This window comes from Trichomycterus rosablanca, chromosome 2, assembly GCF_030014385.1.
Source record: "Trichomycterus rosablanca isolate fTriRos1 chromosome 2, fTriRos1.hap1, whole genome shotgun sequence".
Classification (NCBI taxonomy): Eukaryota; Metazoa; Chordata; class Actinopteri; order Siluriformes; family Trichomycteridae; genus Trichomycterus; species Trichomycterus rosablanca.
Window position 1 is genome coordinate 6,500,319 of NC_085989.1, and position 72,089 is coordinate 6,572,407.

The 72,089-nt window shown below is 40.0% G+C and overlaps 1 protein-coding gene across 1 annotated transcript; it reads right to left on the reverse strand.

Annotated features, from left to right (window-relative positions):
- Nucleotides 1–13,738: 13,738 nt before the first annotated feature.
- Nucleotides 13,739–19,280, reverse strand: cited4a (Cbp/p300-interacting transactivator, with Glu/Asp-rich carboxy-terminal domain, 4a). Its single transcript, XM_063010471.1, has 2 exons — nt 19,182–19,280; nt 13,739–17,552 (listed from the first exon to the last, which is right to left on the reverse strand). Exon 2 carries the CDS (start codon nt 17,535–17,537, stop codon nt 16,803–16,805), a length of 735 nt encoding a protein of 244 aa, XP_062866541.1. The 5' UTR covers nt 17,538–17,552; nt 19,182–19,280; the 3' UTR covers nt 13,739–16,802.
- Between the last annotated feature and the right edge of the window lie 52,809 nt (nt 19,281–72,089).

Below are 72,089 nucleotides of genomic sequence, written 5' to 3' on the forward strand. Positions count from 1 at the left end.
GATCAGACACAGCAGCGCTGCTGGAGTTTTTAAATACCGTGTCCACTCATGGTCCACTCTATTACACACTCCTACCTAGTTGGTCTACCTTGTAGATGTAAAGTCAGAGACGATTGCTCATCTATTGCTGCTGTTTGAGTTGGTCATCTTCTAGACCTTCATCAGTGGTCACAGAAGACTGCCCACGGGGCACTGTTGGATGGATATATTTGGTTGGTGGACTATTCTCAGTCCAGCAGTGACAGTGAGGTGTTTAAAAACTCCAGCAGCACTGCTGTGTCTTATCCACTCATACCAGCACAACACACACTAGCACATCACCACCATGTCAGTGTCACTGCAGTGCTGAGAATGATCCACCACCTAAATAATACCTACTCTGTAGTGGTCCTGGAAGAGTCCTGACCATTGAAGAACAGCATGAAAAGGGGCTAACAAAGCATGCAGAGAAACAGATGGACTACAGTTAGTAATTTAGAACTACAAAATGCTTCTATATGGTAAGTGGAGCTGATAAAATGGACAGTGAGTGTAGAAACAAGAAGGTGGTTTTAATGTTATGGTTGATCGGTGTAAGTGAGAAATGTGGCTGATTTACTATGGAATTACTCCAAACCATGATACTGACCCTGCATACATGCAGACGCAGATCCCACAGGTCCAGCAGATGGTGACGCATGTGATGTGGTCTTCATAAAGCCGTACTGGATAAGAAGACGTTGTTTTGGTTGACGTGCGGTGGAAATGACATAGGTCTTGCTGTTCTTTTTTGTGATTTTTGCATGCCAGCCGAGGGTGTTGGAGATGATAATCCGAAGGGTTTGTCTTTCTAGTGGTTTTCTTAATGCTATGTTCTGGATTTGGCTGACGTTTTCTACAGTAGTGAGGTAAACCAACACACGGTTCATGTCAGCGTGACATATTTATGAATCCGTTTGAGAGGAGGATAGAGAAGAAGTCCTGGTTTAAGTGTTGACTAATGTATTAAGATACTGCTGCCTTTTATCATATGATTGGCAATAATATGAAGTTGGGGCTATAATGGCCTGCACTTTTCAGAAAAGCCTTTCCATAGCACTTTGGTGTGTCTGTGGGAATTTGTGCCAACTCAAAACAGCAATTGAGTATTTCAGCAGTTCCTTTCTACTCAGTTATGCTAATGAAAATTTTTTTATTCTATTGTTCGATGTTTACCCCAGAGTACCAGAAACCACTGGTCTTTTGTTGTCCTGTAGTGGTGTGGTTTGCAGATGGTTGGGAGTGTCTTTATTGTTTGTGTGTTTTGTATTGTTAAGTAGGACCAAACAGACTAAGCAGACAAAGCATTTTATATATCACAGTGATGTATGAGTGGATACGTTTGCATTGTTCTAAATCCACAGTGATTTTATATCATTTATTTTAAGCCCAGCTCCGAATAAGGTTGGGCAGTAAGGAAAATGCAAATAAGAGCAAAAAGCAGTGATTTATAAAGGCTCCATTGTTTATAAGCTATTTCTCAATGCGTGATTGCAATCAATTTAGGAATTTTACCATCTACAGTTCATAACGTTATTAAAAGATTCAGATAATCTGGAAAAAATCTCATGCATGTGAGCTTTATCCCCAGACAGCACTATATTATGATCATATTTTTGCTTTTGTAATGAGTATAAACACATGGGCTAAACACAGTAAACACAGTATGGAGTTACACCTAAAGTTAAGACTCCACAACACAAAATGAAGCCACATATCAACAACATCCACTCATGTGCTGTGGTCTTTTAAAAACTTTTAAAAAAGAACTTTGTGTTCTCCAGTGCAAAAAGGAAGAGGACCATCCCAATTATTACCAATGCAAAGATCAAAAACCAGCATCTGTCAAGTTATGGAGGTATGTTTTTGCCAATAGCACATCTGTAAGGCAATCATTAATGCTACGCTTTTTACAACAGCTGGTAAACTTGGTTTTGTAGTAAGAGTGCAGGTGCTAGACTAGTCTGGTGCTAGACTAGTCTGTCTGCAGTTCATATCTCTTTTCTATTAAAACTGGGGCGGCACGGTGGCTAAGTGGGTAGCACTGTCACCTCACAACAAGAACCTGGGTTCGATCCCCAGGTGGGACGGTCTGGGTCCTTTCTGTGTGTAGTTTGCACGTTCTCCCCGTGTCTGCGTGGTGCTCCGGTTTCCTCCCACAGTCCAAAGACATGCAAGTAAGGTGAATTGGAGATACTACTTTGTCCAAGACTGTGTTCGATATAACCTTGTGAACTGATAAACCTTGTGTAATGAGTAACTATAGTTGCCTGTCATGAATGTAACCAAAAGGGTAAAACATGACGTTAAAATCCTAATAAACAAACAAACAACAGCGTAAACGTGGTTTTGTAGTAAGGGAGTACAGGTGCTAGACTAGCCTGTCTTCAGTTCAGACCTCTCTTCTATTAAAATGATGTGAAGCATCATGTAGTACAATATATTATGACACAGACCCTGGACTGATGTGGTATGATAAGTCCACATTTGGACTCATTGTTTCTGAAAATAAAGGACTTGAGGATAAAATGTTCACTTGCTGCCTAATATATCCCACCCACTAACAGGTGCCGTGATGAAGAGATAATCATTGTTATTCACTTCACCTGTCAGTGGTCATAATGTTATGCCTAGTCGGTATACAACAACATACACAAAGTATACAACATTGTTGTAAGGCAACCTTAAATAATATTAAATATTTTGTCTTTTCACTGATTTCAATTAAATTCAATCCAAAAATAACTTGCATATCACAGCTGTCTGTTTTAATGTAGATGTTTCTAACTGTCCCAGCTTTTTTTGGAATTAGGTTTGTAAATGCAGCTTCTCACCAGATGTTTTTCCTGGATTCCCAGGATGAAAGAACTTACAGTCTTAGAAAATGAGCAACAACAACATACGCGCTGTCGTTTCCTTCTTCAGACACTCATGTGTCAGCTTGTATTTCAGAACGTCTGGCAGACATGTCATCACGGATGTCAGCTCGTCACCTGAAGCCCAACGCCACGAAAGACTGAGCTGACAGACTGTCCCCATGTCAAACCTTGAGGAAACCTGGGAGTGGTTCTGAAGAACCAGCTATCATTCATGGCTTGTGTTGCTATCCTGACCCAGTTATGCAAATGGATCCTTCACAACAGATTTGACAGATTCTTTAAATGGAAGCCACTAAGAGGTTTTTACTTCCAGTGACTGGAGTACTGGAACTCCCAGTTGATGCACCTTCATGTCAAACATCCAAACAAATAAATTACTTCCATTTCACCCCACTGCTTCACTCTTTCCAATTGGTTTCTGTAGCTTCTGCATCAGATTTTAAACAATTATTTCTGCCTTTAAAGCCTTTAAAAAATAGACCACCTGACTTAAAGTACTTGTCTAACTCCTCTTTGTACCCTGTAAAATTTTAAGTACAAGTCTGTCTTGATTTGAACCGAAGTTTAATACTCAAGGAAGACAAGCATGAAAGCTTTTTCTGTACTGGCACCCAGCTGCTAAAATAAAGTTTTAATGGCTGTCCAAACGGCTAGTCTCTTATTGTATTTAGCCAATAAAGAATACTTTCTATTAGGGTTTGACTGCACTGTTAGCAACAGAAGTACAGAAATGTAGTAATATAAAGGTGTAAAAAGTTTTACAATGTCATTTAAGTTGCTGGCATGGTCTTATTTATTGTTAGTAATTTTGACTGACTGTAGTTGTTGACTTACTGTATGTTCCCATTATTAGAGCTAGTCTGACTTCAAAACTCCAAACTGTCACCTTATGCTGAGGTGTCTAGATTGTCAGATGTATTAAAGTACCACTAAAACACGTCTGTCACTATTTAAAAATGTAAAAATTGCTGGAATATGAGTAACCCTACTGCCCACAGTCAAGCAAGCTTTATGTTAACTTAAAAAAAACTTTTTTTTGGGACCTTAAAGCTCAAATAAATGTTGGTGTTTACACAATCACACAAACAAAAAAAGTAAAAGCGTCGACTTTCTTTGCATTCTAGCCTCTATGCCAGTGACAATGCAAAGCTTGAATGGTTCTAATTTATATATTAATAACAGACCTGCTCTGGGGGTTCTTGGATTACACTTGACCATCCTGACAAATTTCTCAGCGTGATGCATGTCAGCTAAGAGACTACTGCAACATATACTTTACAGCGCATATGCTTCTAACCTTGTGGCAACAGTTTGACAGGTTATTTTTTTGTTCCAGCATGACTGCGCCCTTGTGCAAAGCAAAAAACCATCGAACATCTTTGGGATTAACTGGAATGTTGGTTGCAACAAAAACAAAAGTTTTGTAAAAGCCTTCCCAAAAAACTAGAGGACTTCATATTAACGGTTATGATTTTGCCAGAAAACTGTAGGTTTTTATCCATTATGTTACTGTGCACCATGTATTTTCCAATCCATCCTGACCAGACTGCCTAACCCTGTTGCTAAAACATAGTGCAATCAAGCATATGTTTTTTTTTAGTGGCGGATAATGTGCCCTTGAGCAAGGTCTATAAAGTTTGTGCCAAACCCCTTGAACATCTCTGGGATAAACTGGAATGTTGGTTGCAACATAGACACACTTTAAAATCTTGTACAAGCCATCCCAGAAAAGTAGAGGTCTTTACTTCATACTAACATTCATGGATTTATAATAGGATGTCCCAACAAACATAGTTAGGAGACCACATAACTTTGGCTATATAGAGGATAAGATTAAGTTACTAACCTTAGACACACCACTCAGAAATCAGATACAACTGGAGGAAACGAATGAGCAACATGACCTGAAATAAAGAAAGCAAACTGTGGCCTTTCTGGAAAATAATAAAAATGCAAGGCCATGATTTAGACAGAGGAGAGTCCAGACGGTAGAGAGAAGGTCATTCGATCACTGAGGTTTAAAGAAACTGAAGCAGTGAGATTCTGCCTTGCAAGCATGTTTAGGTCTCATGGAAATTAATGGCTAGTTAATTTAGGGCAAATATCTGAGCTGTTATATAGTTATATAATAAAGTGTAGTTTAAAATACAGTTTGGGACCTTAAAAAATAATTAATTGGGTTATTTATTTGATAATTGTTTTTATTGCTATTCCAGCTGACCATTAAGACAGGGTTAGGATAATGACCAATATATAGCATTTTATAGCATCCTGAAAATGAAGGTGGGTCATTATATATAATATATATATAATATAATATATATAATTATAATATAATTGTAGTTAATTGTTGTAGTTAATATGTATATATATACACCAATCAACCATAACATTAAAACCACCTCCTTGTTTCTACACTCACTGTCCATTGTAGCAGCTCCACTTACCATATAGAAACTCTTTGTAGTTCTACAATTACAGACTGTAGTCCATTTGTTTCTCTGCATGCTTTGTCAGCCCCTTTCATGCTTCAATGGTCAGGACCCCCACAGGACCACTACAGAGTAAGTATTATTTAGGTGGTGGATCATTCTAAGCACTGCTGTGACACTGACATGGTGGTGGTGTGTTAGTGTGTGTTGTGCTGGTATGAGTGGATAAGACACAGCAATGCCGACTGAGAATAGTCCACCAATCAAAAATATCCAGCCAACAGCGCCCCGTGGGCAGCGTCCTGTGACCACTGATGAAGGTCTAGAAGATGACCAACTCAAACAGCATTAATAGATGAGCGATCGTCTCTGACTTACATCTACAAGGTGGACCGACTAGGTAGGAGTGTCTAATAGTGGACAGTGAGTGGACATGGACCCACCACCCAAATAATACCTACTCGTGTAATGGTCAACAAAGCATGCAGAGAAACAGATGGACTACAGTCAGTAACTGTAGAACTACAAAGTGCTTCTATATGGTAAGTGGAGCTGATAAAATGAACAGTGAGTGTAGAAACAAGGAGGTGGTTTTAATGTCATGCCTGCTTATGAACACATGCTTTTTATTTTCATAAGAACAAGGTTGAATACTTGTTTCCCCTCATTATACTGACAAATGTGCATATCAATAGAAATGTAATCGCCCGGCTCAAGATTAGGTTTGTGCCGAGGTTCTGACAGCTGCTCTAATCAGGATGAAGCAGTTACTGAAGATCTATGAATGGATGATGAATGTATTACCTAACTGCACCTGTCTGAGCCGGTGCATGTGTTGTCGGCTCAATTGCGACTCGTGGGCTGTGTTGTTACCTGCCTTTGCAGGCGTGTTAGTAAAACAAGGTGAATCAGCAGACTGAAAAAAGCACGTCTGGCTGTCTGTGTAGCAGGGTGGGTCGAAGAAATGACTCCTCCTGAACGTCACAGCTCAAGCCCGGTCTGCTGGCTGGTTGCGTTTTTGGGTCAAAACAATGGTTGTGTTTACACTGATCAGGCATAACATTAAAACCACCTCCTTGTTTCTACACTCACTGTCCATTTTATCAGCTCCACTTACCATATAAAAGCACTTTGTAGTTCTACAATTACTGACTGTAGTCCATCTGTTTCTCTACATACCTTTTTAACCTGCTTTCACCCTGTTCTTTAATGGTCAGGACCCCCACAGGACCACTACAGAGTAGGTATTATTTGGGTGGTGGATCATTCTCAGCACTGCAGTGACACTGACGGTGATGGTGGTGGTGTGTTAGTGTGTGTTGTGCTGGTATGAGTGGATCAGACACAGCAGTGCTGCTGAAGTTTTTAAACACCTCACTGTCACTGCTGGACTGAGAATAGTCCACCAACCAAAAATATCCAGCCAACAGTGCCCCGTGGGCAGCGTCCTGTGACCACTGATAAAGGTCTAGAAGATGAACAACTCAAACAGCAGCAATAGATAAGCAATCATTTCAGACTTTACATCTACAAGGTGGACCAGCTAGGTAGGAGTGTGTAATAGAGTGGACAGTGAGTGGACATGGTATTTAAAAACTCCAACAGTGCTGCTGTGTCTGATACACTCATACCAGCACAACACACACTAACACACCACCACCATGTCAGTGTCACCGCAGTGCTGAGAATGAACCACCACCTAAATAATACCTACTCTGTAGTGGTCATGTGGGGGTCCTGACCATTGAAGAACAGGGTGAAAGCGGCTAAAAAGGTATGTAGAGAAACAGATGGACTACAGTCAGTAATTGTAGAACTACAAAGTAATGATCGGCTGATCTGTGTATGTATAAAGATTTATAAGTACACGTATCAGATTACACAAACTGGCCAAAAGTATGGTGTAACCCGTTCTAATTATTGAGTTCCTCTGTTTCAGCTACACCCAGTCCTAAAAATGCATAGAATAAATGGTCTAAAATCTAATATATGCTTACAAATTAAAGGCAACAGTTTGAGAAAGAATGTTTGATTCCATTGAAGCCCATTGAATCTTTGTGTAAAGCATTTCCCAAAAGAATATACAGCCAAAAATGTCCACATACTTTTTGCCATGCTGTGTATTCACACAGGTAGTACAGTTTTTTTTTCTGTCAGGGTTAAACAAGGTGATAAATGTGTCTAAAGCAGAGGTGTGATTAGCACCGCTCCTCTGTTCTCAGACATGGATTAGCATTATGGCTACACAGGCACCAGACTGCTATAGTATCAATCAAAACCGACACCCTGACATGCACCATGCAATTACTGAGCTCAAAGCCATTTGGCAAACATATTATTGAGAGGAAAGGCTGCATTTGCCATATCAGCATACGGAAGAGATCTACAGTGATGTGAAAAAGGTTTCATCCTCCAGCCTTTTATTCCTTATATTTATCACCTCAAGCTGGGATTTGTATTAATTTGGGTCGAATATTTTTATATCTATTTAAATAAATAAGTCATTCATTAATTGTCTGTTGTACCACCGCTTTATCCTGGTCACGGTGGGTGCAATTCACTGGGAAAAAGGTAGGAAACACCCCACACATACACATCTTTTTGTATCAATTTTGTATCTCCAATTAACCTCACTGCTTGTCTTCTGACTGTAAGGGAACCCACACAAATAGAGAGAACATGCAAACTTCACAAAGAAAGGATCCGGATCACTCCACCTGGGAATCGAACTAAGGACCTTCTTGCTGTAAGACGACAGAGCTACCCACCAAGCCTCCGTATCACAGCAATTCATTTTTTACAACATGATGGAGCCTATCCTTCACCAAAATTGTCAAGGTCTCACCACATATGTTTAATAGGTTTAATATCAGAACTTTTTATTTTACACTCGTGTTGCATTGAGTCACTGCAGGTTTTTATAAACTATTCTACTGTGCGCCATTTATTTTCCAATCTTCCCTGATCAGACTGACAAACCCTCCTGCTAAAACGTAGCGCAATCAATGATATGTTTTCTTTAGTGACGGATACTCCTATGATCTATAAACATTACTTTTAGTTGCAGCCACGGACTTCTGCAACCCAGTACATATTACAGTTGCTGCCATGGTAGCTTTTCTAATAAGTGACACATTTACTTGTTGAACATGTTTAATGGCGTAGCCTGGCCTAGGCAGTAAAACTGTAGTTTCATGTTTTGTGTATTTACTTATTATGTACTTAACTAAGCTCTAAGCACCTTCAAGATTGAAGCTAGTGTTCTAATAGCTATGAGTTAAAATTAGAGCATCAGGTGCAGCAGTGTTGTTGGGAGTTTTATACAAAGTTTAAACTTGCTGGCCTCTGTCTGCATTTGTTGCAACTGTACAACCAATAAGAGATGAGATCTGTTTTCTGTTCTCATCCCAACACTAAACTGGGAATTCAATGGTGGGTCCAAATCGACTAATAAACGGGGTACAGGAGGGTGACAAAGTATACAGAGCAACAGATTGGTAGCTTGTAAAATAGTCTACTCTATATGAGACATAACAAAGTTGGTATTCCACAGGCATGCAAGCCAACCTTGATAATTCTGTATGCGTAGGTAGAATTAAGTCACTGGCCTTGGGAACATCCACTCCCTGATAAGATAGAATATAATGATCATCTAACGCAAATGCAAAAAAACTGTCTCAAAAACACTCATTTTTAATAAAATACACAGTAACAACGTATGCCAGCAGCTTTATATGCAAAGCAAAGTCTTAAAGACAACGTTTGATGAGTTTGTTCTGGGGGATCTCCAGTGGCCTGCATGGGTCCTGGACCTCAACTCAATTAAACACAATCTGGATAAATATCAAGCCAAGCCTGTGCATCCAACATCAAGATAAAACCTCAAAGATGCTCATGTGGCGCAGCGGTAAAACACACTAGCACACCAGAGCTGACATTTTGAACTTGTCGGTTCGAAACTCAGCTCTGCTATTTGTCTATGCTGGGCAGCTACATCAACAACGATTGGCTGTTAATCATACAGGGTGGGAGCCGGACAGGGAACTACTCATAACTGAGGCAATTACGACCTCTGCTGGCTGATTGATGGCACCTCAATAGAGTTGATCAAGGTGTGGCTCTCCGTGCACAAAGCTGACCCGTATATGAACTCGCCTCGTGCCTGTGTCAGTCTCGCTCTTCTTAACCAGGGCGGGGATCGGCTTCAGTAGAAAGGAAGCATGGGCACACACAAAATGTGGACTGTTATAGCCGAATGTATAACATTAAGAATAATCTGATGATCTGAAACATATCGGTGTAAGAAAAATAGAAGCAAAAATAGAAGAATTTAAAAAGGGGACAAATACTTTACTTTTTTCACAGCGCTGTATATCATGTTGCTCCCACCTCCATAATTCAACTGAATTGCTGCCAGAGAGTTCTATTTTTGTTTCATCTTACCATTTATCAGATTTATCCAAATGCTTGTGTACACATGTTAGATATAAATCATGGTGCTTGTTTATTTTGGGTTTTGAGGCGTAGAAACTGAGATGATTGCAGTGCAGTTTATTGCTTATTTTACTGTGTAGCTTTTTTTCTTTTACATCCTTTTTTCTTCTTTTACTTTATCATTACTCTGATCATGTTGTAAAATCTTGTGTGGTGGACAATTTGGCTCACAATGACAATATACACCGATCAGCCATAACATTAAAACCACCTCCTTGTTTCTACACACATTGTCCATTTTATCAGCTTCACTTACCATATAGAAGCACTTTGTAGTTCTACAATTACTGACTGTAGTCCACCTGTTCCTCTGCATGCTTTGTTAGCCCCCTTTCATGCTGTTCTTTAATGGTCAGGACTCTCCCAGGACCACTACAGAGCAGGTATTATTTGGGTGGTGAATCATCATGAGTGGATGTCACAGCAATGCTGCTGGAGTTTTTAAACACCTCACTGTCACTGCTGGACTGAGAATAGTCCACCAACCAAAAAAATATCCAGCCAACGGTGCCCTGTGGGCAGTGTCCTGTGACCACTGATGAAGGTCTAGAAGATGACCAACTCAAACAGCAGCAATAGATGAGCGATCGTCTCTGACTTTACATCTACAAGGTGGACCAACTAGGTAGGAGTGTCTAATAGAGTGGACAGTGAGTGGACACGGTATTTAAAAATATACACCAGTGAGCCAAAACATTAAGATCACCTGACTAATATGCTGTTGAAACAGCCCTTACCCATTGTGATTTGCCACACAGTGCATCCTCGTGCATCTTTTCCACAAAATAAGATTGGCCAGACCAGTGGACCAGTCCAGTTCCGATGTTCACCTGTAGATGGTGGTTAGCATGGGCACTTTGACAAGCCAGTAATTACACAGCTCCAACACATTCACCTCATCATCAATATTAAAATCAATATTAAAACCATACCAGATGCCATAGCCTTCATGTCCTCTGGCATTAATGAGCCCTGGCTGCTCAACTACCTGTTAGCCATTTCCTCCTTGGACTACTGTCAGTGGGTACTCATCACTCACCATGTGAACACCACTGGTGGTTTTAGAGATACTTGAATCATTATTAAAGTCACTCAGGTCATTATGCTGCTCCATTTAACATGTGAACTATTCATACATACTGTCCGCCCAACATTTAATATATTCTTGACTGTCATATGTTACGAAATAGTCTTTGCCATGCACATTTTTGTGGGGTGGTCCTAATGTTTTGGCAGATCAGTGTACATTTTAAATATGTTTTAAAAAACCTAAAGCACTAAAATGCTTTGTTCATATCTACAAAGACAAAGTCTAAGGGCACCAAGCTTGTAAATTATAAGTGGATAAATACACTAAAAGTACATTCAATAAAGAAAAGTGGTTGTAAAATCTTACTGCCTTACTGTAAAATCTTATCTTTTTCTATTTTAGGTCTACTGCACCAGAATATGGAAGACAACAGGGTAAAGAAGTTGTGCTATTGGTCAATGACACTAATTTGCATGTCAAAGTTAACTTAAAGTTGAATTCATTTGCATGGGGAGAGTCTGTGACATGAAATGACTGAATCCTTTATAATAAATATGCAGCTGAGTGCAAAAGTTTGCATCCCCTTCGAATTAGAAATACCAAGCAAGACATTTAGCATGTTAGGATAGAATATAATTAATATAATAAGATATGCATTATGTGGCAGTTATAGGAATTATGTTTGCAACATTTCTTCATACAAGTGTGTATGTTAGGGTGGCACAGTGGCTCAGTGAGTAGCACTGTTGCCTCACATCAAGAAGGTCCTGGGTTCAATCCAGGTCCTTTCTGTGTGTAGATATATATGTGTGTGTATGTATGCCCTGAGATGGACTGGCGCCCTGTCTAGGGTGTTTCTGTGTGCCCCCGCGGGACCCCGGAATAAGAGGTTTAGAAAGTGACTGAGTGACGTGTATGTTACCCATTATAACTGTAGGTTTTCTGTAATTGTTTGTATGACCACCATTTGTCCAAATAACCTTACAACATTAAAACAAACAAAAAAGGTTTAATAAATATTGAATGTGTTTCTTTACTTGGGACTAATTAATGAACATAGAGCAAAAGTACCCTATAAAACAGGCGTATATTAAGTGCATCATATACTGAGTGCTTCAATGTAGGCAGTATGATTAGACACATTATCAAATTATGAACCAATTACATGACATGCAGATTATTAATATATATAGTAAATATAGTTTAGCTCCACTGTATGTCCAAATCTATGTGGACACCTAACCATGATCTTGTAGGACATACCATTCTAAAACCATGGGCATTCTATATTGAATTGCTCTTTCTTTCCTTTGTAGCTGATATCCTACACTCCTCTAAGAAGCCTTTCTACAAGACTTTGGTGTGTGTCTGTGGAAATTTGTGCCCATTCAGTCAATAGAGTCAGTAAGGTCAGCCTTGCTCACAATTTATGTTTAAATCATCCCAAAAGTGTTAATTTGGGTTGAGATCAGGGCTCTGTGTAGGCTGGAGCTCGCTTTTCACACAGCTAGTAAAACAATGTCTTTTAGACTCTGCTTTGTGCGCTTGGGCACAGTCGTGTTAAAAGAGAAAAAGGATTTCCCCAAACTGTTGCCACGATGTTAAAAGCATATCATTTACCTTATTTTTTATACACCTGTTAGCAAAAAAACCTAAATTCTATCCTTAGAAGAGGTGTCCACATACTTTTGACCACATAGTGTATTTGCTAACACACATAACACATACACAAAATTATGGTTAAAGATGTTTTCACATTTGTGTACTAATAAATATTTTTTAAAAACTCATTAAGCAGAACCCTTTATATACAGAAATTCAACATGTTTGGCACCCATGACCTATGTAATTAGCAATTAGCTTTTTAGCACTTAGCAATCAACATTCATTGTTTCCCAGGTGCCTAGTGTAGTCTTGAGCTAATGAATTAGCCATGTGGACAAGCTACACAGCCTGTCTGTGTGATAAATGTACATATACTGTATAAATTCACTTGTTACAGAATATTTTAAAGGTTTGTATACTTAATAAATAAATTACTGATAACTGAATGATGTTAATTTTATCTGCTAATGAAAATTATACTTGTTTCTACTTGGGGCTTCTTTAATAAAAAGCTGGTTTTTGTGTTTACCATCGTTTTTTTTTTACATAATTAATCACAGTTTTCAAGCTATATATTAAAACATTTGGCTACTATTAAATAAAAAGCTTAAACTTTATGACAGCTTTTAAGACTTTGATTAAAGAAATTAGCTTGTGAGCTTTAGCTTGACGTGCTAATTGGCTAAAGAATGAAACCTAAAATACTGTAGTTGTATATGGTACAGTGTAAACATTCATATTGTGTTTCAATGAAGGTAAAGTCATACAAAGGTTTCTAAAACTGCTTTTTATCTGAAAATAAAAACTAATTACACTAAGCTATTTATTGTAAGATTAGTTGTTTTAAATTACTAGTTTAGCAACACTTATTTAAGTTTAATAATGTTAAACTTACGGTTAAATAAATGAACTTTTCTAAAGGAAAAACAAGCTTAATTGTTTATAATTGTGTTGTTGCAGGATATACCCACATTTTAAGTACATTTTGGAACGTTTTGTAGATCAATTGTAAAAAGAAAAGTACTGTATTTTCTGAATAACACAGAAACGTTTGCAATGAACTGAACTCACACTGTGGTTATGAAACTTTTGTCAAAAGCATCATGTGACTGTGGTTTAGAACTTCTTCACTAACAACTATTGGAATATGTAGGTTGAAAAAACGTGCAGTGCCAGTTGTTTGCAAACCAAAGCTTTTTGTGACTTGCTAGCTGGATTTCTTGATTTCTAACCTGCTGTGGATGTACAAAAGTATACAAAAATGCAACTAGACTCATTACTTTATTAAATAAATATTTTATTATCAGTGAAAATAAATACATTTTCTTAAGATAGAATCAACAACATTAAAAAAGCATTTCTGGGAGCGAGGTTATGGACAGGAATGAAGCCAAGTAACTGACAGAGCACGTACACTTCCATTCATCCGACGTAACATGTTATATAACGTCTGGAATAAGCCTGCTGTCTAGACTGATTTGCGAGGAGGCAATGACACCTGAATGATTATCGAACACAGTGTAGCAAGAATTCTAGGATTGGCTTTGGACAGACATGTGGATTACAGAGCGTGACGTCCCTTAATAAAACATTTGTATGGTCTGTTTTTAATACAAATGTTAGTCTATAAAGTCTGTCAACATATATTTAAACCTGACCAATTATTCTGCTCTTGGAAAGCAGTAAGTAACATACAATGTAATGCTTAAACAGGATATGTATCATTTCGTTCCTATTGTTATCATTACAGGCCTGGCTGTGGCTCGGACAAATTCCCCTGAGCTGGGTGGGTTAAGAAGGGAGTGGAACACAATTCCAATGGAGCAGATTAACCTCCTCCAACAGCAAGCTTTGCTATTCACACACAAAGCTCAAACCCCTGTTGAGAAGAGCAAATACCACAACCTCACCACAGGAAGAAACCTTAACTAGAGCTTTTCTCAAACTCTTTTTGGTTATTAACAAAGAAGTGATGCCCAAATGAGTGTTGCCATTTTGTAATTATGAGGCCTCTGGGGAGAGCGGGTACACTGACCTCAATTAGGAGGAAGAATGTGTCTAAATCAAATCGGTGAACCTGCAACGTGGGCAAATATTAAGAGGCCATTCAGCCGTTTCGTTATAGTCTGTAGGCAGATAGTGAGCTCAACAATGCAGGTGATGACTAAGGATGGGCATTTTAACATTTGAACCACTTTTGGTATTTAAATATTCCCCTTAAAATAAATTTTTGAATATCTAAATGAGAACTAGTTTATATTAATAATCAAAAGTTTAATTACCAAAACATTGACAGTCTATCCATTTCATAAGAAGAATTGGACTATCATTATACGGAATCATATTTTATACAAATTATCAGCGATGCTACCTAATTAGCTTTAAAATATTGCCTCATCCCAGTGAACGAGTCCCCAATCTTCTGCAATACTACAAAATAGAAAACTATACTTGTATTATATTAATTGTAAATATTTCCACTCTCAAGGTAATTTTTGACCAAATGTTGTTTTACCGAGCCATATTACGCACTACAGTTCCGTTCAACTGTCCACTACGGATCACAGTGTGGTGAACGGTATACCATTACCTAAAGCACTTTTACGTAATTAAGCAGACCTTACTACGCAGCTTTTATTTGATAAGATTATGCTTGTGAATTCTAGGATCAGTTTGGATAATCAAATACCTGTGCCCATCCCTATGACTGTGTCAACCAGTAATTTAACATAAGACATTCACGTCAATGTAGACAGGTGGAAAGAAATAAGTATTGCCTTAGCATATTATGCTGCCTGTATCTACTTAGCGGCTTGCTACAAGATCACTAAGCTATGTGGATTAAGAGACATTACACAGTGGCACTGTATCGTCACACTCAAGTTATTCACAGTATAGTGACATTCTAAAGACAACTACTGACCATATATGACCACAACATACAATTCAGATAGAGGTTGACGTCAAACGTGACGCGTTTACCCTTAAGGTTTCTAGTTCCACTTTTCTTAGAATCATGAATGAGGCTTTCAGATTTATCCACATAAACAAAACCACCAGTACCAGTATTTTAAAAAGTAACGCTGCTTGATTAAGGCAGTCCTGGAGTTGTGAGAAACCAGCAGGCAGCAGGCTCAGCAGTTAGCGACAGAAGCTAATAAGACATTCCAGTGTGTTTCAAGCTGTTTCTTTATCCTAAAAGCATAAAGAGACAGCCTACAGTGAATGCTCGGCACTTAGGTGCCAGTGAGTTGATTTGGTTTAATTCAGTTGAACTAAGTAGCAGGTACATTATGAGCATTTAAAATATGTCGACCATGAAAATGCGCTTCTTAAGCCGAAAGCGGCCTTAATAAGTTCAATAGACTTTGAAAGAGAAAGAAAATGAACAGTGTAGTACTGTGCAAAAGTTATTTTATACCCAGCTCCAGAATTACACCCATCCTAATTTTTAATGTTAGCTTTAGAGCAAGAAAAATCTGAACCAGCATTGAAGTACCAGCCTTCAATACATAAAAATACTCATTTAAACTTCTTAAAACAAGCCTTGAGGAGCTTGTTTAGTATACAGACAGGTGACAAATGAAAGGAAAACCAAAATAGATGGTTTCCAGACATGTGGACTGCATGAACCTGATTACACATCTTGGGTACGTCATAACTGTGTTATGCTGTAGAAACATGGCATATTTGCTGGCATATTTTGTCAACAGATTTTAAAGATTTTGAAGCAATCAATTGAGGAAAAATCTTCTAAAAGAATAGTAAAATCAATAGCATTGTGAATTTGCTGTTCTAGTAGCTTGTGATAGCCACATATCTAAGACCTGCTGGTTGGTTTTTCCCTTAACTTGTCACCCGCCTTTATCTTTGTCATGTAAGCTGACCGAAAGTTCATTTTTCTAGATAGGTATCATAAATATGTGTAAAAGCCAGTGATTGTGGGTGCTCCTGAGAGGCAAGGCAGATTATGCATTGTTCTAGTCAGGGCAGATTACATTCAACCCTGGCATGACTGAGCTACATCAACCCGGGGGACCAATAGAAAAAGTGGCCTGCTACCTCACAAAGCCACGCTTACAAAAAAAGGGTCAATCACAGAGCTCAGCTGTCAAAAGAGCAGGGATTATCAAAAGAGAAATCGCTCTTCTTTCCTCCTAGTTGTCAACCAACAGTTCAGGCTAACATGTACTACAGTATATATAGCATAACTTTACAGACAACATCACCTTGGACCAGAAAAACTGGCTCCTCATGATATCCTTTGACTTATGCAAGCAACCAACAAGTCAAGTCTTCTTTGACTGGTATAGATATGAAGTAAAACCACTTCTAATCTCCTGCTCAACAGCTGACTGTGCTGGGCTGTTGTTTGCACACAAAGTCTGAGAAGAAGTCAAACTCGTTTTGCGCCAGCGAGAGCTCGGGCAGCTCTTGCACCCTGTCCAATCCCAGTTCAAGCACGAGAGATGTCAGGACCTCCTCGTCGATCAAGTCTGTGTCCATGACATTTAGGCCAAACGCTGGGCCACCCACTCCCATCTGCATGGCTGTTAACTGTGATGGAGCCATTCTGTATTGGGCGCCATTCCCCATGTGGTGTCCATTGCCAGGGCCGATAGGAAGTCCGTGGTACTGGGTGTTCAGTTTCTGAAGGTGCATGCTGGCCATAAGCTGCTGTGACGTGGTTAGACCACCACCACTCATATACTGCTGCTGGTGCTGCTGCTGGTGCTGCTGCTGGTGCTGCTGCTGCTGGTGCTGCTGCTGGGTCTGCGGATGCATATGATGTTGCATTTGAGGGTGCTGTGGGCCATGCTGCTGGTTTGGTCCGGCATACATCATGTTATTAGTTTGCATCTGGTGGTGGTGACCGTTTCCCATTTGCCCATTCATCATAGGGGCCATCCCGGGCCTCTGTCTCATGGCCGCCTCCATGGAACTTTGTGGCCCCCTGCTGTAGTGCATGAGCTGCCCGTTGGGGAGGGTACGCATGCCTGGCTGGGCCACATGCTGAGGGTGGTTGTTCATGCCCATGCGAAACCCATGACTCATAGGCATCATCATGTGATCAGCCATGGCTTGGAAGTGGTGCTGCGAAGATATGGGAGGAATGTCAGCAAACAGCAATGGGGAACAATCATCCTGACTAAAATGTAATTTCATCTTTTTTTAGACTTTCCTAATACAACCCTGCAATTTTAAACTGTAGCCGTTCAACCAGTCATTTTAGATTTTGGTAGCAGGACAATCGACACAGTGTGAGTGAAGATTTACTTGTCATTTTCTTATCCCTTAAACCCCTATTGCAAATGAGCAAGTGACATAAATCCAATGTATTTTCATGCATGAACACTGTGCTGAGAAAACAATGCAGTCAGGAGCAGAATGGAGCCTCTGGGAGCATCAAAACAAATATCAGCCAGATCCCCAGACAAAGTGCTGGGCAAACAAAGCCCCTATGCAGACCCTTAACACAGAATTGAGCCACAATGTAACATTGATACAAAAGACCAGTGGTAGTGATTATGCTCTTGTTTAACATGTGAACTTGTTTAGATATTTGCTGGTACTTAATTTAGGGTGAATGAATGGATCCTCATATCGTGCCATCAATTATACTATTACATATTGCATATTGGTGGCAAACAATGCCAAGCTTGATGACATTATGACATCATAATTATGTTTGAGCTACTATTGCATTTGTAATAAATTTGCCCTTATAGTTATTTGTATAAAGAAACAGACAAAAGATATATCTTGTGAAGATCTATAATGAATTATCCAAGGCGCACTGTAGCGTCAGTACAAAAGACTACCAGGAGTGACCCATGCTCTTGTCTTACAAGGGAACTTCTTTTATTATTCCCTAAAAACAAATCTAAAAAATATTTTATTAAATCAATATTTCACCAAAAGCAAATAGCTTGCAGGCTGTACCAATCTTGATGGCATTATGACATTATATTTGATCCAACATGAACATATTTGTATACAGGTATGTCTTTTTATTTACTTGTATTGAGACATAACCAAGCATCTTTTGGGAAACCCTGTAGTGAACATCGAGTGAATGGCTGGTCTTAATTACCCTTCTTGGGAATAGTTACAGGTTATATGAGCAGTGTTAATGCAAAAGGCATGGTTGCACAATGCACACCAGAAATCTTGTTTATTGGCACAATCCAGCCAGACTGTCCTTAAGTTTAAATATAATACTGTAAATGTATTTATCCCCCTCTTGTTTACTGCATTAATTTTAGAAGCTAAAGAGTCCTGAATGTAATGAATCATGAATGATGATTCTGAACCATTGTTATTCATTTAACATTATATGATTCAATTAAATGTCCCTAATCAACCAGGCGTATCTGCAAAAAGTTAAGCTTGCATTTAAGCAAATTGGTCATTTGTATGTATTAAATATACATTTGATTACATAGTTTTGCATTTTTAAATGACTTGTTAGTGCTTTCCAGTCATTAATTGACTCGTTGGACATGAATCATGAATCAATTTTTCTGAAAGATTGGACTACACGTTATTTAAATGTCCAACCAATTACACAAACAATAAAGTAAAGGACCAATGAAGCTTATTATTTTATGGTCTCAGATATTTTGGTTTCCAGAAGCCTAACTTAAACTGCATTAATAAATGTAACCACGTATAACTAAGCACAATAGTGTAGGAGTACACGGCATTCTAAAGCTTACATACCGGTATAAAGGTGTGTTGTTGTAATATTGCAGTTCCTCTGATCTGCTGTGTTGCTGTGTTAATAATCCGTGGACACTGTGAGCTGAATCCGTCCTCTGCAGTCCCTGATACGGGAGATCGCTTTCTGGGTCAAGCCGCCGATTATATACATCTGTAGCAGCGAGCACAGAGAGGAGGCGGGACAAGGGCTGACCCCCCCCCCCCCCCCCCTTCTTATCTCCTTTGTTCTGATTGGCCCTCCCCCTTTAATCGCCGCTCCTATACGCCGATTGGCCTTGGCGGACTTAGCCAGCAGACGTACGTGCAGACGCACACACGCAAACGCCTTTCCACGAACTCTCCCCAGACGCAAATGTTAAAGGACTAGTCCAGGCTTAACCAAACAGTCCAGCACTAGTCCAGCATTAAAGACACAGGTTTAATTAACTCTATTAAATGTTAAAAGAATAGTCCAGGCTAAACCAAACAGTCCAGCATTAAAGAACCGGGCTGTTTTAACCCACTATTTATTGATGGTAAAGGACTAGTCCAGGCTTAACCAAACAGTCCAGCACTAGTCCAGCATTAAAGAGACAGGTTTAATTAACTCTATTAAATCTTAAAGGACTAGTCCACGCTTAACCAAACAGTCCAGCACTAGTCCAGCATTAAAGAGACAGGTTTAATTAACTCTATTAAATCTTAAAGGACTAGTCCAGGCTTAACCAAACAGTCCAGCACTAGTCCAGCATTAAAGAGACAGGTTTAATTAACTCTATTAAATGTTAAAAAACGAGTCCAGCCTTAACCAAACAGTCCAGCATTAAAGAACCGGGCTGTTTTATCCCACTATTTATTAATGTTAAAGGACTAGTCCAGCCTTAACCAAACAGTCCAGCACTAGTCCAGCATGAAAGAGACAGGCTGGGTTTAGCTAACTCTAGTAAATGTTAAAGAATTAGTCCAGCCTTAAACACTCTCTTATTAAATGTTAAAGGCCTAGTCCACCATTAACCAGACAGTCCAGCATTAAAAAGACAGGATGTGTTTAACCAACTCTTTATTAAATGTTATAGGACTAGTCCAGCCCTAACCAAACAGTCCAGCACTAGTCCGGTATTAAAGAGACAGGCCATGTTTAACCAACTTTATTAAATGTTAAAGGACTAGTCCAGCCTAAATTAAACAGTCCAACAGTAGTCCAGCAGGCTGTTTTTGTTAATTAACTCTTTATTAAGTGTTAAAGGACTAGTTCAGCCTTAACAAAACAGTCCAGCATTAAAGAACCAGCCTGTTTTAACCCACTATTTATTAAATGTTAAAGGACTAGTCCAGCCTTAACCAAACAGTCCAACAGTAATCCAACAGACTGTTTTTAAATCAACTCTTTATTAAATATTAAATGTATAGTCCAGTATTAAAGTGACAATCCAGTTTATTAGCCAAATCTTTTTAAATGTCCAGTGGAACAGTCAAGAATCACAAAGACAGTCTGGGTTTTCAACCAAATCAATAATAAATGTTAAAAGAAAATCCAGCCTTAGAAAGAGAGTCAGGGTGATTACCAAAATCTATATTAATTTATTTTTTTTGGTTGGTTTAAAATGCTTTGTTACTTTTTGGCTTGTTTTATGTAACTAATTTCAATCTTAGAACAAGGACACGGTGTATTTGATGCACAACACGTCCTACAAAGTAAACAAGTCCCATCTCCAACCAGACCCATGATTTTAAATATAGTTTCAAAAGAGCAACAGTTTAAGGAAGATCCCTTCCTATTCCACTGTGACTGTGCCCCTGTAAACAAAGCAAGGTCTATAAAGACATGAAGAAAATCTCTATTTAAAGAAGCTCCAGTATCCTGCACAGATGAATGGACAGCCCTGGAATGAACTGGAACATCTATTGAGGCTTTCTTGACCAATATCAGTGCCCAGCTACACAAATGCTCTTTTGACTGAATGTGCAATTCCAACAAGCATACTTTAATGACTAGTGAAAAACCTTCTTAGAAAAGTGGCTGTTGTTATAGCTGAAAAGATCACATAGAGATCACTCTGTTTCAGTACCATTTTTTTAAAATGGGATGATGGGATCATGACCAACAAGCTCATGGTCATGTGTCCAAATAATTTTGGTCATATAGTGTTTCAGATTGGTGTTAAAGAATGTAGACCAGCATGCAGCCCTGACCACATATCCACTTAACACCCTGAGATAAACTGGAACATTGTGGAGGCTGCAGAAAGGAAACAAACTCCATATTAATGCAGAATGTTTTCAAAATAGATGTTTAAAAGCTGTGATGTTCAGGTGTCCACACACTTTTGGCAACATAGCTCCAGCCGGCAACTTGTGCATTCGTCTTGTTTACCATTTGAATAGAAAAGACTGGAGATCCATATGCTTATGAGTAAGTGGGGAGTGCACCCCCTGAGACAGAGGCCTGCTGGCACCAAGCATGTGCTAATGATGTTGCACCGGCCATACTGCTTTCTTGCACCATACAGCTATCCATGATGGCCCAGGCAATACACACACACACACATACTTGGGACTAGGGAGAGTCTAAATCTCCTGACTGCACCAAATAACTCTGTTTACTCACACTCCTGAGGAATGTGGGGGCCATCACTGTATCTCACTCACACACACACACACACACACACATACACACACACACACACACACACAAACGTACCCACTTTGGTGTGTTGAAAAGCTCATTGTGCCTCATGCTGCTCTTTTCTAGAACAGAATGGAGAGTAGGCTCTCTGCTATCTGGATGCAGTACAAAGGTCTATAGTTCAGCGCCAATAGACTCCCATGAATAGTCTCATTAAACATAATCACACACATGCTTTATTCCTGGTGGATATTCTTATGAAAGTAAAATTATTATGTACATTCAGTCAAGGTAAAAATAACAATTATAAAACGAACTGCTTCTTTTACAAATCCATCCCGCTTTCCATTTGAAGAGGCTGACACTGGTTATTACGCAACAAGAAGCAATCCTGGAGAAAGTAAAAGATTTCTTTGAAATTCCCGAAGGCAAAATCATTATGCAATGCTTAAATGGAAAGGCTATTAGAATTGTAAAAGCCCTATCAGACCAGGTTTTTTTTTAAATAAAGAATTTTCCCTCTTTTCCCCTCTATTGGGAGGCAAATTGTCAGTGCGCTCTTAGTGCTGGTCCCATGCCAGGATAGAAATGGTTGGGTCAGGAAGAGTATCCGGTGTAAAAGTCTGGTATTTGAACCAGATCTGCTGTTGAGCCCTAAATACGGGAGCAGCCGAAAGAAAAAAATGAAGCTCCCCAGAGACCTTCACAACATCAAGGGTTGTGGAGAGACAGGAAACCAAATGAATGAATCATTGGGATGGGGGTTTAGGGGTGGTTAGGTGTTCCTAGCCGAGACTCTGCTGGCAAGACCAGTTGAATCCTTTTGTATTAACAATTAAGTTCTTTTTCATGATGACGGTAAACTACTGTACATAAAAAGTCTGTTTGATGTCCTGGTTTAGTTTCTTGGCTGATTTTAATAATGACATGTAATGCCTCATGATGATTTGAAAAGAAACAACATCATATTATGATATTTACAGTCATGAACTGTTGTTCTGACTGTTGTTCCTGCTGTTTTCAGGTCAACCAGCAACTCTCTGTCTTTAAGCCTGGGTACACCAGAAACTTGCAATTTGTAATGCTTTCCTAAGTTTATTTATTCTAGATTCCCAAGCCTGATCATTCATTTTTATTTCCTAAATCTAACATAGAAGACAAAATTAGGTCATATGTGTCCACAAAATGTTATGTTTTGAGGTTGCTGGTAATATTCTGAATGGTTCGACGCACTGTGTGTTGTGACACATTCACCTTATCAACGGTATTAAAATGATCTGCAATTTGAAACACATTTGAGCCACAGCCTTCATGTTCTCAGGAATCAGTCCTGGCCGCCTAGTCCCTCCTTGGACCACTGCCTGTAAACACCCCTTAATAGATTTAGCCCTTATGAAAGTCATTCAGGTATAGATAGATGGATGGATGGATGGATGGATGGATGGATGGATGGATGGATGGATGGATGGATGGATGGATGGATGGATGGATGGATGGATGGATGGATGGATAGATAGATAGATAGATAGATAGATAGATAGATAGATAGATAGATAGATAGATAGATAGATAGATAGATAGATAGATAGATAGATAGATAGATAGATAGTATTAAAGTACACAAGTAATATTGTACACACTATGTAATTAAATAAATAGAATAAAAATGTACTATGTAATATAAAAACTTTAAAAGTATCCTAGCAGTAAATATTGTTAGATGAGATATGTAGTATGTAATATACTAAACTGTTGTAAAGTGTTCATTGTAGTAAATATTAACAGATGTATAGTATAGTCTTTATAAACAGAGTGCTAGATCATGCCCATGAGTTTATCCTGATAGTAACTCAGTGTTCGATGATGATGTCCCGAACTAGTGAAGTGTTATACAGCATGATCGCTGCTGGTACATACGTTTTCCTGTACCGTTCCTTGTTACAGCAGAGTTGGATGAGTCTGTTGCTGAAAGTGTTCATATGATTATCGTATCTGCTGCATTCTGCTGTACTACGATTACTTACAAAACAAGCAATGCCCTGTATGTTTTTGTGGGTGGTCTTAATGTTTTGTCCAATCAGCTCACCTGTAAAACACAATAAAACCAAATTATTAAAAGACATGATCAAAGACAGTGTATAAAAAGTCCAGGATGGAGTCAAAATTGACAAAATAGTTCCATCACCTTGTGCACACCAAATTCCACCAATGCGTCTTTAACAAGCAGACCTTCAAAACAAGCAGCTGACACAGTGGGAGTATGACACAACCAGTCCAAAACCACAATTCTAAGCAAACTGGTTACACATCAACAGCCGACTTGTAACCTTTTAGAATTAGGCAATGACTGTCAACACTAACAACATTTTGTAAAAAAAAAAAAGTACAACTTCCTCATATAATATAGTTTAGCATCATTTTATTGCTTGGAGTGTTTATTTAATTTGACGAACCTCTTACACTGATAGCAGTATCAGCTATAAAAGGTGTGTTCGAAAACCTAGTGAGCTGCCTTGCTGTCTTACCGCCTACATAGGCAGCTGCCTCAGTAGAGAGGATTCTAATAAGTCATTGACCTATAGGGCAGGTTATTGCACTACTTAGACAGCGATTCCATCAGTTTTTGCTAACTAAGCTACCACAGTTAGCATCATGCCATTTAAACCATTGGGATATGTGGCACAACACGCTAGCATGTCAACTAACATCTCCTCTGTGTACCGAAAACGGTTACATTTGCTGACAAGCCCGAATTTGCAAATAAATGACACGTGCGCAAGTTTATACAAATTAAAAATCATTTGTTATTTACTTATTTGTACTTATTAGTAGTGAGCATATTAAGGCATCTAGGATTTCGAACAGCCTCCTTCTCTGGAGCGAGTGTAGGATGACGTAAAATGCTGTCCATGTAGAGAGCTCACTAGGTTTTCGAACACACCCAAAATTTGATTTTTTCCTTTACATAAAAGTCACATGAAATTTGAAATTCTACTTTTAAAGACACAAAGACAGATGACAAATGAAATACTACACCTAAACAAATAAGTGTGAAACAAACTCTGTATCATAAGATACATGAAACCTAACCATGACCATGTTGGACATCCCATTCCCAAACCATTGGGTCATTTTAAAAGATTTTTAATTGTGTCTGTGAGCATTTGTGCACATTCAGCTTAAAAAGCATCAGTGAGATCAGTTGGACAAAAAAAACCCCAAAAGAAAAGGTCATGCAGGGCACTAAACACCAAGCCCAGCTGTTGACACAAAGGAAGCAAATTATTACATTTAATGTGTTAATTTTGTACACAGTGTTAGCAATTGCTTTCCATAATTGCTTTCAATAACTGGTGTGTCCACATACTTTTAGTCGAACAGTGTATCAAGTACAAATACATCCAGACAGGTGCAGTGCATTACACAACTTAGCCGTTAACACCTTACAATGCTATCTGGTATGTGAAAAAGGCTGAGCAGGTTTAATTGACCTTATTTTTAGATTAAATAAAAATTTATAATTGGCACATACACAGATTAACCATAACATTAAAACCACCTCCTTGTTTCAACACTCACTGTCCATTTTATCAGCTCCACTTATCATATAGAAGCACTTTGAAGTTCTACAATTACTGACTGTAGTCTATCTGTCTCTCTGCATGCTTTGCTCCCTTTCATGCTGTTCTTTGATGGTCAGGACCCACACAGGACCACCACAGAGCAGGTATTATTTAGATGGTGGATCATTCTCAGCACTGCAGTGACACTGACATGGTGGTGGTGTGTTAGTGTGTTTTGTGCTGGTATGAGTGGATCAGACACAGCAGCGCTGCTGGAGTTTTAAAATACCGCATCCACTCACTGTCCACTCGATTAGACCCTCCTACCTAGTTGGTCCACCTTGTAGATGTAAAGTCAGAGATGATCACTCATCTATTGCTGCTCTTTGAGTTGGTCATCTTTGAGACCTTCATCAGTGGTCACAGCAGCTGCCCACGGGGCGCTGTTGGCTGGATATTTTTGGTTGGTGGACTGTTCTCAGTCCAACAGTGACAGTGAGGTGTTTTAAAACTCCATCAGCGCTGCTGTGTCTGATCCACTCATACCAGCACAACACACACTAACACACCACCACCGTGTCAGTGTCACTGCAGAGCTAAGAATGACCCACCACCCAAATAATACCTGCTCTGTGGGGGTCCTGTGGGGGTACTGACCATTAAAGAACAGCATGAAAGGGGGTTAACAATACATGCAGAGAAACAGATGGACTACAGTCAGTAATTGTAGAACAACAAAGTTCTTCTATATGGTAAGTGGATCTGATAAAGTGGACAGTGAGTGTACTTACTCACCCTTACTTAATCATTCCCACATATGTACAATTTAGAGTAGGCACTCAAGATGATGATTTTAACAGGGAAAGGAAAACACATCTGCATGTTCCCACAGAGAATCAAGGATTAAACACAAATCACAGGGACCCTGAAACTGTGCAGCACACCCGGACTACAAGGTATAACAAAGCAAAATTGTACCTGACACTCAGATGACAATCAACAGCTTCTGTGGGATAAGCAACCGCATTCCTGACAAACGGGGTGTTATAACCTTCATACATGTTATGAGCATGTGAACTATAATTATCAGCTCAACCTGTTCAAAGCAATTAAATTAAAGGTCAAAGCAATCTGTTTACAATAAATAATGAGAATAAGTGCTGCGTTACACTGTGTATTTTAAACATTGTAATAACACCAGATAATTTCTTGTCAATTATAATAACCCTCATTACTAGTCAATACTGTTTTTGTAGTAAATAGGGCCAAGGGCAGAACGAAATCCTGTACTGTCCTGTACCTTATACTTAGTGTAGCAGTTCACCTCGGGGTCAGGTACATGAGATCACCTTAAATGAAGATAAATCTAGCGTATGAATTAAAAAGTAGCAATAATGATATTCAGATGGGTTATAGTGGTGCTATCATCCGGACGGGCATCTACACAGACATGATTGGCTATGTCTGGGGGTGCTACTCATGTACCAGCAGCTTCTAATTTTTGGTGGTTCTTGCTTAAGCTGATGGTTTTGGGGGGTTTGGATGGGGTGGATCAGACCTTGAAAAAGACCACTGTTCCATATACTGTACTTTTGAATCTTCTAATGATGTTAAATGAACAGTCACTAGCCCCAGCAATTTGACTGCAGAAATTATAGAACAACTGACCTGATCGTTCTCTACAAAACATAACAACAAAACACCAACATTGCAAAAATATTTATTAACCTCCAACTCACTATAGAACAATCCATGCTATTCGTGTTGCCAAATCCACTCAGATTAATTTATTTTCCTCCTTGATTTCATCACATCAGCGCACAAACACTTTGATCACTCACTACTTGTTGACATGCATTTTTGGACGTGGTATCATTAAACTTCTCGTCACTTCTCACGTGTGTTTTTGTTTAAAAAACAGTATTCTAAATAGGTATTGGTATCGGTATCGGTATTGGGAAGTACAAAAATACATGTACTTGTACTCGTACTCGGTTGGGAAAAAATGGTATCGATGCATCCCTAGTTGTAACTGTACAGGTTACAATCTAGAACTGTATCTCGAACTTACAAGGCACATACAAATGATATGTGCTATCCGTATTTGGACCAGTCACCGCAGATACAAATAATATTTGATATCCATGTTTGGACCAGTCATGTGACAGGCTCAAGGAATTCACTGCTTGAGCTTGGAACTTGAATTACATCAAAAAGAGATAAAGTGACAAAGAGGAAGAAGTGAAAGCATACACAGGAACTACCTTTAGACAGGAAATAGAACAATCATTTGTAAGTGGATCAATGATCGATTACTTGAAAATGAATATTGCTTAACATCCGTCCCTATGGCTGAATGGATGTAAATCCCTGTCATCATGTTTCCTAATCTAATAAAAAACCTTCTCATGTTGAAGGCTGTTATAGCAGCAAAATCCATACGAATGTCCATGCTGTGACGTCTGAATGTCCACATATTTTTTACCACTAACATTCTGTAAAAGTGTTCAGATTCATGTCAAAACGTCAAATCTGGACTGGTGTGTGTGGGGACCAAATATAAACTATACAGCCAAAAGTATTTGGACACTTGACCATGAGCTTGTTGGACATCCCAAATATAAACTATACACCCAAAAGTATTTGGACACCTGACCATGAGCTTGTTGGACATCCCATTCAGTCGAAAGAGCATTTGAATAGCTGGTCAAATAAAGCCTTAATTCCTCAATTGACATTCTAGTTCATTCCAAAGCTGTTTGGTGGGGCTGAGGTCAGCTTGCTTTGTGCACATGGACCATTCATACTGAAACAGGAAAGGTCCTTCCCGAAACTGTTGCTGCGATGGATTGCTTCCCTGTCCAGGGTATCCCTACCTTGTGCTGATTGGGGACAGGTCAGGACTGCAGACAGGCCATTCCAATACCCGTACCCTCTTCTTCCACAGCCATGCCTTTGTAATGTGTGCAGCATGTGGTTTTGCATTGTCTTGTTGAAAAATGCTGGACGTCCTTGGAAAAGATGACGTCTTGAAGGCAGCACATGTTGCTCTAAGATCTCAATGTACTTTTCTGCATTAATGCTGCCATCACAGAAGTGTAAATGACCTTTGCCAAGGGCACTGACACTGCCCCATACCATGACAGACCCTGGCTTTTAGACTTGTTTCTGATAATAGTCTGGATGGTCCTCTTCGTCTTCGGTCCGGAGCACACGCCGTCCATTTTTTCCATTTTTTGCAATGCTGATTCATCTGAGCACAATACACTGTTTCCACTGTGTGATGGTCCATCCTAGATGCCTCCGAACCCAGAGAAGTCGACGCCGCCTCTGGACATGCTTCATTTTTGCACAGTAAAGTATTAAGTGGCATTATAAAACGGATAGTTCCGGTCCTAAAATCTGATTGGCTGAGCCGCGTTCGAAGCCGTTGTAAAATCCCCGATAAACGCACACCTATGACCACCTCACATCATTCCATATTAATACGCCACTGAATAGAAAAAATTTATGTTATTTTCGCCCTCATGTTGCCTAGCAACACTGTTAATCAAAGTATTTTTTATTGAAGAATGCTTTATTGTAAGTTTATACACAATAAATAAATTTATGAATTAAACATTGTTGTATTTATTATATTTTATGTTGACCGCCGTTTTATAAAAGCAATAAGCCACTCGAGACCGTGCGTTACTGCTATGATTTTAGCACGGGGAAAGAAGTTTTATCTTAAGATTTTATCTATTTTATTTTAAGATCACCGGCGATCAGCTTCAGTTTGCGCTCTTGGCCTTTATGCACCTAAATTCATCCTGATTCCATGAATTGTTTAATGATATTATGCACTGTAGAGGGAGAAATATACAAATCCCTTCCAATCTTTCATGACCTTGTACTTTAAAAAAAGCCGACCTCTTGCAACAACAAATTTTGTGGATCTGCTGGTTTTTTTTACTGCTGATCTCTTTGTGAGGTCTATCAGTATAGTAAAGACTATCTACAGCCCAAATGAACATGAAGTCAAAAACACATTTAAAACAATCATGATATCAACCACCTGATCACCAGGAATGAACTGGAACATTGATTATGAGCCAGGCCTTCAGGTCCAAAACCAGCACCTGACTTTACAAACTTTTTCTTTTAAATAAATGGGCACAAATTCCCACAGACACACTCCAAAATCTCTTGGAAAGCCTTTCAAAGGGAGTAGTGGTTGATACAGCTGTATTACAACAATACTGCTGACTATAGTTTAGATAGGAACAGGATGTTCGACAAAGGTCAAACGCCCGCATATTTTTGCCGTATAGTGTAAAACATCCCCACCCAGCACATACAGATATACAAATGTAGACACACCAAACTTCCAGCCTTGTTTAGTTCTAACTCTCGCACTCTGTCTTGCGTTCCCTTTCTCTCATCCCGCCCCCGCATTGCTCAACCCGCAGTCTGTTTTCGTTGCATTATTTTCTGCATTGTCACAACACGGTTAATATAGTTTTGCCAACATAATTACATACCAGGACAAATGAAGTGCCAAGTAATTAGCCAGCACAGGAGCTTGTACCCATCTTTTCTCTCCTTGCAGCTGAGGAACATCAAATTGTTTGGCCCCCAAAATAATATATATATACACTGATCAGCCATAACATTAAAACCACCTCCTTGTTTCTACACTCACTGTCCATTTTATCAGCTTCACTTACCATATAGAAGCACTTTGTAGTTCTACAATTACTGACTGTAGTCCATCTGTTTCTCTACATACCTTTTTAGCCTGCTTTCACCCTGTTCTTCAATGGTCAGGACCACCACAGAGCAAGTATTATTTAGGTGGTGGATCATTCTCAGGACTGCAGTGACACTGACATGGTGGTGGTGTGTTAGTGTGTGTTGTGCTGGTATGAGTGGATCAGACACAGCAGTGCTGCTGATGCACACTCATCTATTGCTGCTATTTGAGTTGGTCATCTTCTAGAGCTTCATCAGTGGTTACAGGACGCTGCCCACAGGGTGCTGTTGGCTGGATATTTTTGGTTGGTGGACTATTCTCAGTCCAGCAGTGACAGTGAGGTGTTTAAAAACTCCAGCAGCGCTGCTGTGTCTGATCCACTCATACCAGCACAACACACACTGCAGTGTCACTGCAGTGCTGAGAATGATCCACCACCCAAATAATACCTACTCTGTAGTGGTACTGTGGGGGTCCTGACCATTGAAGAACAGGGTGAAAGCAGGTTAAAAAAGTTTGTAGAGAAACAGATGGACTACAGTCAGTAATTGTAGAACTACAAAGTGCTTCTATATGATAAGTGGAGCTGATAAAATGGACAGTGAGTGTAGAAACAAGGAGGTAGTTTTAATGTTATGGCTGATTGGTGTACATATATTCTTTAATCTGCATCCTGCAGCAGCAGCTGTCCAAGTAATATGGGCGAGGTGTCTTTTTAACAGAGGTGAAACCAAGTTGAATTTTCTCATTCATCATTTCATAAAGAAGAAATATGCAAATATTTTTACAGCTGTTTGCTTGTGTGCTGGGACTTGTGGTTGGCATGCACACTCTGGATCCTCCTACTGATCCACCCAGTGCGGCCTCAGATGACATCATAGCAGAGGAAGAAGTTAGCATTCGATACTTTATGTACATGTTTAAAACACGTCGCAGAATGCCACACCCATAGCTAACAAGTGTGTAAATTCTCTATGAAATTTTTGGAATGCTTTTTTGTTTGGAATGCTGCTCTGTGGACAGATGTTACCATACTGATAGACCTAAACAATGATGTGCAATTTGTTATACTGAAAGAAAAACCCACAACCAATTCACACAAGCCTAATAATGTAATCAACACCTAATCTGTCTGTAAATTATATATAGTTATATATATATTTCAGGTGTTTCGGCCACACCCATTGCTAACAGGTATATAAAATCAATGATTGCATAATTGTGCCCTCGTGCACAAAGGGAGGTTGGTAAATGCATGGTTTGGCATGTGTGGTGTAGAGGAGCTAAGGAGCCTGCACACTGACCTGTACGGGGTCCTAAACTCAACCCCACTGGACATTTTTGGAAAAAAATGGAAAGTTAATAGCAAGCCTGCCAGACCTTCTTGTCTGACATCAGTACCTGACCTCATAAAGGCTCTTTTAACTGACTGGATACAAATTCCCACAGACACACATCAAAATCTTTAAAAACATAGCCTTCAAAAGAAAAGAAAAGCCTGTTGTATCTGCAAGGTGGTGGGTGGGTGGTCCCAATTTTAAATTAACGCCCATGGTTTTAGAACAGGATGTTCAACAAACTCATGGTCAGGTGTTTGTATACTTGGCCATAAAGTGTATTAAAATAATAATAATAATAAAATAGATTCTACATAGATGCATTTTACATCTTTCTATGCACGCTGCCTACTAAGGTGCCTTATTTTGAAGCTATAACCTGACTGAATAACGACGGAGCATTTGATGCTTCTTTAGAGGTGAAGGCAATCCCAGCATTCAGTGCGGCACAACTTTTCTCTCAAAAAAATACAAATATGGGGGAAGAATATGAAGCAACGAGTTGAGTTCTCTTCAAATGTAAATAAATTCCCATTGATTTTTAATTTGTTTAAAGGTGTCATTTACTTGCAAATTCGGGCTTGTCATTGACAGTTTAACTGATTTCGGAACACGGAGGGAGATGTCAGCTGGCATGCTAGCGGGTTGTGCCGCTTCAGCCCATTGGTTTGAATGGCCTGAGGCTAACTCTGTTAGCTTAGTAAGCGAAACTGCAAAGACATAATCGTCGTAATCGCTGTCTAAGTGGTGCGTCTAAATAACCTGCCTAATAAGTCAATGCATCATTAGAATCCTCTCTGTTTAGGCAGCTGCCTAAGTAGGCAGTAGGCAGCAAGGCAGCTCATTAGGTTTTCAGACAGATCCCATGACTAGTGTAATGCTTTTTCCCAAGAAACTCAGTATGATCAGGATTTTGATAAGGATCTTTGGTCAGATTGGTCAGATTCCAAGCATTACCTGGACACATAGGCACCATGTGACCATGAGCTACTAGTACATCTAATTCCAAGTTGGTCCCCCTTATATTTTTTCCATATGGTCTAGCACTCAAGCGGACGGCCCGGGTTTGACTCCTGGTATGGGAATTCTTCTAGGGACAGTGGTAGCCTAGTGAGTAGAGCTTTGGGCAATCAGTCGGAAAACTGTCAGTTCAAATCCAGGCTCTGCAACGCAGCCACTGTTGGGCCCTTGAGCATGGCCCTTGACCCTGTTTGTTCTAGGGGTGCCATACATTTTTATATGTATAAATGAAAAATCAAGACATTCTTCTTATTTTAAACATCACTACGTTTTCAGCTCTTAGCCGGATGTGTAGCCGCGGTAGGTAGCCGCTGGTCTGAGATTCACAAAGACACAAATAAATGCCAAATGTGCTGAGCACGTCTGCATTGTCAGCGGAACAAAAAGCGCTCTCCTCTCTCCTCCCCCTCTTGTCTTGTTTATCAGCATTAGGGAGGAGACAACCAACTGCTGTTACAGGTAACCAGCATGCACTGCATGAGTGCACCGACATGGCCAAAAATATACAGACACCTCTTGTAAAACGTTGACTTTAGATGTTTCAGCCTCAAATCAAGCATAACAAAGTCACATGACCACCCAATTGTAAGGTGTTAGGCATTACTTGTCATTACTGTTCATGTACTGCTCTCTTGGTGTATAACACATTACATACTGTAGATACACCAGCAAATTATCATTTTGTGACTGTCCTCTGATCATCTATGTCCTGCCATGGTGTCCTGTCCCGGGTCCATTCCAGGTGGCACAGGACCCACTGGAATCAGGATGAAGCAGTTATGGAAGATAAATACCCAAATGACTTAACACTGACAATGAAAACAAACCCAGCGCAATGAGATGGTGTTCTGTCCAGGGTGTGTTACGTGAAGCAGACCCACTGTGACCCTGACCAGGACAAAGCTATTAGAATGATTGATACCCCACCACCACTACTATTTTGGAAAGGCTTTTTTGAGTGATTTAGCAGAAGCTTTTATCCAAAGCGACTTACAGTTGTGACAGTATACAGTCTAAGCAATTGAGGGTTAAGGGTCTTGCTCAAGGGCCCAACAGTGGTAACCTGGCGGTGGTGGTGCTTGAACCAGCAACCTTCTGATTACTGGTCAAGTACCTTAACTGCTAGGCTACAGTTTCCCCCCAAAAATCAACATTTATTTAATCCCAGTGATGCTTGGTGTTGAGCATGTGAACATTTTTCTCCAACACACTTTCATTAAACCATGTCTTTATAGAGCAAAGTCATGCTGGAACAGGAAAAGACCTTCCCCAAACTGTTGCCACAGTTTTCTTATCCAACATTAAAAAACACTGAAAGATCTTGTGAGAAGCTTATGGTCAGGTGTCTACATACTTTTGGCTATATACTGCAATTATGATGAAAGTAACAAACTTTTCCCCCTTCAAGTCCAAATATCAGCAAAATACTCAGTGCGTATTTATTTCCTCGAATACTGAGGACAAGTGAGTGGTTGATGGTTGCGAGAGGAAAAAAACCAACAACAACAAATGAGTGGGCGCATAAATTCCTGCATCTCGTGTTGTTAAAGCTGTGTTTTGCTTCACTGCTCCCATTTGGTGGTCATTAACCCTCCTCCACAAGGCCAGCCTAAGAACTGGATCCAGCCAGAGCCCTGACCTCACACTTAACACTTCAGAGTAACAATTTTACACCAGCGTGCCACTTCTCTGATCTCATTATTATACTCCTACTGAGGATTTCCACAGTCCATTCACGCGCTACCAAAACCTCATCTGCAACAGTGGTTTATAGAGTGTAAAAGCATGTTATTTTTTCTCCGGGATCGTTTACAGTCAGATCTGGTCGCACTGGAGACCATGGTGTAGATCAGCCCCGGTTCTGGACTGCTTTGCTTGGGGGGGCAGTAAAACCTAATGAGGGGGCATGTTGATAGTCATGTTTTTAAAGCCAGAAATATATTCAAGGCTTGATTTGTGCATGAATGATGACAGCCAAGCTATTGATACTGGCTTAAAGTGATGTATGAGGTAAAGAAATAAAAATGCATGTTTTCGAACTTAAACTTAAAACCCAATGATTAAAAAATACATGTTGATTATGTAAATGGAGAAAAAAGATTATCTAATTGTATTTCATTTTAATACGCCCCCTTAATTAAATTGCCATTACTAATAGAACAACTCTATTTCTTGAAAGGCTTTAATACAAATTTAAGTCAAAGCTGACAAATGTACCTACACACAGACTGAGAATATTCAAACGTGGAAATAGGAATGAGTGAGAATATTTATATTATTGGGAAATTAAAATATAAAGAAAACAAAAGAATACTAATTCTGTAAAAAAAAAAAGTGTTTACCAGTATACCTGCCTCTCGCTCACACTAACAGAACATATACTGCCGAACTGAACTGTTTGGGGCAGTCTGCCGATTTTTATATGACTCAAAGAGCCAATCAGGAATAAGCAAGGAAATATCTTCACACTGTAAAACAAAATGCATTTTTGTGATTGGTTCAGAGATAATTTTAAAAATAGCCGTTGCTTGCATTGTGCTTGGGGGGGCAAATACACAATTTGGGGGGGCAATGCCCCCCTCAGCCCCCCCCTAGCGCCGGCCCTGGTGTAGATAATTGTGGATAAAATGGATACATAAAATCTTTGTAGTTAACTTGCTCTCCACCATCAGACACAATGGGTCTGTTTGAAAACCTAGTGAGCTGACTTGCTGCCTACTGCATACCTGGGCAGCTGCCTAGGTAGAGAGAATTCTAATAAGACATCTAGTAAGGGAGATTATTTAGACACTAGTTAGACAGCGAGGGCAGCACGGTGGCTCGGTGGGTAGCACTGTTGTCTCACAGCAAGAAAGTCCTGTGTTCGATCCCCAGGTGGGGCGGTCCGGGTCCTTTCTGTGTGGAGTTTGCGTGTTCTCCCCGTGTCCGCATGGGTTTCCTTCGGATGCTCCGATTTCCTCCCACAATCCAAAGACATGCAAGTAAATTAAAGATACTAAATTGTCCAAGACTGTGTTTAATATAAACTTGTGAACTGATGAATCTTGTGTAATGAGTAACTACCGTTTCCTGTCATGAATGTAACCAAAGTGTAAAACATGACATTAAATCCTAATAAACAAACAAACAAACTTAGACAGCGATTACGTCATCGCAGTTGTCACTCACTAAGCTAACACTGTTAGCCTCAGGCCATTTAAACCAATGGGCTGAGGCGGCACAACCCGCTAGCAAACCCGAATTTGCAAATAAATGACACTTGTATTCCTGTATACAAATTAAAAATAAACGAGAATTTATTTACATTTGAAAAGAACTCTGTTAGTTGCTCCGCATTCGTCTGCCATATTTGTAATCTTTAGTGAAAAAAGTTGTACCGCACTGAATGCTGGGATTGCCTTCACCGCTAAGGAAGCATCGGATGCTCCCTCGTTATTCGGTTAGATTATCGCTTCGAAATAAGGTACCTTAGTAGGCTCCATTTTAGGCATCTATGTAGAGAGCTCACTAGATTTGCGGACAGACCCACTGGCCTTGTCTGATAACGGAAAGGCAAGATTGGACTCACCCGCTGTCATGAGCGGCAAAAGAATATGTAAAGAGGCGTAATGACAGCTGTAGCCTAGTGGTTAAGGTATTGGTTTAGTAATCAGAAGGTTGCCGGTTCAAGCCTCACCACTGCTAGGTTGCCACTGTTGGGCCCTTAAACAAGGCCCTTAAGCTTCAAGTGTATACTGTCACAGTACTGTAAGTCACTTTGGTTAAAAGCATCTGCTAAACACCAAAAATGTGTGCTTCTGTTTGTGCTTGCTGTTAGCCCTTTTTAACCAAAATAACTCTGGATCTTGAACTTGTCTGGTTCTGGTTTCTTATAACCTTGGTACTATTCAGAAAACCGGTTGATATTTGCACCAGTTTTTTTACTGGAACCAGGAATGCACTATCAGCGAAGGGTGCTGAACAATGCACAGCAGGGGTCAACAGTAATAACAAGCTGGCACATAGATTACATGCTACGATCTTTTAATATTGTTACAGATTTAAAAAGATCAGCTATTGGTGATAAGAAGACGTTGTTTTTCCTCAACATCGTGACACGTCCACAGTTGTCGTCATGGTCTGTGCTGAAAAACCTACTATACTTAAATGGTAAAATGGCTAAATATAAGTATAAAATTATACTTAAATGGCTAAATGGTTCAACATTAGGTTTGCGAACTGGAACGGAACACATTCCATGTTGGTTGAAAAGGTCTATGTGAGAATCTGCCACAGTTGACTATTGTATAAATGCAGCGTTGACTTCAAATATGTCAGAAGAGACAGTTGCTAGCCTGAGACCCTTCACAGCCACTGTCGGCATCATGCAACTGGCAAAGATACACTAAATACGGGGTAATCAAAAAATTGGCAAAACTCCCACCTACAACAACAAAAAATAGATGGATGAACTATAACCCCTAAGTACAACTATCATTTACATTCTGGTACTATAGGAAATGTTTTTGGGTTTTCTGAACACATGGATTAATCTATTAGGTCACAAAAATACATCCAGCCTACCTTATTATAGGCATCACCAAACTTCTGATTGATTACTAAGTAACTGTTGTTCCTGCTGCTTTCCAACTGTCCTGCAGCTTTATATTTTTTCTAAGCCACTGCTGGCTCTCTTTTACCTTCTTTGTTATTAATCTGAGAGCAGGCTGTTAAATTTAGTGTGGTGCACCCGTCTGCTGATGATTTATGGTTCCATGAACTTTCCACTTGCAGATTATGAAAGAGGTTGAACTGACAGAGATGTTTAAGGTGTTTGCTATGGCATTACAGCTTTTTTTAAATTGTTGTTGATTATTATATTGTTTCTAAAAAGAACCTTTATCCATCTAATAAAAAAGAAATCCCAATAAATGACCAAAAGGCAGCTCCTGGGAGGGACATAATTTGCGTAATCTATCGGTATGTGCCAGCAGCAACAACCTATGGATAGATATGTGGGGAGTTCCCCCATGGGCAAGCCATGCTGGCTGAAAGATTGCAACATTTTGGTCCGGGCCAGCGGGGCTGGACGTCAGACAGGAAAAGGTTAAATGCAGCAGATATGATCAGCTTAAAGACCTGAGTGACACTGATAAGGGTCAAAACGTTTTGGCCAGACAAGTGAGTGGAAGTATCTCTGAAACAGCAAGAGGTGCTCAGGGGCAGCCGTAGTGAGTTCGAACAACAATGGTCTGAATAGGGACAAGCCTCAAATCGCCAGTAGTTTGTTGATGCCAGTGGACATGAAGGCTACCATGGTTTACATATTCAAACGTTTTAACACTGGTGATGCAGTGAACGTGTCACAACACACAGCATTGAACACTTCTGTTATCCAGCGTGACTTACAGTTGAGGGTTAAGAGCCAACAGTGGCAACCTGGCAGTGGTGGGGTTGCACCAGTGACCTTTCGGATATTAGTCCAGTACCTTAACCACTAGGCTACAACTGCTACAACTTCTGTTTATGTGGCCTGAAGGGTGCGGTAAAACGTCATCAAAGTGTGAATATGAGACAAACATGCATTTGTGTGGAAAAACTGTCAAATTCACTCTGAAAGTGTCCACATGTATCTGTGTTTAGCTGTAGTTTCCTTACTGTTGAAAAGAAGGTTTCTGGTCCAAGTAGTCCTGTTTTCTCCAAGCTGGGTGTTCATTGCTATGTTCATTGTTTACCTGCAGAAAAGATGGCACGGGACTCCTTCAGATGTCTTGTGGTGTCCATCAGTTTGTGGTGTTTTGGCTTTTCTGTGTGTATGCATGTGCATTTTTGGACATTTAGCAGACGCTTTTATTCAACGTGACTTACTGACATTGGGCCCAAGGGTGGCAATCTGACAGTGGTGGGGCTTCAACCAGCAACCTTTTGATTACTATTCTAGTACCTTAACCTCTAGGCTACAACTTTTTGTATATGTAGTTGCAGGCCAGTGCCCATACCACTGCCCACCACCAAAACACCTACAACAAGAATACAGGCATTGGAACTGGACATTGGAGCAATGGAAGGTTGACTGGTCCATGTGCATTGTTTACCTGCAGAAAAGATGGCACGAGACTCCTTCAGATATCTTGTGGAGCCCATCTGTTTGTGGTGTTTCAGCTTATCTGCATGTATACAAAGGTAAAACTCAAAAGACATCATGTGTGTACACCTGAAGTGGACATCTGCCCTGGAAGTACATCAACCAACCAAAAACAATAGCGACTGAATACTCGTTTCCCCCACTGTGTTATTCCCAGCTCATGTAACTCTTTGTCCTCGTGCAAGATCAGATTTTACTTTTTGTTCCTAAGCAAGCTTCACCCAGGCCTCACACTGCAGGATCCCATTAGCTATTCATAGCGCTCTAGGAATGTGGTTTCCCCACCCCGTCGTTTGTTTGCGCTCTCTTTAGCTCTTTCTCTCTCTCTCTTGGCTAGCTGCTGTAAGTGGGGGTGGGTTGTAAACTGCCATTCCGCTGACACGATCATCGCGGCCTCTCGACATGCCGATCGAAACACGCTGATCCTTAATGATATGTTTGTTTAGCTCCATTCGGGTTTGAGCGTTTAGACAGCTAATTGCAACTGTGTTGAAGCTAAGATGTTTGAGAACACGGTGAACTTTTGTACTTGGTTGAGGCTTAAACGGAGGTGTGACACCTGAAAAGTAATCCTTGTTGGTGTATTTTTTCTATTCAAGTTACAGTATGTCACAGTTTGTTTTTTTACGTCAGTACAGGACAACCAGTTCCAGAAAAACCACTGTACCAATCACATTACACCATCCAGTAACTGGAATGTCCAGTAGATATACACTGATCAGCCATACCAGCACAACACACACTAACACACCACCACCATTACATTTACATTTACATTTCCAGCATTTAGCAGACGCTTTTATCCAAAGCGACTTACACACTGAGCGGAACACAATGAGCAATTGAGGGTTAAGGGCCTTGCTCAGGGACCCAACAGTGGCAACTTGGTGGTGGCGGGGCTTGAACCGGCAACCTTCTGTTTACTAGTCCAGTACCTTAACCACTGAGCTATCACACCATGTCAGTGTCACTGCAGTGCTGAGAATGATCCACCACCTAAATAATACCTGCTCTGTAGTGGTCCTGTGGGGGTCCTGACCATTGAAGAACAGCATGAAGGGAGGCTAACAAAGCATGCAGAGAAACAGATGGACTACAGTCAGTAATTGTAGAACTACAAAGTGCTTCTATATGGTAAGTGGTCAGTTTAGAAGATGAGTGTCTGGCAGTGAGATATTCTGCTAGCACACCAGCGCTGAGATTCTGAACACCCTGGTTTGAATCTCAGCTCTGCTACTGGTTGGTTGGGTGCCATCTAGCGAGCCATCTAGCGGGCACAGTTGGTGGGGACCAAGTAGGTGGGGTCTTCAGATGTTCTACCCCATTAATGTCTGGGCACCCAAGTCTGAGTTGCCGTGCACTCTGGAAGACGTTATCTTCTATGATGGTCATGTATTTGGCCGCATTAATCTGTCCCTCAATTCCTACCAGTCTCCCCCAGCATCCTCACAGCATGTTGCTGCCTCCACCATAATGCACCGTAATGATGGTATTACCAAGGTGACGTAGTGGCTGTTTTTAACAGATCAGAACAGAACAGAACAGATCAGAACAAACTCAAACTCATCAACCCAAAATGACCACAAAGGAGTGATATATGGAGATGGCACTCTGTATGACACATTATTTTACAGTGTCTTTTACAATGACAGTTACATTTTCACCTCCTTGACCAAACTCTTTGTTGCCCCGATGCCTAAAATTAAGGAGGTCCATGGTTGTGCCAAGTAATACTGAATACTATTGTGAGTAAGAAATTTAAGTTTTAGATTTTTAATACATTTTTGAAAAACAAAAACATTTTCACTTGTTATTATGGTAAAATGGCAATTATATCAATTCAAAATCAAATCTAGAACGCAGTAACATGCCCAAACAGCGGAGTCATTATTATTGTTATTATTGTTATTATGTATCAAGCAAACCTGATTACCTTTTAAACACACTACACAAACAATAAAAGCAGAAAAAAAATTAAATCAATTAAATTAATAAAAAAACAATAATTGTTTTACATTTGCAAGACTTCTTAGCTCAGCTGGTTCTTTAAAAAAATAACCAAATTAAATAATTACATGTTGTATCTCTATTTATTATAACTAATCAATTTTGACCGAATTCTGAACGTCATTTAAAATGAATACAAAATAATGTCCCTCATATTTTCTTTACCAGTTTATAATTTAAGCATTTCAGCACAGGCAGAAATGTAAACAAACAAGCTGTTGCAGCAGTTAAAAGCACTCAGTTACACAATACAGTCACCCAATACATATTTATACAAGTATACAGTATTGCTCTCAGGTTTACAGTGAAGACCCACTCTAAATCTGGGGGTGATGGGTTGAATTTGAATAATTCTATAACTGCTGCAGATTTAAAAGAGTACATGATTTTTTCTTTCTGAAAATAGTTGATATCTTTCATATCTTACCGTTACAATAGCTGGTTGGTGAAGGCTGTAGCGTTACACTCCAATTCATAACATTTTGGAGTGCATCTCCTGGGGAATTTGGGATTTTACTATAGCTTTAGCTTTGCTATGACTTTATAGCTTTGCTTTGTGCCCAGAAGAACAGAAAAGAACAGAAACAGAAAAGAATCTGTTGCCACAACATTGAAAAAACTTTTATTTATTTATTATTTTTGATCATTTTTATACCTGTTACCAATGAGAGCGGCTGAAACACCTTCACTTAATACTAAGATGAAAGGTGTCCACATGCTTTCGACCATATAGTGTACACTGTGTGAATTTTTAAAACATTATTATTTATAGGACTTGGCATTTTTTCATTGCACAAACAGCCATTTACAAAAAAAATCAGATTTAAATTATCATTTTTAAAAACTTCAATTAATTTTATAAAAACGTTTAAAAATAACTTTATGCCCCTACCCCCCATTTAAATAACCCCACATTGCGGCCGAAAGCATTTCACTTTGCCTTTATACCTGCCGCTCACAAATGAAAACATGGAAGACTCCCTTGCTAAATCTTCAGTATGTAATAATACAGTTGCAGGGGAAACGTGATTTAATCTAATGCTGTAATTCCCCCTGTAACCACCAGGGTTAAAAATGTTTTGCTTTGTGCACCTTTAATGACAAAATCATTAAAACAGGTGTTTGAAAAGACTCAGGGCAGGTGTTGTGATTTTTTTTTTATTGACACTGAATACTAAAGGTCAGTCATATCATTAAATCATTTTTGAAGTTAGTAACGTTGTGGCCGGAAGCATTTCACTCCACCTTTATACTTACAGCTTACAAATAAAAACATAGAGGACTCTCTTGCTAAATCTTCAGTATATAATAATACAGTTGCAGGGGCAACATGATCTGATCTAATGCTGTAATTCCCCCTGTAACCACTAGGGTTCCAAAATATTGCCCGATGCACCTTTAATGACAAAATCATTAAAACAGGTGTTTGAAAAGACTCAGCTCAGGTGTTGTGATTTTTTTTTATTGACACTGAATACTAAAGGTCAGTCATATCATTAAATCATTTCTCAAGTTAGTAACGTTGTGGCCAGAAGCATTTCACTCCACCTTAATATGTGCTGCTCACAAATGAAAACATGAAGACTCCCATACTAAATCTTCAGCATATAATAATACAACAGTTGCAGGGAAGACATTATATGATCTAATGCTGTAACCATTATGCACCTTCAATGACCAAATCATTAAAACAGACGTTTGGTCAGGTGTTGTGATTTTTTGACACTGAATACTAAAGGTCAATCACATCTTAAAATCATTTTTGAAGTTAGTAGCGTTGCGGCCGAAAGCATTTCACCCCACCTTGATACTTAGTGCTCACAAATGAAAACATAAAAGACTCCCGTACTAAATCTTCAGCATATTAATATACAACAGTTGCAGAGGAGACATGATATGATCAGATGCTGTAATTCCTCCTGTAACCACCAGGGTTAAAAAATTGCTTTATACACCTTTAATGACTAAATCATCAGGTCAGGTGTTGGGATTTTTTAAACTTGACAATGAATACTAAAGGTTAATAAAGTTCAATCACGTCATAATCACATCTGTTTGCTTGATGTGTTTTGCTGATGGTGAATTAGTTTCAGCCTCTATCCTACACCCTTGTCTAATTATATGACTCGAATTATATAAACTGAGGGGGCTGAATACTTTTTTAGGACAGAAAGAGTAGAAAGAGAAAGTATAAGTCACAGACGTCTAGAGTGAGAGACAGAAGCAAGCAGGAAGTGTAAGAGTGAAAGACAGTGTGTGATAGAGAGACAGATTGTATTTCTAGGTACACTGGGTACACAGTGCAAAGTCTTTCTGCTCTCTCTCTCTCTCTAGCTCTCTTTCTCTCTCTCACTCGCTCTCTCTCTTTGATGGAAAGATAGCAGAGAGAGTGTCACAAGAGAGGACGAGTTCAGGAAGGGAGGGGGTGGTGAAGAAGTACCTCGCCCTCAATAGAGGGGGTAGGACGGTGTGATTGAGGATTTCTGGAGGATTTCAACAGGATAAAAGGAGCTAATGAGAACAGTAAAGAAATCAGATGGACCCCCAGCAGAGAGGACGGAACCGTGGCTCTATCCGTACTTCACGTCTAGTGCTTATTACTGATTAATGGGAAATTAAGGGAAAACACCAGAACAGCTTTAACGTGAGGGAGGTCCATTCTTTTAAAATGATACACTGTATGGCCAAAATAATATACACTGATCAGCCATAACATTAAAACCACCTCCTTGTTTCTACACTCACTGTCCATTTTATCAGCTCCACTTACCATATAGAAGCACTTTGTAGTTCTACAAATACTGACTGTAGTCCATCTGTTTCTCTGCATGCTTTGTTAGCCCCATTTCATGCTGTGGAAATAGATGGACTACAGTCAGTAATTGTAGAACTACAAAGTGTTTCTATATGGTAAGTGGAGCTGATAAAATGGACAGTGAGTGTAGAAACAAGGAGGTGGTTTTAATGTTATGGCTGATCGATGTACATTATTTGGCCAAAAGTATTTGGACACCTGACCATGAGCTTGTTGGGCGTCCCATTTAAAAAATAAATGGTATTAAAATAGAGTATGTGATTTTTTTTCAGCTATGACAGCCAAGATTTTGAAGTATGTCTGTGGGGATTTCTGCCCATTCAGTCAAAAGAGTTTTAGTATTGTTGGGCACTGATGTTTGTCAAGAAAGCCCAATTCCAGTTCATTTTAAAGCTGTTCAGTGGAGCTGAGGTCAGGGCTCTGTGCAGGCCACTGGATTTCCTTTATATAACTGATTTATTACACCTGTTAGCATTTGTTCGGGCTGAAACACATGAATTCAATAATTACAAGGGGTGTCCCAATACTTTTGTCCTGGCCTTTTTTTTGTTCCAGCATGCTGTACCCTGTGCACAATGCACAGTCAATAAAGACATGGTTTAACAAGACTGGTGTGATGGAACTTCAGTGGCCTGCGCAGAGCCCTGACCTCAAACCCATTGATCACATGTGGGATTAATTGGAACGTCGATTGCAAGCCAGACCTCCTTGTTCAACACTGGTTCCTGACCTCACAAATACTCATTGACTGAATGGGTCGATTCTACCTCCCCCAGTAACTTCAGGGTCCTTTGGAAAGTGTAAATGCAGTTATAGTTGCGAATAGGGAATGGGGGTAACTTCATACAATGCACATGGTTTTAGAATGTGATGTCCAATGTGCTTATAGACAGGTGTCCACATAATTCTGGTGATGTTGCATATACACTCATCAAGCACTTTATGGGGTATTTATAGTTTTTAAAAGATGCTTTTTATCCAGAGTTACTCAAGGAATTGAGGTTTGAGGGCCTTGCTCAGGGGCCCAACACTGGCAACTTGATGATAGTGAGGACTAAACCAGCAATCTTCTGATTACTAGTCCAGTACTTTAACCACTGAGCTTCCACTGCCCTTATTATAATATGTAATTGCATTAGGTGTCAATTACTGACCGTAGGCTGTCCGTTGTTCTGTACCAAATAAACCCCCTCAATCAAATGGGAACTTCATAGCACCCTGATTGACCAGATAATGTTTAGGTGGTGAGCCATTCTCATAACTGCAAAGACACTTACATGGTAATACCATGGTAGTGTGTGTTGTTTTCGCCTGCTTTCACCCTGTTCTTCAATGGCCAGGAGCCCCACAGGCCCACCACAGAGCAGGTATTATTTAGGTGGTGGATCATTCTTAGCACTGCAGTGACACTGACATGGTGGTGGTGTGTTAGTGTGTGTTGTGCTGGTATGAGTGGATCCGACACAGCAGCGCTGCTGGAGTTTTTAAATACCGTGTCCACTCACTGTCCACTCTATTAGACACTCCTACCTAGTTGGTTCACCTTGTAGATGTAAAGTCAGAGACGATCGATCATCTATTGCTGCTGTTTGAGTTGGTCATCTTCTAGACCTTCATCAGTGGTCACAAGACGCTGCGCACGGGGCGCTGTTGGCTGGATATTTTTGGTTGGTGGACTATTGTCAGTCCAGCAGTTACAGTGAGGTGTTTAAAAACTCCATCAGTGCTGCTGTGTCTGATTCACTCATACCAGCACAACACACACTAACACACCACCACCATGTCAGTGTCACTGCAGTGCTGGGAATAATCCATCACCTAAATAATACCTGCTCTGTAGTGGTCCTGTGGGGGTCCTGACCATTGAAGAACAGCATGAAAGGGGGCTAACAAAGCATGCAGAAAAACAGATGGACTACAGTCAGTAATTGTAGAACAACAAAGTGCTCCTATATGGTAAGTGGAGCTGATTAAATGAACAGTGAGTGTAGAAACAAGGAGGTGGTTTTAATGTTATGGCTGATCGGTGTATAGCGTACACTCATGCAGGCACACACTCAGAGCCTCAGCACACCTGCTGTGTTTGGGATTCTTTCTATGCCACCCCACCCCCCCACCCCCAAGACCTGCCCCGAATACTACTGCTGACGGGAGAAAGAAAGAGCCGTTAGACCACTACTTCTCTCTCTCGGTTTCTTTCTCTTTTTCTTTTCATCTCTCACACACAGGAACCCATCCCCCACCCCTTATGGTGCAACATACCAGGCAACCTGAGATGTTCGTCCTCAGCCCGGTCTCCTCCAAATCTGCCAAGGCAAGCGCTTCTTGTTAGAAAAAAAGAGGAAGGAGCTTAAATATGTCACTTTTTTACTCAGTTTTTCCTGCATCTTTTTTTTTTCTTTCAGCAGCTGCTCAGGCTTCTAGCTTGGATTTTCTACGTTACACTGATACCAAGTGCGGGAAAAAATATATTATACAATAATATAATAATTGCATATCTGTCACAGACCAGATCGTTCAAATGACACCGTATAGAAGGAATGTCCATGTTGGTTTCCTTTAGGTAGTCCAGTTTTCACCCACCTCTCTCTAAAACATGCAGCCAGGGAGGTTTGGGTGCTCCTAATTTAAATAAGTAATCGGAAAAGTGGGTGCACTGTGATCAATTCATCATTCATCAGTGTCCTGTCCAGTGTGTATTACATTCTAGCACTTAGTGTTTCCAATTGCTGAAACCACTGCAACCCTGACCAGGACTGAGTAGCTGGTGCAAATAAATAACTAAATACAATTCCTGTATGAAGCTGCTTAAACAAAGACGACACCGTCCCCAGTCAAGCAAGCTTCACATCACAAACTTACAGACTTTTAGGCTAAATGGAAGCCTCTGTCATTTAAGCCTTTAAGCCCATATAACTATAAAGCTTGCTCGACTGTGGGCAGTGCCAATCATTTTCCAGCAGCCTTTTATTAATGGCAGATGTGTTTTTCAGGGCTCTTGAATTACATCTGATCATCCAAATTACTTTAGAGCATAACAATTTATTTCTTGACCGCAGCAAAGTGACCACTGGTCCACATACTGGTTACTAGATAAGCCAAAACATTTGGGCCACCAGCTGAATCTACTGTCAAAACAGCTGCATCCTGAAGAATCATGTGGTATCTGGTACCAGAATCACGTCCTTCTGTGCACTATGATGTAGATCATCCCTTAGTGGGTCCTGGTGCCATTGCTTTAGCAGGTAAACAATGCTCATGTGTCCAGCTGTCCACATGAACTTGGAGAAAGCATGCCTGCATACCCATTGTAGGTACATTTAATAGCAAACAGGAGTTAGCATGGGCACCTTGACTTCCCTGCGACCATGCAGCCCCATAAACAGAAAGGTTTGATGATTGGTTATCTGGCATTTAACATTTAATATATACTGTATATATATATGCATACATACACTCACACAAACATACACACATACACTGACACATACAAATACATACGTACACTAACATCTTTGCACAATATTGCATTACTCTTTAATATCTGCTGCTATATAAACCATGCACTGCTAACTGTATATCAGAATATGTTTATTACCTCACTGTCATTTACTCAGTACCATGTACTGGCCAAGACTACTTGTCTTTGGTCCCGTCCCTCTTAATTTCTTTAGATTAGAAATGTCTTTTACTTTCATATGTATTGTACTGTTTTTATCTGTACTGTGTAAATTGTATTGTTTTGCACTTGTGTTCTGTGTCCTGGAGGAACGTTATTTAATTTCAATATGTACTTTTATACAGCTTAAATAATGACAATAAAGTCTTTATTAAACTCTTAAGCAATTAAAATAACATCAGTTGGGAAGTGTTTTACAGTTCTGGACAAAATCCTAATATTCAAATCAATATTCTGTGAACAAGACCTCAGATATCAAGTCTTAACAGAATATTGTGAGCGTTGGAGCATTGCCACAAGCAATATCAGATGACTCCTACTACTAAATCAACCAACCAACCCCACTCTCATCCCCCACCATCTGGAACAGGGCTCCGGAACATCCAGGCTGTAACTGCCTGACTCTGCAACAACTTGTTCCCTGAGGGGGAACGACTCCTCAGCACCATGCTGCCCTCCAAACGCTCACCTTAACTAAACAAACCAGATCTAACAGCCCACCCCTCACCCACAGCTTTTTCACACAGTATCACCTTACAAACATTAATACAAAAAGATGTCAACGTTCTAACTAGGAATAAAGTCTAATGCTTATTTTTTGACTGGCACAGCCCATTGTTTTTCTAACATCCACAGGTCACACTGATGAAGGAGAGCTCTATAAATATCAATGCTGTTTTCTCCCGGGCCCACAACGGCCCTGGGAGGGCGGTCAGAACGTCAGCTTTCTGTGAGGTGCTATTGCAGCTTTGCTCCTCACTGCTTCACTTTTACAGGAGCAGAAATAGGCAGCAGCACAGCCCGGGTTAATATATTAAAAACATTGGTGATTGTCCAGCTGGATAAGGGCCCATGTTTTTTGATCAGAGATAATGAGATGGACTCAGTAATACCCGCTGGATATGGACTCTGGCTCATGTTTATTTGCAGGGGTTACGTTAAGTTTGTCACGTTCGTCGTTGGATTAAAGCAGCGTGCCAGTCGTGCGCCAGGGAACTCTGGGAAAGAGTACAACAAGCTTTGCACGTATTATTAAGGTTCAATTTTGGGTTCTTTCCAGAATTGGCATTGTGACAGACTTCGTACAGATTCTAGATGAACGCACTGAACAGTAGGGCTTTGTGTGTAACATTAATTTAATTGCCAAATTAATTAGTCTAAAATTTTGTTTGTACTTGTTTGCAATTAAGTACTATTACAGACATAAAACTTCAGCTATGGTAGCCTAGTGGGTAGAGCTTTGGGCTATCAACTGGAAGATTGGCAGTTCAAATCCAGGCTCTGCTATGCAGCCACTGTTGGGTCCTTGAGCAAGGCCCTTAACCCTATCTGCTCCAGGGGCGCCGTAAGTTGGCTGACCCTGCGCTCTGACCCCAGCTTCCAAACAAGCTGGGATATGCGAAGAAAGAATTTCATTGTACTGTACACCTGTATATGTATATATGACAAATAAAGTATATCTCCTTCTTCTTCTTCTTAGCAGCTGCCTTGCGCTCAATCGCCATAGGTGGGCCAGGACAGAAAGGAGCTTATTTTATAAGCTACACCTACAAAAATATCAAAATTTGCATTTACAAAATTAACAATAACAATAATGACAATAACACAATAACAATAACACACAAAAATAGACTTTCTGTCAGTAACAAGCTGGAGGAAAATTGCACATTACCTTTTGTAAACATTGTAAAATTGCCCAAAAATTGTACATTACCCTTTGTAATTTAAATTGCACATTACCCTTTACTATGTGTTGCTCTGTACACTTTGTAACCCCTATATTGCATTTATCAGATGAAAGGGATCCCAATAGGACCCTGGCAAACTAGATATTATTTGGATGGTGGACCATCCTCGACATAGCAGTAATATTGACATAGTAATATCATGATTTGGTGTGTAGCACATGAGTGGGGCGGCATGGTGGCTTGGTGGGTAGCACTGTTGCCTCTCAGCAAGAAGGTCCTGGGTTTGATTCCCTGGGTTGGAGTGATCTGTGTCCGTTCTGTGTGGAGTTTTTATGTTCTCCCCATGTCTGTGTAGGTTTTCTACCACAGTCCAAAACATGCAAGTGAGGTGAACTGAAGATATACAATTGTCTGTGTCTGCTGATTAAAGACTAAAGAAAGATTAACATACTGTTTATGAAAGAAGAAAATAGCTCTAGGCTCTAACTGTACACCTAAAAAGAGTGCTAACAGGGTGTGTGTGTTCCTAATAAAGAGGCCAGTAAGCTTAAACAGTATTGAACAATCCCAACAACACTGCTGCACCCGATACACTCATACCAGAAAAACACACTACCATGTTATTACCATGTACATGTCATTGCAGTGCTGAGATTAGTCCACCATTCAAACATTGTCAGGTCATATGAAGTAGCCTTTGAGTTAATACTGACATAGGGTACAGAGCAACAGACAGGCTACAGTCAGTAATTGCATACACACAATTATCTGGACTAGACTGAAAACCAGAAGGTTGCTGATTCAAGCCCAAGTTCAAGGCACCAAGTTGTCACTTTTGGACCATAAGCAAGGTACCAGCCAAACATAATCTGGTTACTGGGGGAGCTAAGGGTGTCAAGCTGTATGGTAGGTATAGAGTATAAAATAATCAATGCATGTATGTTTAGAGAGAATACAAACATTTTCTTACATGTAATGAGTTGTGATAGTAGGACATCATTATTCACACGCACATTTACATTTACAGCGTGGAAACTGTGTTTTTTATAGGCGTCTATAGTTTTTGTGATTGCGGGACTGTTTAAAATGGATAGTTCGAGCTTTAGCAGTGATACCAGCAAACACTATTAACTGTGTCTAAGGGAGGGACGGTCAGATAGGGTATCTCCTCATTGCTGCTCCAACAGCAACTCCTGTCTGGACAAAGGTGATGGCCAGAGCGACTGTAGAATAGCCAGGTCCACCATACATGCCTAGGCTTGTAGGCAGGGTTTAGTCATCTTAGCCAGCGAGGGTATGATGCAGCCAGCAGAGGTGCACAGACACAACTGTCAGTGTCTGAGGGAAAACACATGGGGCATAGTGTGACTTGGTGAGAATCCACTGCTGTCTGGTGTAAAGAAGCAACCAGTAACAAGTATCTTAAGGGTGTTGGTGCTAGTCTGTGAACTTTGTCGACCAGCATGGGGGTGGTGCAGGCAGCAGAGAAATTGTAATAGGGAAATTGGGACTTTATTGGGACAAAGGGCAAATCTTTCAAAACAGGGTGCCAAAAATGTACTATTTAACTGTGTCTTCTCCTGAACCGATGTCTTTCTATTAGCCAGGTTTGCATCTGTTAGCATCAGTATCTAATATCTAGTCTGAATGCATTGCAGTCTGCTTTGACCGTCAGTAAATCTAGGCCAGTTCAGACATCACTTGTCCAAGATCTGTTCTGTGCACAATATCGACTGGGAAAACAACACGGTCTGACATGTTTGCAGTATGAGCAGGATTGCATTTCTGATCGACACCTGTTCAAACCGAGCACGTGAATTCCGCACCACGTTAAGAGCTCTTAAACCAGGCTGATCAGAAATGATGAATAATAAACTTCATCCGACCGGGCATGAAGCTGCAACACGGGCGGAAGACGACGAGGTTGAACGTTCGTCTCTCTCTCTCTTTCTCGCTGAGTCACCCTGATCACGCCGCTGCTAAGGAACAGCCGGCTCCACTACAGCGTCTCCATGGCGACCCCGGGGGGAAGGTCACAAGCTGTACGGTTAGGAATGTTTAAAGGCTCGAGGAGGACTGAGAAATGGAGCAGCACTTCATCTTCTGCCCTTTGTCCTATTTTACTGTTTCTGCTTTAGCACTTATTCGATTTGTCCTCAGATCCTCAGCGCTGTTCACAATGGCTTTATTATTGCTCAAGTGTTCACTTGGATTAACAAGTAGTGTGTTTAATAAAATGCCTTTTCATTTTCTCTACCATACGTAAACATAATAAGCCAAAAGCTCTGAATATATGAAGCTGGATAATGCTAAATAACAGATACTTAAATAAAGATCTGAACTAGTGAAGAGGAATGAGTGTGGAAGTGTGGAAGTGTGGGCATGAAAAGCTTGTGTGAAGCAGCAGGGTTAGGTAAATGCATTAATGTTTTATGAACACCTAAGCTAATTAATAGCTGCACCACTGCCTGCTATCTCCAGGTTTAGCTTTAAACATATGCTAAATGTATGAGTAAAGTTGCACTTTTTAGTGAAAGTTTGGCTTTTGAAGTCAAATTTCTGCAAGTGTTCTTTAAACTTGAGATCAAACTTTAGATTTTTCCAAAAGAATTTTGATAGATTCAGATTGGGAATGAATCTGATACAGGTAATCTGATAAAGCAACCTCAAAACATTACTGAGCCTCTTCTGTGTTTCACAGTAGGCATGGTGTTTCTGTTCCAATCCATTTTCTGCAACTGTTGTTTAAACTTGAGATCAAACATTAGATCTTTCATGTTTGTTTTCCCAAAATATTAGACAGACAGACAGAGAGAGAGCGAGAGAGAGAGAGAGAGAGAGAGAGAGAGATAGAGATAGATAGATAGATAGATAGATAGATAGATAGATAGATAGATAGATAGATAGATAGATAGATAGATAGATAGATAGATAGATAGATAGATAGATAGATAGATAGATTTAGCCTTTCAGATTGGGAATGTAATCTGAGACAGGTAATCTGATAAAGCAACCTCAAAACATTACTGAGCCTGATTTGTGTTTCACAGTAGGCATGGTGTTTCTGTTCCAATCCAATTTCTGCAACTGTTCTTTAAACTTAAGATAAAACTTCAGATCTTTCATGTCTTTTCCATAGGTAGACAGATAGATGGATAGCTAGATGGATTGATAGATAGATGGATCGATGATAGGCATGGTGTTTAAAAGATATATAGATTCATCCCAGGGAAATTTTTTGGCAAACACTATAAAAGTACAAAACTGACTGAGCTACTGGAGAGGCTACCGCTCACGAAGGCACCCTAGCACAAAAATGCCAGTACAAAATATTAAAAACTCGAGAGGGTCTAAACAAACAACATCCCTAAAATGATGTGGATAACTGATCAAGAGCTTGTTGGACATCTCGTTCCAAAATCAGTTCAATAACAGCCGTTAATCTTCTGGAAAGACCTTGTGGCAATACCTTGGAAGCATATGCACCCATTGCAGTCTGGGTAAGACCCCTTTCTGCTCACAATGACTCTGCCCTTGTGCACAATGTGAGCCATGGTGTGTTAAGTTTTGTGAGGAAAAAATCTAGTGCCCTGAGCAGAGCCCTGATCTCAACCCAACTGAACACCCTTGGGATGAATTAGAAAAAGTAAATGGTGAGCCAGGCTAATATTCCTTTGGAAAGTCTGATCTTGATTTTGGAACAAGGTCATGGTCAGGTGTCTTCATAATTTTAGTTATATAGTGTATTTTTCTATCAGAGTATTTGTAATGTCAGACCATGTTGTTGGAGGACAAGGCTCAAGGTTGACGTTTCAATTCATCCTAAAAGTGTTCAGTAGGGTTGAGTTGAGGGCTCAGTGCAGTTTAGTGGAATTCCTCCACATCAAACGTGTTAAGCCGTGTCCTTAAGGGCCCCTCTTTGTGTTCAGGGGTACCGTCATGCAGGAACAGGAAAGAGTTCTAGCTGTTACAAACTGTTACTAAAAGTTGGAAGCCCATACTTCACTTTACACCTGTTTTCCACCTGGTAGCAATGATGAGGCTGAAACAGTGAACACAGTGATTACAGAGTGTGTCCACAATATTTTTGCTATATTGTGTATGATTTTCAAAATGGTCAGACCAAGGTACAGTAGCTCTGCTTTTATGTTCTTTTAGTGTCTGAACAAAGTGAGTTGATGATATTCTAATTTTAAGAATTTTTCCAGACGTGAACGCTGGGTGTGGCTATGATAGTACAATGTGTGTGTGTGTGGGTGTGTGTGTGTGGGTGTGATAGTGGGAACATGACTGTTGTAAACAAAGGGTGTGTGTGATCCTATAAAAAAAACAACGATAAACCTCATATTTAAATATAATTCATTATAAAAGAAAGAGAAGTACTGACTTGTGATGCAATGCCGTTTTAAGGAAAAAGTTTGTGAACCCCCCCTGAATTTAGTTAGATTATTCAATTAATTAAACAAATTAAGCTAAAACATACAAACAATTTTACTTTTTATGCTAACATTATACAAACGGATTAACAACCCACAATCCAGGCTGAAAGAAAAAGTAGGCCTACACTAAGTGGCCACAACTATGCCATGACCATGGTTATTTTCACGGAGTAGGAGTTGGCCACTCTTCTGGAAAGGCTTTCCATCAGATTTCGAGCTGTGTCCAAGTGAATTTGTGCCTATTTTGTCGAAAGAGCTTTTCTAAGGATGGGCACTGATGTTAAGAAGGATAAGAAGGTCTGGTTCAAGTCGCCATTTTTTCTCATTTAAAGTTAAAAACATTACATTTTCGACATTTAACAGACACCTTCATCCAAAGCGACTTATAGAAGTGTGACAGTATGCAGTCTGAGCAATTGAGGGTTAAGGGCCCAACAGCAGTAACCTGGCAGTGGTGGGGCTTGAACCAGTGACCTTTTGATTACTAGTCCAGTACCTTAACTGCTAGGCTACAACTGCCCTACATAAAACATAAACCTTTCTTCTGCAGACTTTTTTATGTATTTATTTTTGCCATGTTAATTTGCACAGAACGTATTTAGCCTTTCAGATTGGGAATGTAATGATAAAGCAACCTCAAAACATTACTGAGCCTATTCTGTGTTTCACAGTAGGCATGATAATTTTTTTCTAATCCAATCCAATTTCTGCAACTGTTCTTTAAACTTTATAGCTTGCATGTTTTTTTTTTAAATATCAGATGGATAGACATTTACATTTTCAGCATTTAGCAGACGCCTTCATCCAAAGCGACTTATAGTACAGTTACAGTATATAATCTGAGCAATTGAGGGTTAAGGGCCTTGCTCAATGGCCCCACAGCAGCAACCTGGCAGTGGTGGGGCTTTAACCAGCGACCTTCTGATTACTAGTCCAGTACTCTAACCACTAGGCTACGGCTTGCCCTGAATAGATAGACAGATTTTTGGCAAACACTATAAAAGTACAACACTGACACAGCTACTGGAGAGGCTGTTGCCCTCGACAGCGCCCTAGCACAACAATGCTAGCACAAAAATATTAAAAACTTAAGTGGGTTAAAATATACAGCATCCCTAAATGGTGTGGATAACTGATCAAGCGCTTGTTGGACATTTAGACTTTTAGATTGGGAATGTAATCTGATACAGGTAATATGATAAAGCAACCCCAAAACATTACTGAGCCTCTTCTGTGTTTCACAGTAGGCATGCTCATTATTTTCTGTTACAATTCAATTTCTGCAACTGTTCTTTAAACTCGAGATCAAACTTTATAGCTTGCATGTTTTTTTTCAGCATTTTGCAGATGCCTTTATCCAAAGCGACTTACAGTACAGTTACAGTATATAATCTGAGCAATTGAGGGTTAAGGGCCTTGCTCAATGGCCCCACAGCAGCAACCTGGCAGTGGTGGGGCTTGAACCAGCGACCTTCTGATTACTAGTCCAGTACCCTAACCACTAGGCTATGGCTTGCCCTGAATAGATATACAGATTTTTGGCAAACACTATAAAAGTACAACACAGACGCAGCTACTGCAGAGGCTGCTGCCTGCCACAGCGCCCTAGCACAACAATGCTAGCACAAAAATATTAAAAACTTAAGTGGGTCAAGGGCGGCATGGTGGCTCGGTGCGTGGGTTTCCTCCCGAAGCTCCGGTTTCCTCCCACAGTCTAAAAAACTTGCAGTCAGGTTAATTGGACACACTAAATTGCCCTATAGGTCAATGGGTGTGTGTATGTGTGTGTGTATGTGTGTCTGCCCTGCGATGGACTGGCGCCCCGTCCAGGGTGTTACTGTGTGCCTTGTGCCTATTGAAAAGCTGGGATAGGCTCCAGCACACCCCTCCCCCCCCCCCCCCCCCAACCCTAATTGGATAAGCGGTTATGAAAGTGAGTGAGTGAGTGAGTAAGTGGGTCAAAATATACAGCATCCCTAAATGGTGTGGATAACTGTTGGACATTTAGACTTTCAGATTGGGAATGTAATCTGATACAGGTAATCTGATAAAGCAACCCCAAAACATTACTGAGCCTCTTCTGTGTTTCACAGTAGGCATGGTGTTTCTTTGAAAGCGTTTTTTTTTCTGCTGTAAATATAGAGTTGGTGTGAATTAGCACAAAGCTCTAATTTTGTAATGGATACATGTGTTTACATGGCTAATATTCGTCTATTTATTTAAAGATTATTTAAAGAATAACCCACCGCATTCAGTCAGATATAAATTGTATTCGGAATGGCCTCAGTTGGGACCAGTCTATTCCGACTGAGGTGTATACACGGACGTGTTCTATTTTGATTGAGCTGTTAGTTGGATTATTAGCTGATTTTCAGGCTGCATGTAAACATGGTTATTTATGTGGAGAAACAAATTAATTAAAACAAATGCCTGATGATTCTCTTTGATTTAAAAACTGCATGTTGAATGTTATTAGCCAACATCAGATTAGCATTGCATATTGCACATTTCCCAATACTCATTTTTTCCTTTTCTTTTGTGATGCCTGTCTCTTAATATGGACAGAGTGGGGGAGGATGCATTCTGAGAAGCAACGTTCAGTGTTACACACCCAAACACACACACACACACACACTCAGTTGTTGTGAAAGAGACAGAGATACGCTGAGAACAATACAACACAATGACTAACAAGCCTGCTGCTCCTTACATACAACCAACACGTGACAATGCACAATATGACTAAAAGTATGTAGACACCCCTGCTAATGATTGATTTCATGCAAACAAGTGTTTTTAAATCACTAATATTAAGTTTGTGGCAGCAGTTTGGGGAAGGTTTCCTCCCCTGTTCCGGCATCACTGTGTCCCTGTACATGACACAAGTTGTATAAAGAAATGGTTTAGTCTGGAAAACTGCACTGACCTGCACAAAGCAATGAACTCCATATATATTGAATAGAATAGAATGCCTATAGAAATTTTAGTCATATATACACTGATCAGCCATAACATTAAAACCACGTCCTTGTTTTTACACTAACTGTCCATTTTATCAGCTCCACTTACCATATAGAAGCACTTTATAGTTCTACAATTACTAACTGTAGTCCATTTGTTTCTCTGCATGCTTTGTTAGCCCCCTTTCATGCTGTTCTTCAATGGTCAGGACTCTCCCAGGACCACTACAGAGCAGGTATTATTTGGGTGGTGGATCATTCTCAGCACTGCAGTGACACTGACATGGTGGTGGTGTGTTAGTGTGTGTTGTGCTGGTATGAGTGGATAAGACACAGCAATGCTAATTGAGTTTTTAAACACCTCACTGTCACTGCTGGACTGACAATAGTCCACCAACCGAAACTATATCCAGCCAACAGCGCCCCATGGGCAGCGTCCTGTGACCACTGATGAAGGTCTAGAAGATGACCAACTCAAACAGCAGCAATAGATGATCGGTCGTCTCTGACTTTACATCTACACGGTGGACCAGCTACGTAGGCGTGTCTAATAGAGTGGACAGTGAGTGGACACGGTATTAAAAACTCCAGCAGCGCTGCTGTGTCTGATCCACTCATACCAGCACAACACACACTAACACACCACCACCATGTCAGTGTCACTGCAGTGCTGAGAATGACCCACCACCTAAATAATACCTGCTCTATGGGGGTCCTGTGGAGGTCCTGACCATTGAAGAACAGCATGAAAGGGGACTAACAAAGGATGCACAGAAACAGATGGACTACAGTCAGTGATTGTAGAACCACAAAGTGCTTCTATATGGTAAGTGGAGCTGATAAAATGGACAGTGAGTGTAGAAACAATGAGGTGGTTTTAATGTTATGGCTGATCAATGTACATGTAGTTTATAATTGGAAGGTGCACTGTGGGTGTCAGTGCCTCAAGCAAGCAGTAGGAGTTGCTGTTGCTGCAGCAGGAAGGCTTTACCCCATCCAGCCTTCCCTCCCTTAGACACTCAGTCCAGAAAGAATTACATTTATCGTGATAGAGGATTTTGCCAATTCATATAGAAATGCACAAAATACACTATACGGCCAAAAGTATGTGGACACATGCACATCCCATTTTAAAAACAAATGATATTAAAATAAAGTGACCTTTATGTTATCTATTTAACTATGACAACAGCCACTACTTTGACAAGGCTTCTCAGAAGTATTCAAAGTATGCCTGTTGGAATTTCTAACTATTCAGTCAAAGTGGCATTTGTATGACTGGACACTGAAATTGGTCAAGAAAATCTTAATTGATGTTTCAGTTCATTCCAAAGCTGTTCAGTGGGGCTGAGGTGAGTTTCTTTAAACTGAGCTTTTATTCATAGGGCCTTCCCTAAACTGTTGCTGCAAAGCTGGAAACATATCATTTCCTTTATATCATTAATTTAGCAACTGCTGTGGCTGAAACACATGCATTTAAACATTACAAGTGGTGTCCCAGTACATTTGTCCATACAGAGCACATGTCATCTTTAATTTTTGGCACACTGCTTGTTGCAAGTAAGCAAAGTCTTTAACAATGTAGCCATTAAGCCACAGTAAAACACACACACACACACTAAACATCACACTGTCTCTGCTTGACTGCACCGAATCCTGCTGGCTGTTTTTCCAAATAACTTCCCTGGTTGTTGCTGCAGTGAAGTGGGTAAAATCTTGCAGCATGGCTGGGTCGGCTTCCCTCCCACTGCTTAATGAGAGGCTCAGTGCACAACTCACAAACGTCATCAGATTAGCCCTGCTGATCAAGGAAAAATAAGAATTTTTATTGCTGCTTTTTGTCTTAAGCTAACAAGTTTAAGCTAACCGTAACGTGTCATTTCAAACCATAAACAATCTGTGAATTTTGTATGTACTTTATTAAATCCTTTATAAAATTTACACTGATCAGCCATAACATTAAAACCACCTCCTTGTTTCTACATTCACTGTCCACTTTATCAGCTCCACTTACCATATAAAAGCACGTTGTAGTTCTACAATTACTGACTGTATCTTATCTGTTTCTCTACATGCTTTGTTAGCCCCCTTTCATGCTGTTCTTCAATGGTCAGGACTCTCATAGGACCACGACAGAGCAGGTATTGTTTAGGTGGTGGATCATTCTCAGCACTGCAGTGACACTGACATGGTGGTGGTGTGTTAGTGTGTGTTGTGCTGGTATGAGTGGATCAGACACAGCAGTGCTGCTGGAGTTTTAAACACCTCACTGTCACTGCTGGACTGAGAATAGTCCATCAACCAAAAATATCCAGCCAACAGCGTCCAGCGTCCTGTGACCACTGATGAAGGTCTAGAAGATGACCAACTCAAACAGCAGCAAAAGATGAGCGATCGTCTCTGACTTTACATCTACAAGGTGGACCAACTAGGTAGGAGTGTCTAATAGAGTGGACAGTGAGTGGACACGCTATTTAAAAACTCTGATGTGCGCTGATGTGTCAGATACGGTGTAGTCAGAACTACAAATAGCTTCTATATGGTAAGTGGTGCTGATAAAATGGTTTTAATGGAGGTGGTTTTAATGTTATGGCTGATCGGTGCATGCACTTAAAAGAGAAAACTTGTAGACAACTCAGTTAGTCTGGAGTATGTTTGAATGTTTATTTATTTATTTATTAGGATTTAACTTTATGTTTTACACACCTTGGTTATATGCATGACAGGACTGGTTACACAATTGGTCAAAATTGAACCAGGATACTGCAAAAAATTATCTATAATTATTATTCTTACCATAAATTACCTAAAGCTGTAATTTCCAACCATGATTGCAACAAAGTACTAGTTACTAGTTTTTACTTTTGTTTTAATTCAAATGTAACATATTTATATATACAAATGTAATATATATATATATATATATATATATATTTATATAATATAATGTTTTTATTAGGGCTGTCGAAGTTAACGCGATAATAACGCATTAACGCGATCTCAATTTAACGCGATTTAAAAAAATAGTGCCGTTAACGCAAATTCTATTTGGCCCTGCGAGTCATCCGTAGTTCATGTTGAGACTTGACCGTGCACGGCATCTCTCATTAAGACAGCGTTTCTCAAATGTAACGTAGTGATGCACTTTCTTAATAAAGAAATAAATACACGGTATATTCACAAGTTGTCGGGAGCAGAACACTTTTATTACTTTTTCTGTTACGGTACCAAATAGCGGACAGCTAGAGTCATTAGCCAAGGATGCTATTCCATGAACTATGGAAGCCCCAAAGGGTCAAAACACACTCACTTCGTGTAGAAACGTCCATCAAACCATTGTCACGATACATCCACAGAAAAGTCTGTTACAATAACTACGCCTTATCCCACCTAAAGCACCGCTGATCTACAATGTTTGCTGATGGAGAAATTTTAACCTACAATCTGACATATATACGAAGTCAAGGGTCTCTGCTGGATAGTATTACTGCCTAGTATGTGAGTGAATAAAACTCCCTTACAGTTTTCTCTTGTCCCAGCAGTTTTTAACATAAGTACATTTAGCATAAAATGTGTTCACCATTTTAATTGTAACATTTCACTTAAAAATCCTTGTTTTCTATAACATTTACACAGATTTTATTTAATGCAATTAATCGCGATTAACTATATGAAATTCTGAGATTAATCGCGATTGTTTTCTATAACATGTACACCGTTTTTTTTATGCAATTAATCGCGATTAACTATATGAAATTCTGAGATTAATCGCGATTAAAATTTTTAATCGTTTGACAGCCCTAATTTTTATATAATATAATATTTATATAATTACACTTGTAAATACACTGTTTATATTTATAGGTAAAGTGTTAAAAGACATTATTTTACGCCATAATTCACAGCCATATAAACACAGCCTCAACTGACCCAGAATAATAAGGACAAATTAATACGACTTTGGTGACTCCACATCTTTTTAAAAATTGCTGATCAGTCTCAAAACTGACCCTTTGTGTACACACGGCCTTTCCATAACCAGGAAGACCTACGTGTCCAAACCCAACAAAAGCCATGAAAGTCAAAGCGGTGTGTGTCATGGACAACAGGAATCGACTGTAGCACTGTAACATTTCCTCTTCCTGCTCCGTGTCAAGTGGTATGTGAGTGAGCAACACAGGAAGTGGTGCAAAGGCAGGGCCTTCAAACCGTTGAGCTTAGGACCTAAAAATGTGCCTTTATATTTGTTCTCTATCAAAGAATCAATTATTCTTTTATATTTCAAATATGTGTATGCTTCTGCGATACAAGAGTCCCATTGTTTGTATTGTGAATAAACTAATTGAATTGAGAAAGAAAGAGAGAGAGCGAGATTGGATTAAAACGACTTTGGCTATTTCAGCCCCCAACGATTAGTAACAGCTCGTGAAATCTGGCCAACAGCCAGTCAATCTCCACAGACTAACACTGGCAGTGGAATGGTTCATACTGGTGACCTTCTTAACAACTCAATCTATCAAATTTTGATCACATCAAAGCTGCCATGATGCACCCTCATACCGTACCATGACATTCATTCATTCATTGTCTTATCCGCTTATCCAATCAGGGTCGCGGGGGTTTGCAGGGTCTCTTTGCTTGCAAAGACTGAGCCTTTGATGGATCCCCCTTTTTATACCTAATCATGATTCCCCAACCTGTTACCAATTTACCTGTTACTTGTGGAATGTGTCACAATGGTGTAAGTAGAATTTTGTGTCTTGTTGTTTGTGTCTTATTTTGCATCTGTTCCAAGATTTTTAAATGTTGCAAGCATTAAATTTAAAATTTGTATTTACAAAATAGAAGCTGGTCAAGTTGGTCAGTAAATTAAACATCACAGATTATATCACAGATTCTTGTTTTTATTGCATTTCCTAAAATGTCCCAATTTTTCCGTAAATCTTGTTTGTATATTGGTACTCTATCCAGTGTATTCCAGCCTTAAACCTGGTGTTTTTAGGTGCGTCAGCCACAGCGTTCTGATCAGGATGAATCTGTTATTGAAGATGAATGACTAAATGAACAATTGGTAGCAACATTAACAGAGTATGTGTGCTTGACTGGCCTGTCTGTAGTCCAGATCTGTATTGACATGGTATGGCACATTATGAAAAAGAGTCAGGAGGACATCAGTCACTACAGATAGTTGATCATCTTAAGTCTTGTATCAACAAACAATGAAGAACACCATACCACAATAAAGTAGGGAGGTTGGAGCATCATGATATGGGGCTGCTTTTTGGCAAACGATACTGAGCTATTATGAACATGTAGAGGTGAATGGAGCAAAATAATTAGCCAAATAATTAACCAGATTAACTCAACACTTTAAAAAGAAGGTGGAATTTCATGCATGTGCTCATGTGAAGAAAATTTGTCAAGGATTTGAAAATTGGAGACAGTTTACCAAGAGGAATTGGTGTTTTTAAAGATGAATGAGTGAATTAACAATGAATTTATGATCTTGATGTTATTTTGGTACTGATAACAACATCAATCAGCATCATGTTTGCTTTATTATAAACATGTTTGTAGAATAAAAAAATCATGATTCTGTTGGCTGAGCTGGTTTGGTGTGCAGAGCGAAAGAAGTGTTTCAGATCTCCACGGGTAATCAGCTCTGGGAGTGCAGCCAATCACTGGGCAGAGTGAGAGGGTGGCATGATGCCCACTGAACGAGAAGCAAGGGAAGGAGGAAGGTGTGTTTTCTCGAAACAAGAAGGGAATGTGCTGTGCAATTTCGGTTAAACTATTCAAGACACTGGGTACTCTGCCACGCTGACCACACACACACACACACACACAGAGATACACACACAGACACACACACACACTAACCAACCACTTGCATACATCATACTGTCTCACAAACTATAGAGACAGAACACTATATGGACAAAAGTATTGGGACGCCACTGTTAATTCTTGAACTTTTGCTAACAGGTGTAATAAATTATTAAAAAAATTATATGCCTTCCACTTTGTACAGTTTAGGGAAGGCTCTTTTCTGTTCCAGCATGACTCTGCCCATGCACAAGTTCTATATAGACATGAAGAAAAGCTTGGTTTAAAAATCTTCAGTGCCCTGCACAGGACTCAGAACAGCTTTGGAATGAACTGGAACATCAATTTAGGCTTTCCTGACCTACATCAGAATGGGCACAAATTCCCACAAACATATTCCAAAGTGTTGTAAGAAGCCTTCTCAGATGATCACATAGAGGTCACTCTGTTTTAATATCATTTGTTTTGAAATGAGATGGTCATACGTCCAGATACTTCTGGCCATATACACCGATCAGCCATAACAATAAAAGCACCTCCTTGTTTCTACACTCATTGTCCATTTTATCAGCTCCACTTACCATATAGAAGCACTTTGTAGTTCTACAATTACTGACTGTAGTCCATCTGTTTCATGCTTTGTTAGCCCCCTTTCATGCTGTTCTTCAATGGTCAGGACTCTCCCAGGACCACTACAGAGCAGGTATTTTTTGGGTGGTGGATCATTCTCAGCACTGCAGTGACACTGACATGGTGGTGGTGTGTTAGTGTGTGTTGTGCTTGTATGAGTGGATCAGACACAGCCACGCTGATGGAGTTTTTAAACACCTCACTGTCGCTGCTGGACTGAGAATAGTCCACCAACCAAAAATATCCAGCCAACAGCGCCCTGTGGGCAGCGTCCTGTGACCACTGATGAAGATCTCAAAGATGACCAACTCAAACAGCAGCAATAGATGAGCGATCGTCTCTGACTTTACATCTACAAGGTGGATCAACTAGGTAGGAGTGTCTAATAGAGTGGACAGTGAGTGGACACGGTATTTAAAAACTCCAGTAGCGCTGCTGTGTGATCCACTCATACCAGCACAACACACACTAACACACCACCACCATGTCAGTGTCACTGCAGTGCTGAGAATCATCCACCACCTAAATAATATCTGCTCTGTGGTGGTCCTGTGGGGGTCCTGACCATTGAAGAACAGGGTAAAAGCAGGACAAAAAGGTATGTAGAGAAACAGATGGACTACAGTCAGTAATTGTAGAACTACAAAGTGCTTCTATATGGTGAGTGGAGCTGATAAAATGGACAGTGAGTGTAGAAACAAGGAGGTGGTTTTAATGCTATGGCTGATCAGTGTATATCAGTGTGTGTCTAGTATTAGTATGGAGTTTCTAATAAAGTGGACACTGAGGTCACATCTTCTGGACATACACTAATAATTATCCTGCATACACACCATTCCATGAGTTGCTGGCAGTTGGTGCACAGCATTGCGACACAGTTTCTAATCCCACGCTGGCACTGTGACAGTCCAGAGCTTAGGGTCACTGTGTGTGTGTATGTGTGTGTGTGCATGATTGCTATGGCGTTGTTGCTATTTTGCAAGCTCATCTGAATGGGTATATTTAACCCTTCCACTGCAAGTCCTTATCAGCGGACTGCAGGGACGGACACAAAAGCGCACTTTAAAACCTCCTCAAAGGAGAGCCAGCACACTTACTAACTAAACTTTATAATCAGTCCTGCATGAGCTGCATGCAGTGCTGGTGAAATAAACGCCAAGTGCCAAAATATTTCTGTCACGCAGGGCTATGCCACACGTCTATGCCAATCTGTCAAATGCACAACAACTTAAGAATCATAATTCCATTGTAACTTCAAGTACAAACTTCAAATTAAATCACAGTTTATTTGTCACATAAATAGTCATACACAGCACAACTGGCAGTGAAATGCTTTTGTAACTGCCCGCCCACATTAATAATGAAAGAAAAAATTTTACTCAAAGAATAAAAGGGGCGGCACGGTGGCTAAGTGGGTAGCACTGTCGCCTCACAGCAAGAAGGTCCAGGTGGGGCGGTCCGGGTCCTTTCTGTGTGGAGTTTGCATGTTCTCCCTGTGTCCACGTGGGTTTCCTCCGGGTGCTCCGGTTTCCTCCAACAGTCCAAAGACATGCAAGTGAGGTGAATTGGAGATGCAAAATTGTCCATGATTGTGTCGATATAACCTTGTGAACTGATGAACCTTGTGTGTAATGAGTAACTACCGTTCCTGTCATGAATGTAACCAAAGTGTAAAACATGACATTAAAATCCTAATAATCCAAAGAATAGAAGTGTTTTTAAAAATGTCAAAAGTGAAATTTTTAAAGTAGAGATTTAAATTATAAGTACAAAAATAGAAGCAATTTAAAGTAAAAAAAAAAAAAAAAATCCTCTCCTTGGCCTTCAAGGAGCGAAAACGCTTCCCAGACCACAACAGAGAAAATAGTGAATTACTGGGATGACTGGCGTCCTTCACTAATTGGTTACTTGGTTCACAAGCTAAATGTTTACAAACTCAAATTGCAGCTCAACATCTGCACTATCTGTCCAAAAGTATGTAAACATCTGGCTATGAGCTTAACAGACATTTAATATTAAAAAGCATATTTATTATTTTGGAGTAGCCCCCTTGTCCTCCTCATCCATTCAGCAACATTGCCTCACTGGCTGGTTATATAATGTTGTTTGATGGAATATGAGTCAAGTCATCATTTCTAGACTCCTTATACTACACTATAGTCAAATGTGGGTGGATACCCTTTTCTACTGCTAGCAGGTGTATAAATCTAAAAACCTGTAGGCTTTCTTTTCCAACCTTGGTCCTTTGTATCACAAGTCTAATGGGCACAAATCTCTACAGACTAGTGGCTGTGATAGCTTAATGGGATCCCAGTTAAGCTCATAGCCAGGTGTCCACAGTCATATATAAGACAAATTAATAAATACAGATACAACAAATATATGAAAATAAGTAAAATATATATGTAATTAGTGCTGTGGTGTTGTAGCGGTTTGTCGTGCTAGCTCACCAGTGAGATATTGGCCAGCCGTTTGAATAAAAAATAACAATCTACAATGATATAGAGCATCCCGAATGTAATCTAAAACATCCCACATTATTGACATAATATAACAAAAGCAGCATCCAGAGTGACTAATATGGGGTATACTGCTTCAGCACATCAGTAAGATAGATAGATATATAGATAGATGGATGGATCAATGGATGGATGGATATATAAACAGATAGACACTTTATTCATCCTAAGGAAAATTATTGGCCTTCAGTAGCTAAACAAGAAGAAAAGGAGCAGAACTAATACAAACAAAGTAAGTATGGTACAATGTAGCAAATGTACAATGTGCATGTATACAATATACATTATACAAAAAATATGCACAATTTGTGCCATTTGTGCATCTGACAATATGGCATGGACTACACTAAAATAATAATAGCCGTAGTAGTATATACGTTCTTATAAACAATAATACATATAGAAATAAAAATATCTGACATAGGTATAAATATGTACAATAGGAGCAATAATGTACATTTTTATAATCGAGATATCAAATATCAGACAATATCAGATAAACTGTAGGTATAAATTAATATAGCAGGAATAAATGCATATATGCAGGAAAAGAGACATTTTGAGCCTTAATAGCCAATAAAAAACCCAACTAACAGTCACTATGAACCGGGTAATATGATCCAATTTTCTCTTACTGTATAGATGTATTCTACAGTGAAGAAAGCTTTTGAAAGAAACATCAGGGCAGCCAGCCAGCAACAAATGAAAGAAATGTCTTAGTTTTTCTTTTGTTCGAATAGGAATACACTGGTGAATATACTATATGGCCAAAGTGTGTGGACACCCTTTTCCATATATTAATTTAGGGTTTTTGGCAACATTTATTGCCAGCAAATGTGGAGCTACAATTTGGAAAAAGTATCTTGTCTGTTTCTGCATGACTGGGCCACAAAGCACCAAGCAAGCACTTGGTGTGAAAGAACTCCAGCAACCAGTCAGTGACAGAACACTGAGTTTAACCCTATTAAACACCTTTGAGGTTAAAGTCACACATTTCCACAGACACACTTCAAAATCTTGTCTGTTATAGCTGCAGGGGAGGTATTAATGCCTTCGGTTTAGTAGTAGGTGTTTAGCAAGGTTATGGTCAGGTGTTGACATGGGCGGCACGGTGGCTAAGTGGGTAGCACTGTCGCCTCACAGCAAGAAGGTCCTGGGTTTGATCCCCAGGTGGGGCGGTCCGGGTCCTTTCTGTGCGGAGTTTGCATGTTCTCGCTGTGTCTGCGTGGGTTTCCTCCGGGTGCTCCGGTTTCCTCCCACAGTCCAAAAACATGCAGCCAGGCTAATTGGAGACAATAAATTGCCCTATAGGTTCCTAGCCGCTAAGATGCATAAACCAGTGCATTGTAGTGCCGGTCCCAAGCCCGGATAAATAGGGAGGGTTGTGTCAGGAAGGGCATCCGGCATAAAAACTGTGCCAAATCAATAATGCGGATCACGATCAGCCGGCGACCCCTAATGGGTACAGCCGAAGAAATAGATGATCAGGTGTTGACATACTTCTGGCCATACAGAGTATTTATAAAAATTGACATAGCATTTCTTTCTCTTTTCTTTTCATCTCTATGATTAAAAATGTAAGTTCATTAGCAAATTAATACAAATATTCAGCTTGATGATCTTAGGTTGGGACATTCATGTCATACAAAGGTCGAGGGATGAATAATCATTCTAATCATCCTGTAAGTCTTCTGATCATTATTCACTTATCAAAAATGATTAGCATGGTTGAAACCTAAACGCATCACGTAGGTAGACAAAACAGATGGTGGAGAAAGGCAGGGTAGGAAGGCCGAGAACAAACCAAAAATGAAGCAAAATAAAGATAATGTCTCCATTCTTATCTCCATTTCTCTCTCTCCATGCTGTCAGATCACTTAGTGGTGATTTCCATATCAATATTTGAGTGACGCTAAATTATTTAGAGCCATGCAGTGACACAACAGGGCGCAGAGCCGAGTGGCGCCTCGGCATCATCCCACATCCCAGTGTGTGTATGCTTGTGTGTGGGGTGGACGGGGATGGGGTTAGGGGATTGGAGGGGGTGATCGGTTAGTCTTATGCTCATCATTGTTATCTTTCTATTTTCAAAAATCCTTAATTTCTGTCATAAAATCATTACAGATGAGGTCAAAACAGTATACACACTTGTAAGGGACAGGCCAAATGTATTTGGACACCTAGCCAAGCTTGATGGACATTCAATTTTTCTTTTTGCAGTTATTATAGCCTTGACTCTAGGGAAAATAGTGTCCACTGGGATTTCTGGGAATTTGTCCCTATTCAGACAAAAAGAGCCTTTGTTAGGGGTGGGGAACAAATGACTTGGAGTCAACATTCCAGTTAATCTCCAAGGTCTTCATTGGGGAGCTGAATTTCCTCCAAGCCAACCTTGCCTTTATGGACCTTATTTTGTGCACAGGAGTAGTCATGCTGACAATGGAAAGGACCTTGACTTAAAATTGAACGTAGATTTAGCTAACCTTTGTGACTGAATACATTCCAAGCAAATGAGACTTAAGGGCTTCACACAATGGCCCAACAGTGGCAATCTGGTGGGACTTGAACCAGCAGCTTTCCAATAATAAGTCCATTACAATGACCACTAAGCTACCACAGCGCAATGTATACAGTGGTGTGGCTAAAACACCATATTATATACTGTAGATTCGCAAATAAGAGGTTCAAACCCAGGTCACCAGGATCCAGAAGCTGTGCAGCACCTACACTACCTGCTTTCTATGGAATTTAGTATTTGGTTACTGTATATAATAAAAGTATTTGGACCCCTAACCATGAGATGGACATCCCATTTTAAAAAGAAATGATATTAAAATGTAGTGATCTGTATGTGATCTTTTCAGTTATAAAGACAGCCACTCCTTTGAGAAGGCTTCTCACTAGACAGAAGTATGTCTGTGGGAATTTGTGCTCATTTAGTCAAAAATATTTATATGGCCGGGCAATTTATATGATCAACAAAGCCTTAATTGATGTTCTAGTTCATTCCATGACCTCAACCCCATTAAAGACTTTGGGATGATTTAGAATGTCAACTGTGAGCCAGGCATTTTTGTCCAATACCATTGCCTGACCACATAAGACCACAATTTTTAGACACTGTCCACCACCAAGCAAGTTTACATTGCCATTGGTTAAAAGGCAGACAAAGAAAACAGATTTTGTGGTTGTTGGGTTTTTTTACCCATCCGTGTCGGTGCACCAAAGACAAACAATCATTGATGGCAAATAGATTAATAGTCCATTTTTCTGGCTGTTGAAGCTAAGTGGCTGGAGTGTCTATGCCCTCCACTATTTCTTTCCCACCGAGCTCCACTTAACCCCACTGACCTTGCTTCTGTCTCCTGAACTGATTGGCTGCCAGTCACCTTGGCAACCTGGGATTGCTCAGTTGCATTACTGGCTGGGTGCCATTCATGCCCATTTCGTCACCCAGCAGTGCCGCGACCGTTTGGGAGTTTCCAGCCGAGCCCTTTGTAACAGATAGTTAAGAGCACCGGACTGAATGCTTCACTGTGTTCGTGTGTAAAAGTTTTCTTTAACACAGACGCTTACTGCTTTTCCTTCTTACTCCTTCTCCCTTCCCCCAACTCCTCTTTTTTTCTGGTGTACGAATTGCTGTAGGCAGCATGCATGTTACCATTTGATTGCCTTGTTTGTTGCGCCAACAACTTCCTCCTTTCAGACATCCTCCGTCACCCTCCCCCATTCCCCAGAGAGAACAGAGAGAAAGAAAAAAAGATCCCAATCTAATCCTGTTTGTTTTACAGGAGTAGAGCTTTTAGTCTTGACAATAAATCACAATAAAATTGGATTAAGTCGGGGTGAGCACGTAGATCTGGGTTCCAGGCCACTACTTAAAAATGTTTAGCTTTGTACAGTTTATATATGGATTATAATTAAAAAGTTCCATTTAATTCAAATACATATAAATAATAAATACATTTCTTTATTTCAAGTGAATTTTCACATTATACTTAGAAAAATAACCAACAATGATTAATTATTAGCTTATATTATATTCAGTTAGAATAAAAAGGTATTGTAAAATAGATTAAGTTCCAGGCGTAGGACCAGTTATACCTGGAAACACTACAGGAAAACCCTGGACAAGGTGCCAATTTATCACAGGGCTTTAGTCAAGGGACACAATCAATCATGTCTGTAGAGACGCCTGGCAAGCCAACATATTGGAACCCAGATCTCAGTAGTGGTGGGCTAATGTAATAGACTGCCAAACCACTTGATTGCCCCATATTTATTATATTATAATACAAGAATATAAAGTGTTGCTATTGGTTGGGTTGCTATTTATCAACACTCAAATGGAACAAGCTACACAGCTTGTTAGTATACCTTGTTTGATAATCCCCAAGTGGAAAGTTGTTAATCGAACCACTAATTTTATAACATGCTTTTAGACTTCTAATGTGTATGTGTGAAAGGTTGCAGGATGACCTCAAAGCAGCAGAAGCAACAGCAGTGACTTGTATAGCATATATAGGGGTTGGACAATGAAACTGAAACACCTGGTTTTAGACCACAATAATTTATTAGTATGGTGTAGGGCCTCCTTCTGCGGCCAATACAGCGTCAATTCGTCTTGGAAATGACATATACAAGTCCTGCACAGTGGTCAGAGGGATTTTAAGCCATTCTTCTTGCAGGATAGTGGCCAGGTCACTACGTGATGCTGGTGGAGGAAAACGTTTCCTGACTCGCTTCTCCAAAACACCCCAAAGTGGCTCAATAATATTTAGATCTGGTGACTGTGCAGGCCATGGGAGATGTTCAACTTCACTTTCATGTTCATCAAACCAATCTTTCACCAGTCTTGCTGTGTGTATTGGTGCATTGTCATCCTGATACACGGCACCGCCTTCAGGATACAATGTTTGAACCATTGGATGCACATGGTCCTCCAGAATGGTTCGGTAGTCCTTGGCAGTGACGCGCCCATCTAGCACAATTATTGGCCAAGGGAATGCCATGATATGGCAGCCCAAACCATCACTGATCCACCCCCATGCTTCACTCTGGGCATGCAACAGTCTGGGTGGTACGCTTCTTTGGGGCTTCTCCACACCGTAACTCTCCCGGATGTGGGGAAAACAGTAAAGGTGGACTCATCAGAGAACAATACATGTTTCACATTGTCCACAGCCCAAGATTTGCGCTCCTTGCACCATTGAAACCGACGTTTGGCATTGGCAGGAGTGACCAAAGGTTTGGCTATAGCAGCCCGGCCGTGTATATTGACCCTATGGAGCTCCCGACGGACAGTTCTGGTGGAAACAGGAGAGTTGAGGTGCACATTTAATTCTGCCGTGATTTGGGCAGCCGTGGTTTTATGTTTTTTGGATACAATCCGTGTTAGCACCCGAACATCCCTTTCAGACAGCTTCCTCTTGCGTCGACAGTTAATCCTGTTGGATGTGGTTTGTCCTTCTTGGTGGTATGCTGACATTACCCTGGATACCGTGGCTCTTGATACATCACAAAGACTTGCTGTCTTGGTCACAGATGCGTCAGCAAGACGTGCACCAACAATTTGTCCTCTTTTGAACTCTGGTATGTCACCCATAATGTTGTGTGCATTGCAATATTTTGAGCAAAACTGTGCTCTTACCCTGCTAATTGAACCTTCACACTCTGCTCTTACTGGTGCAATGTGCAATTAATGAAGATTGGCCACCAGACTGGTCCAATTTAGCCATGAAACCTCCCACACTAAAATGACAGGTGTTTCAGTTATTTTGTCCAACCCCTATATATAATATATATATATATATAATATATACTGTATATACTCCTTGTTTAAACACTCACTGTCCATTTTATCAGCTCCACTTACCATATAGAAGCACTTTGTAGTTATACAATTACTGTCAGTAGTCCAACTGTTTCTATGCATGCTTTTTTAGCCCTCTTTTATGCTGTTCTTCAATGGTCAGGATAGGGTTGGGCAGTATGACGGTATTACGGTATACCGCGTATTTAAAAATGGTGACGGTATTCAAAAATGGTGACGGTATTTTTTAAATGTGAAGCGCCAAATTTCTGCTTCAGGTCTACCTTGAAAACTGAGACTTTAGGACATGCGCGCATCCACAGTAAGGGAGGGGTGGGAGGGGTAGGCGGTTGGAGCTCGCTGATTGGCTGTGGGGTGCTCACTGGTGTGAGGTGATAACACAGAGAGACGAGTGAAGAGCCACACTGGCTAGCGTTAGCTGTGCGCTAACAAGCAGAAACTGAAAAACGGCTCGTCTTTTAATTTTTCAAAATCAACATTTTTTATCAGTTCAACCGGAAATGAACACAAGCGCGTGCATGCGCGGACATGTACTTATTTACTAAATATATCTTCAGTGTAAACCGAGCACAAGTGTTGAGAAAAAGGAGCAAACAGTAACAATAACGTTACGCCCAATCCGCTGTTCTGACTCTTGTCTGCCGTAGATTTTCCTGCCTATGTAAGAACTATTTTTTCCTAAATAAAAGCGCTATATTAAGAAAAAAGAACGTCTCACCTGTTGTGTAATGTGAATTATAAAATATATAGTCTGGCCCTTTAAGAATGTTAAGTGCTTTATAGGGTGTAGGGAGCGAGTGTGTAGGGAAGAGATCGGATTTGTACCGTTTCCGTGCTCGTGTTTTGCACGGCGCTTGTGTGACATTTAAAGTAGCGTTCTCGTTAACCACTGAAATGTTTGGACTTTGAACTATTTTAACATTATTTTACATCACAGTTATCGCAACATGAACATTTACATTAATATTTTTTGTTACGGTATAGAACTTAATTCTGGATTACAGGCATAACTAATCGTACACGTTCATACACTTTTAAGAAATATCTGTAACTATAAACTAAGCAGTTAACTTTTGAAATATATTGAAGTGTGTAGCCTGCTATTATTCTGTTTTGTGTGGGCAGAGA

Bases quoted from the DNA above. Each gene is read 5' to 3' on its own strand.
- cited4a (XM_063010471.1), bottom strand. From the start codon at position 17,537: ATGGCTGATCACATGATGATGCCTATGAGTCATGGGTTTCGCATGGGC.